The sequence below is a fragment of the Sceloporus occidentalis genome, unplaced genomic scaffold (assembly GCF_023333645.1).
Source record: "Sceloporus occidentalis isolate IW3139 unplaced genomic scaffold, rSceOcc1.0.p SCAF_458, whole genome shotgun sequence".
Lineage (NCBI taxonomy): Eukaryota > Metazoa > Chordata > Lepidosauria > Squamata > Phrynosomatidae > Sceloporus > Sceloporus occidentalis.
Window position 1 is genome coordinate 110,243 of NW_028317438.1, and position 72,089 is coordinate 182,331.

Here is a 72,089-nt window from a genome sequence, read left to right on the forward strand (position 1 = left end):
TAGCTTCCATTTGACAAATATTCAAACCCCTTATACCAATCCAAAATAACTGAACTTTTTTACTATCAAAGCCCAGATTTTCCCCGTAGCTCCTCCGTGCCGCTCTGTTCTGGGCCCAATACACAAAGGAATGCCCGACTATCCATACTATAGCTGGATGTTGACCTGCAAGAAAACAATGTTAGCACCTTATAACAAATTAGGTCTAATATAACCCAAAAAACGATTCGACTCCCATCTCCCAATCCGCTTAATAATAGACTTGTCCAGACCCAACATTGCAGCTTCAGTCGCTGCCCCAATCCTGAATGAATGCGAGGAGTAATCATAATCACTCAAACCCAGCGCTGCAAAAGATTTTTTTAGTACACTTCGAAATTGGAAAATGGTCAGTGGAGTACCTGAACTATGCACCAGCCAATTCTCTCCACCTTCCGGTCTGATGGCATTAAATAACTCCGCATTCAGCACCGGGCACATCTGGGAATCCATTCTAGATAACTCTATCCAACAACCTTTACCCAATTTATCGGTTTTAGAGGAACGTAAAAACATCCTCAACTTTTCACCACAAATTACATCCACTTTCTTTAAACCCGAACCTCCTTTCTTGTTAACCGCTACTAATTCGCTAACGCGAAACGCTCCAAAGAATGCTATTATAAAGGCCGTCCTAAACAAACGCCTCTCAAAGTCATTCCAACAAACTTTGTTTAATATGCTAACCAATTTACCCAAAATTTCAAACGAAATCGGTTTCCTAGTATCTACACATCTGTTAACCTTACCATAACCTTTTAAAACTTGTTTTATCAAAAACTCCTTAAAAGCAGATCGCTTACCCGCTAATTTAAAGAAAAAAGAAATACCTAACACATGCCTCTCTATCAAAGCCCTAGAACACCCATTATTAATTAACATCATAACAAAACCCAGCGCTAAATCCTGCCTATCATCAAACTCATCTACTCCCTTACTAGTCACAAAATTACACCAACATTTCCATGCTTTCGTATAAGCTCTCCAAGTCCCTTTAGACAAAGATTGCGAAATAAAGGAACTTATCTGGGAGAAGTTATTTCCCAAACACTGTCCGGAACAATCACCCCTTCTTCCTCCGCTTGCGGCGCCAACCGACGAAAGCTCTTGAAATCAAAACGTGAAAGGGCATCAGCCAACACATTCTTCTTCCCAGCCACATGCCTTGCCTTTAACCATATATTATAAATTAAACATAAATAAACCAAACGCCTCAAAACACTTATAACCGGCAACGACTTTGCCTTCAACGTATTAATAACCCATACCACCCCCATGTTATCGCAATTCAATAGCAACCTCTTATTCATCCATAATTCGCCCCAACATTCCAGCGCCACAACCACTGGAAATAACTCAAGCAACAACATATTCTTGGTCCAACCAGCTTTTATCCACTTATGCGGCCATCTGTCCACTGCCCACCTACCCTGCCAGTAAATACCAAATCCTGTGGCTCCTGCCGCATCTGTAAAAAACTGCCACTCATCACTACTGATAAAATCCTCCTGCCAAACCGCAGCACCATTAAATTTATCCAAAAATAAACTCCAAACGAACAAATCTTCTTTAATCTGTCTCGACACTCTCACTCTATGATAAAGCTCTTTTTTACCTGCAATCCCTCTACCAATCAGCCTTGAAAACACCCTTCCCATTGGAATTACCCTCGAAGCAAAATTTAACAACCCTAACAAAGACTGAAAACAATTAACTGTAACTTTTCTTAACCCCAAAACCAAACGAATCTTCCCTTTCAACTTCCTAATCTTATCATCCGGCAGCCTAAAAATCATTTTAACAGTATCAATTTCTATTCCCAGAAATTGCAACTTAGTTGTCGGATAAACCGTTTTCTCCGCTGCTAGCGGAACACCAAAATATTCTGAAATAACCATAAACGAACTAAGTAACTCCAAACAATCCGCACTACCTGCCTTCCCCATAAATAAAAAATCATCAAGATAATGGATAACCTGAAACAAACCAGAAACCTGAACTACCACCCATTCTAAAAATGATGAAAACGCTTCAAAATAATAACACGAAACCGCACAGCCCATAGGCAAACATTTGTCAAAATAAAACTTCCCCTCAAATTGAAAACCCAACGAACAAAAACAATCCGGGTGAATAGGTAAGAGCCTAAACGCTGCCTCTATATCCACCTTGGCCAACAGAGCCCCTCTCCCCAAAAATGTAACCAATTTCAAAGCATCCTCAAACGAAGTATAATGCACCGGATACTCAAATTTCTTTACCTCATCATTTAGCGAATTACCCTTAGGATAAGACAGATGATGAATTAGCCTAAATGCACCTGCCTCCTTTTTGGGCACCAAACCTAAAGGAGATAACCTAAAGTTAACGAATGGTGGCTCAGCAAATGGACCCTCAAACCTACCCAAACTTAACTCTTTCTGAATCTTCTCCTTAGCTACCTCCCTATTATCCTCCAAAGTCTTCAAATTCCTCACAAACACACATTTCTCACCTTCAAAAACTGGCACCTTAAAACCCTGTGAAAAACCTAGCCTCAACAACTCAGCCTTCTGCCTGCTTGGGTACCGATCTAAAAAGGGGAGCATTCTTTGCCACTTCACTGGCGTCTCCGCCTTTCTGAACCTGATCCTTTGCCTGGTTCCTTCGAAAACACCGTATTGCTGGGTGATTACCCGCACAAATTGTGCACTCATGTTTGAATTTACACGAATTGGGCCATTTACACTGCGAGTCATTAAATGCCCAACACACTCCTTTCACCCGCTGCTGGCTTAAAACATTCTGAGACCTTACAGGCGCTGCCGTTCTCTGAGGCAGCATAGTACTGATCCACGTACCCACATCCTTCATACCCCAATCTAAATTTTTGTGCACAGATAACTTTTGCCTAAACACCTCATCATAATTGAACCAGGCCAACCCGCCAAAATTCTTGTAAGCTTCTAAAACTGACTCCAAGTGATGAAACAAACCAGAACTCTTATCGCTATGTTTTTCACAATAAACACTGGCATAAATGCAGAACGCTTGCAACCAATTATTGAAAGACCTGGCCACCGGTCTACGCCTGTCATCCTCTTTATCATGCTTAGACAGAAATTCTTTCGAAGCGGGCAATAAAGACAGTATATCAACATACTCATTGCCCCAAATCTTTTCTTTTACGGTACTACTCAAATGAAAACCCAAAGCAGAAATTTCACATGACATAGATTCTTTCATACATGATTCATTTATAACATTCCTCTTCTGTATATTAGCCGACTTATCCCAAGCCTGAGCTGGACTAGCACCCTGCAATTCCTTTAAACAACCCACTAAAGAACCCACTAGCTCATTCAATTTATTAAAATTCCCATCAATGTACTCACCCCTGCTAGCCCCAGCTCTGCCTCTCTCCTGTTCAATCATATTCTGCACTCCTTGCTGCTGTCCAGAACCCGGTGCTGCCATCCTGCGATGCCCATAACGGTCCTGGCAGCCTCCTTCCTCTTCTTCTTTCCTCTGGAGCGTCTGCTGCTTCACCCCTATACCTCCACTACTTGGAGAACGAGGCAGGGGCCGCTTCTTACCGGGAACCGGCTTCTTACCACGGCTCCCTTGTTCTTCATCCTCTGCAGACCTCATGCATTTTCTTCTGGCAGAACGCCTCGCCGCTCCTGACGAAAATTTCGCCGCTCCGGACACTTCCCTCGGCGAACCGGCTATTTCTCTTGAGGTACCGGCCACCTCTCGCGATGTACCGGCCACCTCTCGTGACAAGCCGGCAAAATCCCGCGATGATACCGCCAAATCTCGTGATGACGCGGTCAAATCCCGCGATGATCCGGCAAAGTCCCTGAATGACTCCTCAAACGCCGACTGGACCGCCAACGGAGTTGCAGCATTCTCAAACTCCGCCTCCGTGACGATCTCCTGCTCACTCCCCGGCCAGTCTTGATTGAAGTCTTCATCCAGATGGGCGCCGATACAGCTCTGCAGCCACGCTTCTCCTCCCTTCGCCAATGCCTTCTCCCGGAGCTTTTCAAGAAGAAGTTCCATCTTCGCCCACGGCTCTCCTGCACCACCGAAATACCAGCCTTACAGGTAAGTATTCACAGCTTAGCAGTTCGCCTTGTGGCATGACTGCTAGCGCTCCCACAGCTCCTATTTATAGCGCAAATTCGCGCCTTTTTGCGCAGCGCGAGGCGTCTCGCGGGGCACCAAAGGTGCCCGCGAGGCAAAGGCGACGAATCACTAAGCGGCACGCGCACATCCCGCAAATTCTAAGTTATATAACCCAGGCTATTTTTTTTTTTTTTTTTTTTTAAACTTCTGACCTGAACTTTTGACCCTGCCTATTAAATCAATAGCTGACCTCTAGATGAACCCAACCTCCTATCCCCACAACTACATGCCGCCCCGCGCTATTTAGGCGGCAGGGCTCTTCAGGTCTTTTGCAAAAGTACCCCAAGAAGCTAGAATATTGCAGGTGGATTCACAGAGAAAGAGAAGTGTCTCTGTACCTCTCTACTGCAACGGCGTGCACCACATGGACAGCCCCTCCACCATTTCTCCAATCGGGGAGTGGGTGTGCGTGGAGGCTCTGCCCTTTTGAGGAAGTGCTGTGTTAAAGCCTGGTCAATGATACCAGGGAGAAGTGCAAAGGTGGCACCGTGAGACATGTTGCTTGTGAAGCTGGGGTGCCCCGGTGCAATTTTCACATAGGGTAAATGAGCTCAACTACATAATAAGATATATGGGATGCTTTTCATTCCTAGTCCAGCCCTTGTAAATTGGGTTCTCCCTGTTCTCAGAGAAGATAGTGTTTGTTTCAGTGACATATTGTGATGACCCATTGTGTGTCAAATGATTACTATCCCTATGTGTTACTCTCTGGTAGTATATGTCTTTGTGCGATGATATACTTCATTGCAGAAATACATTAGACAGGACTAGTGAACTATCTGAATAGAAAGCAGTTGTATGAATCTTTAATTGTGCTGAACTATATAAGCACCGAGCGAATATTCATAGACTATACTGTTATGATCTATTGTGTGACAAGTTTGCTGTTCTTTGATCCAATAGAGAAAATGAAACCAACTTACAGTTTCACTGGTGTAACTACAGGGGTAGTCTCGTCACACGGGTATAAAATTGTTTAGAAAGGGCACTTTCTAACCTGGGCCACACCGATCCAAGTCAGAAGGGCCCTTTCTAAACTATTTTGCACCGGCATTGGGAGACAGGAACATATTGGGTCACGTGACCCTGCAGTGAAACCGAAACAGAGCTCCACTTCCATGAATTGAAATGTTAAACGAAATCCCTCCAAAAAAGTTTCTGACCTGTTTTTGACCATTGCTCTCAAATAAGATGTAGAATTCACATTGTGATACAGTGAGTTTATTCAAAGTATATGTTTTCCATTCTGCCTGCAGCACTTGTTGGAACTGGCCTGTATAGTGTGGATTTCACAGATACCTGGATCTTAGTGGCCAGTGTGGCAACCCTAATTAAGGGTTTATATATAGATTATGCTTTTTTCTCTTCTTGTCCTGTAGGCGACACATAAAGCTGCTTTGGGTAGGAGATAAAAGCTTTCTTCCTGCCCAGTTTCATAAGCCTTCACCTGCTCAGAACGTGGTAAGATCTTCGTGTTTTCTGTGGTTTGTGTCTCAACTGACATTAATAAGTGTGTGCTGCTGTATTTTGTGTATTTTTAGCTGGTGTTTGGCTCCAAATACTCTGTACATTCACATAAATATAACTTAAGAAATACTAGAAAACAGTTTTGCGCATTTCCCCCTTAATTCAGCATTGCGTAGATTTTGTGGTTGTTTACTTGAAGATTTATTTTAAAATAAACGTGTAAAGCAACTCAATGCATATAGACAAATCTGCAGCAACTGCGTGATGCCATCATGTCCATATGGACCAAAATCTCTGAGGAATGTTTCCAGCATCTTGTATAAAGTATGCCATGAAGAATGAAGGCAGTTCTATAGGCAAAAGGGGGTCCAATCCGGTACTAGCAAAGTGTACCTAATAAAGTGGCCAGTGAGTGTATATATTAGTCTGGACACCCGTTTATGCATTACCTTTTTTATTACATGGGAAGAGTCAAAGTTTTACACAAATGATTTGCCTCAAATTACTAATTATACCTCTTACATGTCTTGGTAGAATTGCCTCATTTTGTAACAGTATCTGTCAAAAGTACTAGAACATTTTCTCAGAGTTTCAAATAGTTTCTTACTCTAAAATACAAGTACTCTACAATTCAAGTATATTATGCTAAATGCTCATGGAACCTAACTGTAATATATCATTGTTAAAGCACTATGGCAGGGGTGTCCAAGTTTTTTCTGCAGTGGGCCACTTCATCAGAATTGTATACATGTGAGGGCCGCACTCATTTTTCACTGTGAGAAAATATGGCCTTTAATAAAATATGCAGATTAAAATAAAGTAAATGACACAAAACCTTTACTTTTACATTTCTGGGCCTAGAAAGTTTTGTGACTGCAAATTCAGGATTCAGGATAAGTAAAAATGAAATAGTTCTATTTATTCTAGGGATGCACCAAAATAAAAATTCTGGACCGAAACCGAGAAGTCAGGGTTCACTTAGCTGAAACTGAAAATGACCCCCCACTTTTAAAAATAATAATAAAAAACCCCACACTTTTAATAAAAGTAAGTTACACAACAAAATTGGACAAAAAAATCAACAATATGACTTGGTATGATAGGAGTAAATGCTGGAACCTAGGCATGATGGGACTGTGATTGCTGTTAGCACTCCTATCATGTCAAGTCAGCCAGTACATGCTGGTACAGGGTGGCTGTAAGTGATGTGCAGACCCCATACTGCTGGCAGCATCAATACACAAGGGGGGCAGCTAGCCAGGTTTCAGCATGTACTGGCTGACTTGGTATGATAGGAGTGTGATTGCTAACAGCAATCACAGTCCCATCATGCCTAGGTTCCAGCACTGACACATCCATGCTATCACACACACACGCATTCATTCATATACTCATTCATTCACAGCTGAATTCCCTCAATCATGCATACTCATTCAAACACCCTCCCCCACCCCCTTACCTGCACAGCAGCTCTCTCGATGCCACTCACAGACCTCAGCAGGGGGCACCGCCTCTCTGCGTTCTCTTGTACTGCACAGACGAAGCAGGACTGGAGCAGAGTCATGTGATATCACGTACATTCACGTGACTCTGCTGGGTTCCGCCTCCTCTGTGCGGTACAAAATACCCTCCCACAAGTAAGTAGCAGGGCTCTTGTGATCCCGGTTGCCCTGGCTGCGGATCTCACGCAGGCCACACCTCCAGGATGCGGCCCGCTGGCCGCATGTTGGAAGCCCCTGCACTTTGGCAAGGAATTACCTTATAAGAATGTATTCATGAGTAGATTCTGAACATATAAATGTGAGAGGCACTTGCCTCTTCTCCTACTCCATACTCTTGATATTGGTGGCAAATCTTACAATTTATAATAAATTGTGACTTAGTGTATTACCAAAACAAAAAAGTGTTCTGATATAGCCTTGTAATACACAGTGCAGAAAGCACAATAGTTTGCTATAGATGACTGAGATCTGAATTATCTCTCTTTGATATATTGTTTCTTCTTTTTTTTCTCTGCTATACACAGGCTTCAATAGCAAAATATTCTGGCTTGCAAGTTGCATATATTTTATGGGGTATGTTTTTATTTTAATTTATAGTGAATCTGAACATGTGTGCAATTTTTCATGTTATTAATTGTTTTTTTTGTTTTTCTTTTTAGGCTATATGATAATGCATTTAGTGCAAATTTGTGTTGGAATGCTTTTTTTTTTTTTCATTGTACTTCCTATAAAATATGGAGTTTTTTGGGATATACTGAAGGATTTATTAATTTTAATGTAAGTATGACACATTTTATATTTTGGATGGTGTACTTTTTAACTAGCATTTAATCTAGAAAACTGTTTTTATACAATGGCTATTCCTGCCAAGCAGCTGGTACACATAATTCATAATAAGTACTACTGTGAACACCCATTTGTTCTGTTTGGTGGCATTGTATCTAAGTCACTAAAATCTAATCTTAGTATTATAGTCTATATAAAAAGATGTGAAATAATCCTCAGTAAATTCATCACAAATGTTGTTGTGCAAACTATACATTACAGAGCCGTAGCTAGCTCCTTTTGCAACTGAGGCAAGAATGGAAAACTGTGCCCCCCAGCGGTAGCGTACCTAACGGGGGGTTGGGGCGGTCCACCCCGGATGCCGCTCATAAGGGGGTGCCACCAAGCCGGCACCCCTCCAGAGACGGACAGTAATGTCCGCCGCTTGTGGAGCAGGCTCAGTTGGGGAGATCAAGGATCTCCCTCTAACCGGCTTAAAGACAATCAAGGGAGTGGGAGGTCTGTTAATGCAGACCTCCGATCCTGCTCCCTTGCGGTGCGCGGCAACTGATGCTGTGCGTCGGGATTTGATGTCATATCCCGGCGCACAACACTGAAGCAGCGCCCACAGCCTTCCGTGCTCACTGCACCAGAAGGAGACAGAAGAAGAGCCAAGAGGAAGAACGAACAGGGGGAGGAAAAGGAGCTGTAGCGGGAAAAGTGACAGCCCAGGCAACTAGTACATGCTGTTAGCAATCACACTCCTATCATGCTAAGTCAGCTAGTATATGCTGGAATCTGGGTATATCTGGGCATGATAGGATTGTGATTGCTGTTAACAATTTTATATATATATATATATACCGTAATTGATTGATTATAAGACGACCCCCCAAATTTTGAATATTAATTTGGGAAAAAAGAAAAAGCTTGAATATAAGACTACCCTATAAGAAAAAAGTTTTACTAGTAAATATGAATTCAAATGTAAACTATTTTTTTCATATTTAATAAAAACTATGACTGAGAAAAATGCATTTTTGTTTTATTTCCTTTTATTTGCCAACCTGCCCCCAGTTATGCAACTCTGCCCCCTAGATATGCCTTATACCCCCTATATGCCACTCTGCCTCCCAGATATTCCTTTTAACCACCTATATGCCACTCTGCCTCACTGATATTCTTTTTAACCGCCTATATGCCACTCTGCCTCACTGATATTCCTTTTAACCCCCTATATGCCACTCTGCCTCCCTGATATTCCTTTTAACCCCCTAAATGCCACTTTGCCTCCCTGATATTCTTTTTAATCCCCTAAATGCCACTCTGCCTCAAGAAAGCCCTTATACCCTCCATATGCCACTCTTACCCTCCCCCAACTTACCAGTGCTTCCCTAGACTTGCCCCTCCGTGCTTCAGATTCCTTGGTGTGTAGTGGTGGCAGCCGGTGGAGGTCTGTGCGTCTGGGACCTCGCACTCCCTAATGTTGGTCTGGTTAGAGGGGGATTGTGATATCCCCAACCAGTCCTGGAGGCTGCAGCTGCTGATCGGGCGGCTGTGCGCCCCCTCGCCGCTGTGCCCGAGGCGAGTGCCTCACTCACCTCACCCTTCCTACGGCCCTGATACCATAGCAGGTATATAATGAAATGCTAACAATAACAATATAAATGGTACAATGGAAATATAGGGAAAAGCTCTGTGTAAAAATGAAAACTTTTTGCTGATGAACTGAACATAAGATTTGTTTTCTGCTTCGGTAGTGATAATATTAACTCTATTTCACAAATTTTAATTCCCTTCTTCAGACCCTAGTTTAATGAGCAAGTGGATCAGAGAAAGAATAAGCATTTCTGCCTCTTTAAACAAAAAAAAATAAAATGAAATAATATTTAAAAAATGAAAGATACACATTTCAAACAATGCCACAGATAAAATTCAAAATATCTTCTGACAAGTTCATGGTTTATGAGAAACATAATGATTAACTGCAATAAGATCTTCGTAATGGATTGGTTAAATGGGTAATATAATAGTGTCATGGACTGCTTATTCAGGAAGTTCCAAGATATAGTTAGGCTTTTGCTACAATTTTTTTAGAACCATTAAGTGGAAGATGGAATGTAAGCTGAAGTTTAACCATAGCTTAAATTGCGTTACATGGGTTGAAAATGAATCATCTTTCTATTAACACAAATCCATTTCTCCTTTATAGGCTTGTTCCATTTTTAATTGTCTTTGCAATATCGACTCTGCAAATTCGATTAGCTGAAAGATTCTTCCTGCAGGACAAGATTTTCCCCAATGATAATGATAAACCTTTAGCTCTAAACAACAGGTATGTAATTTATAATTATGTTAACATTACCAGTTGGTGCCAATATACTGTATGTCTAATTACCAAGAATGTGTTAAGATATGGGGACACTGCCTAGATGAGTTCTTCCTAACTAACCGCACATGCTCTGTTATTGCTAACAGTCTACTTCTGGGATTTCTTTGGTACTATTTGGTTTCCAATAGATTTCATTCTCAAAAAAACGCATATCAAAACATCATCCATGGTGCAAAAGAATACAAAAATATTTATTACAAGCTAATAAGCTCACAAATGCAAAGGGATTGTTTTCCCACCACTTGCTTTGTCTCTGGTTATATCATTGAAATCAACTAGTAAGTAAAGATGTGCTCTCCTTCACATAACAAATCGGCAGTGTCAGATGAGGAAAACCTCTAGCATTTTGTCTGGTCTTTAGATCAGCTTCTTCAAGAGCAAATCAATCATGCAACATTAGGTGAAACTAATCTAATACAAATTTAAGAATTAGTCTCATTAAATGAGCCAATAGAAATTAAGAATAAGGGCACGTGTTCTTTAGTCATTGCTGACTCTTTCTGTATAGGAGGAGTCTTTTGAGTATAAACCAGGAACTAATCCATGTAAAGAAAGAGAAAAAATACAAGAACTAAAAGCTATTTGCAACATCGTTAATACTTTAAACAGTCGGTTAACGACCAATGACATGGCATTCTTCACATATACGGTGTAGCTGTAATGCCTCGATGTTGAGCAAAACCCAAATTTACTGCAGGTGCCCCATGTGGCACCTCCCCAGGCATCAATGTCTGGCATTGTCACGAGCTGAGAACACAGGTTGATAAGGAGCCCAGGTGCAGGGGATACGAGGGGCTCTGTCTGTACCCCACGATGCATTATGGTCTGGGGTTGTTACAGACAGGCGCAGGATTAAACCACAGACAACAGATCTGGATTAAGAGTTGTATTGACTGCAATGGTACATCAATAAATACAAAGAAAGTCACTCAACTTGGCAGGAAGCCCACTTGCGGGGCACACGGCAGATAAGCCCTCTTGCGGGGCACACGGCAGATAAGCCCACTTGCGGGGCACACGGCAGATAAGCCCTCTTGCGGGGCACACGGCAGATAAGCCCTCTTGCGGGGCACACGGCAGATAAGCCCACTTGCGGGGCACACGGCAGATAAGCCCACTTGCGGGGCACACGGCAGATAAGCCCACTTGCGGGGCACACGGCAGATAAGCCCACTTGCGGGGCACACGGCAGATAAGCCCACTTGCGGGGCACACGGCAGATAAGCCCACTTGCGGGGCACACGGCAGATAAGCCCACTTGCGGGGCACACGGCAGATAAGCCCACTTGCGGGGCACACGGCAGATAAGCCCACTTGCGGGGCACACGGCAGGTACTGGAACAAGGCAGGTACTGGAACAAGGCAGGTACTGGAACAAGGCAGGTACTGGAACAAGGCAGGTACTGGAACAAGGCAGGTACTGGAACAAGGCAGGTACTGGAACAAGGCAGGAACCAAACAGGTAGTCCTCAAACATTAATGTCAAGGCCCAGACTGCAGGGCTGGGCAGGTTTATCAAGGCTGACTTGATCAGGTAAGCCACTGCAGCTGGACCTGATAATTAGTCTGAGATGTCCTGATTGGCTAGGGCGGCCACTAGTGGTTGGTAAATGAAAATGAACAACAAAGTTTGCACAAGTCCAGCTAGCGCATGGTGAAACGTGACAGGCATACACTGTATGGCAGGGGATGTCTGACTTAAAAGAGCTTAGGAGGCGATCAACAATCAATGACCATCGCAAACTTAAACAAAGGCTGGTGGTAGAATTAGTGCATGTAAAGAGTTAAAATACTACCACTTGAAATACCCTGGGGTGTTTAGTTTTCCAAAAAATATAGTTTGATGGGGTAAATTGAATTCCCAAATAGGACATGGGGGTCAAAAGGACGAGATATCAAAGTTCCAAGTTGAAAAATGCGCACACACACACATATATATGTATATGCCCCACTGTAGAGGGATTTTATTTAAGAATCTGAATTTTGTTCCAAGGACAAGGCAAATAGGACCCTGTAGTGTTTGAAATTGTATGTTGTGTTTTTCTTGTGACTAAAATGGAATTACATATTTAACCTCTTTGCATCTGGTGACGTACCAGGTACATCATCCAAAAAAATGCACCCTTGTCGCCACAATCGTGGTGATCTGGGCAGACCAGCACAGCCATCCCAAGCCCCCTCCCATCAAGCCTTTGATTACTCCCACAGGAGTGATCCTGCAGGTTCAACACGCAATTGCCGGTAAACCAGCGATCACATTTTTAGTTCCCACAGGCAGCTTTAGGGAAGGGAGTTGTGTGTTGATTGTAGGGCTGCATATCGGGGTATAAGGCATATCTGGGGGCAGAGTGGCATATCAGGGGGTATAAGGCATATCTAGAGAGGGCAGAGTGGTATATCTAGGGGTATAAGGCATATCTGGAGGCAGAGTGGCAAGCCTGGGCTCAAATGTGCATAACTGGGGGGGCAAGTTGGGAAATAATAACAAGAAATGCATTTTTCTCAAAGTTTTTTTATTCTGCTGTTTGTTTTTAACATCCAGCTTGTTTATTAAATTATTTTAAATAAACAAAAAATGTACATTTCTTTTTTATCCAATTAATCGAAAAAATAATTGACCAACTAATCAATTATGAAAATAATAAAAATATTAATAAAAAACACATGATTATTACCTGATCACTTGTCAGTGACATGGTCTCCCTGATCAATGTCAGTGGCCTAAACTTACAAGTGATATGATAGCTATACATGTAAAAAAATATAAAAAGTGCATGTTCCAGTTTTGACTCCAGAATGTCTGAGAAACATGACTTATCAATGCATGTGGGGTATTGCTGTACTCAGGGGGTGTTACTGAACACAAATCAAGACCTATTTTGTTCTTTCACACATCCACTCAAAACAATAAACATGGTGAAACTGCAATGAGACCCGGACCCAGCAAACTGATCCATCAAAATTCCATGTCTGAAAACTGTAATGCGCATGTTCCAATTTTGAACCGGCAGTGCCAAAGAGACATACCCTACCCATGCATATGGGGTATTCCTGTACTCGGGGGGTGTTTCTGAATACAAATCACAAGTTGTTTCAGGAATTTCATGTACTCAGGGAAACAAAATACTAAAATACTGAAATACTGTGTTTGGATAGAATGGGTTTCCTAAAAATGAAAAAAAATAAATGACTGCAATGTTTAGGACAGACTGGCACTAAAATGGTTAAATCAAAAGCATTATAATGCCCCTAGTAAAATAACATTGGATGTCAACTTTCAAAAAATATATATATATTTTGTTTAGCAGTTTTTCTTTTTCTGGACACTATTGGGGTGCAACTCCCAGCATACCACATCTTTAAAAAACTTGTTTAGAAACAGTGATGCACGTCATTCATATTTAACCCTGTAAGTGCCAAAAATAAATGAAAATACCAGGCATATGTGTTGTGTATATGTGTGTGGGTGCACTAAATAAGTTAATTGGCAATCAGAATTGAATAAAGTCATAGCAAAAGCACATCTATACCCCCAATTAATCACATACATATTTTCCTATTCATTCAAACCTTGTTCTTTTGTCACTTTAGGAAAGCATTTCAAAACTTCAGTTATTTCCTCTTTTTCTACAATGTGATTGTTGGTTTTGGGTCTTCCATAAAACGACTGGTACATAGTTTGGTGTTTGGAAGCTTGTTGATTGGAAGAATAGATAGAACATTACTGCCTAGAGGATTTGAAACACTGGACACTGGTAAGTAAGGTCAACTTTAACTTTAGGTGGCTTTAGAAATTATCACAGATCCTAATGTTATGTACCTAAATACCACTGAGGTTCATAAAGGATGCGGACAAGTTTAATTACTTTTAACTTTGCATTTTTGCACCTTTCAGCATTATTTTGAATGAAATGTGTCCTGTTGGTCATTTACAGAAGAGGTGGACACCTGTTTTTTTCTGTGCATTAGACGCATCTCTAAGCTTAGCACCTCTAATGACATTATAAACCTGTCTGTTTTTTGCTCTGTGCCAGTGAAGCTATATCTTGCTGTGTTCACAAACCCAATTTTTTTTCAGGCTGAGTACCAAGAATCAGAACCAAGAGAGGAATACTAGTTAACACACTTTCATTGGTAAATAAATATAAGGCAAGCTAATAATATGCCAAATCAGAATTCAAAAGCATAAAAGTAAGACAAGCCAAGGTCAGGAACCGGAACAGGTAGTCATACACGCCAAGATCAGGAATGGAGAGGTACTTGTAGTCGGGAACAGGCAGGAGTCAGTTTACATGAATCAGTAACATCAGTCATGTCATACACAGGAATCAATACAAAAAACAGGAAGTGTGCTGATCGGGTGTGATACTACAAAAGGACAATGAGCAACTGAATCAGCTCAGCAATTATAGCCACAGCCTAAAGGAAGAGGAGAGGCTAGCTGGGTTATAACAGGAAGTGGGTGTGGCCTAACAAACAGAAACCATGAGGCAAGCAATGCGAGTAGGCTGCAACCCTGACACTTATATTTATTTTTGGTGTATTTGATGCCATTCCTTACTTCAACAAGTAAGGACTCTGACTATTATTTTTACCTGCCCAAGACCAAAAGGCACCCAGGCAAGAATATCATCTGACCACATGTTCAACTTTATTGCATCATTGACTGACTATTTTGTCTGAAAATACATTAAATGGGGATTTTTACTTATGGCATCCTTTTGGTTGTTCTATTTAAGATTTTTTATCATTTTTAGTAAATTATTTTGCTTCCAGATTACATTGTGTCAGGGGTGTCCAAGTTTTTTCTGCAGTGGGCCACTTCATCAGAAATGTATGAGTGCGTGGGCCGCACTTATTTTTCACTGAGAGAAAATATGGCTCTTTATCTTTATAATGCTGCATATTAATACAGGGGTATTTGGCGACAATGGAAAAAGCAGTGGACTAACAGTTTTTTGAGCAACCTTTATATGTCATTCTATCAATACTAAATTACTTAAACAGTAAAACAAACTCAGTCCACAAACCATATATACGTTATTTCTCAAATTTTGTCATGTGAAAAAAATACCTCTTACAATCTTTTGGGCATTGTCTTAACTCCTCTGCATCGATGTGTACTGGATAAATATGACATCAGTGCTCTGCAGATAATACAAGATAGAATCCTATGTGATGGGGTTGGGAGTAATCAATACACTAAAAAAGTAATCATACACGGGATGCCTGAAGCCACAGTTTAGTGCCACTAATCCTTTTTAATAAAATATGCAGATTGAAACAGCTTAAATAACACAAAACCTTTACTTTTCCTCTCACTGATTTCTGGGACAAGAAGTGACTACAAATTCAGGAGGGCATTTTATCTCTGAATAAATAGTTACATTTATTCCTACAGTAAGTAAAGTGCCAGGAAACAGATGACCAAATACACACCAGGACAGGTTCTGCCACACCGACACCCAAACACACACACCAGGACAGGCTCTGCCAGACCGACACCAAGACAGGCTCTGCCACACAAACACCCAGACACACACCAAGGTAGGGATGCACCAATATATCGGTGGCCGAAACGTATCGGCCAAAAATTGCATTATCGGCAAAATTCCGAGACAAAAAAAAACACAGAAAATAATCATCCGCAGGGGCCCTTCCCTCTGTGTTGCTCAGCAGCGTCTCTTGCTCCTTCGAGTGCAGACCATGGACCGGCAGACAACCGCGTGAGTTAGCAGGACCGGCCAGTGGACACCCCTGCATTAGGTCATACATACTCTACACCTACAAAAAATAGAACCATGTTTCAAACATCATCATGCATCAAATAAATGAGAATTTATAATTTAACAAATTTAGGAGGAATGAAAACACTTAACAGCAAATTAATTTAATGTTTGGTAAATACTTAAGGAAAACTGATACAGTGGTTTTCAAGGTTCTCTTCCATGAATCTGCAGAAGGTATTAAAGATCATTCAAGTCTGGGAGGTAGGAGCCAAGGACAACCAAAAAGGTTAGGTAAATGTCTATTAAGGATCAATTTACATTCACTCAAGATTTATTTTTGAGATATTTTGCTATAAAGTCCCCTTGTCCTCTGTATCTCTAAAAAGTATTTCTTCAAGAAACGCAATAATATGTGGCCAGATCTAGATCTTACAAGGCTTTCTTGTTAATGGAATACGGTGCTGTTGGTCTCACTAGTGGTCCCAACAATTCACTGGAAATTGTATGCCTGCGGGATCGTATGAATATAGATTTGTATAGAAAATTTGTAATGTATTACAGTAATTTGTGCTAAGTGCTTATTTACATTTTATTTTCTCAGGCCACAAAACATGGATAGGAATGTTGTACGTGGATCTGTACCACAATAATCCTGTTCTCAAAAGTTTTTGCTACATTCTTCTGACAACAGTTCAGGAAAAAGATCTAAATGAATGTGTTCTTGTTACCAGAGTAAATGGTATGGATGACTATAACTCTGTTTACAACAATATTTTTATTATAACAAATATTATTAATATTTAATGTTAAAATGAAGAAAACAAAATAATTACCATTTTAGAAATGGACATCCATAGGGAGGGCCAATAATTAACCATTTGGAGGCCATTGAGCTTACCTATACCCCACAATCGTATTCCATATGCAGTGAGATGAGGGTCAAGAATTAATATTAATCTTTGGGGGCCATAGGAGCTAACTATTGCTTCTCATCCCATATAGTGAGAAGGGGAGGTTAACTATTTTTTTTTTCTTTTTTATTCTAGAACATAAACAAGCCAGGACAAGATGGTTTCTGTTCTATACCCTTTTGAGAAACCCAAGACTTAGAAATCACAGGAAACATCAAGTGGAAGAAAGAAAAGTTGAAACATATATTTTGGCTAATGACACAATAGTATAGATTATACCCTAGAATTTCCCGTGTATACAGGGCTGGAGCATGAGCCCTCCCTCTCTATATGAGATGAATGGAATGAGAATAGCCATTTATGGAGCATAGCTAGTACTGAGTGACGGGAAGTGGGCAGGCCCAGCCAAGAACTAGTTTGAGCCAATCACTACTTTCCCCACTCAAATATTAAAAGTCTGCTTGTTATAAACAAATCTTGTACAAGATTTTTTTTTGTATATAGGTATTTATATAACATTCACCATGTTTTGTTCAATAAATGAGAAAATAAAATCACTCATTCAGCTATTCTCTGTATTTAATAGTATATATATAATTTGTGTTTGCAAATGCCCAAACATCACAGGTCACAGATGGGATATGCAGTTGAGAAGATTATTTTTCATTTGTGTGTACAAGCTTACACAAAATGAACACAATTTTACACTTGTTGCTGTCTACAGAAACAAGAAAGTAGAAAAAGATGTTCTGAAGAAAAGGGGAAAATTATTTTTAACGAGAATATATGTACAAGTTACTTCCATAAAGGTATGATCCCAGAAAGAGATGTCGCCTTAATAATTTAGATAACACAATTTCTCACGTTCAGCGTCAGATATAGTAGAGTACAATATGCTAAAGATACCAGGAAGTAAAAACAGAAGAAAATGACGTCAGTGTAGCAATATGGTAAATATTTAACTATGTGTTTACTTTTCCTTTCGGAGATCGTTAGTCCAGCAAACGCAAGAGAACAGACTTTGGTTTTTAGAGACACAGCTACCATGCTCCACAGTATCACAGATGTATGAGTTATACAAAAATGAGTAACTTGGACTTTTGTAATGTTTAGAATCAAGTGTAAATAGCACATTTTACATTTAGCTGTGTACCTCATATCACAGACTCCTGAACCATAGACCATCAGTTTGAATATAAGGAATCTTTATATCCTGTGAAAATGTATTTTCAAAGTGAAAGGTGAGTTTTTTGTTTTTTTCGATTTTATGATGTCAAATGCATTATTTTGTCCAAGGCAGAGTAACAGGATGGCGATATTTCAGTAATTCGCAATTGAATGAAGACTTCATGAATACTTTTTTAATCAGCCAGCTGCAAATACAGATATAACTGATATACAACTTTGTGGTTATGTTAGTAATTGTTTCAGTCAGTTAATTCCAGCCCAAAAATAATCATAACCTTTTGAACTTCAGCTGTTGTATACAACACCTCCTACAATGGTCAACTTAAAATTGCACAGAGGTGAATTCACAAACCTGCATGTTTGGGTCTTTCAAATCTTCTCGTCACGCCTTATTGAATCCTTGGCAACTTGAGCTGCTCAACTAAAGGAGCTTTTTAGTTTATAAAACTGGTACCATCTTAAGCATTCTGTTAAATTCTGTACATTTTCACAAAGAAACACAACCTCAATGGCTGTGTATTTTAAGTCAGAAGACAAATAATTGGGGAAGCTATCATGGAGTACTCCCACAGGTTAGACTAAGACAGTATTTCAAAGGAAATGTGCTTATGGTATGTGGAGAATGATGAACAAGACTGGTCTTTAAGAACTGGACTCTTTGGGCCCAGTTCTGGGTATGACATGGTTCCTTAAGCAATAGCAGCTATGAATATTCCTGCCTAACTATTAGTTCCAAAGTGAATATCTCTTCTCTATCTAAAAGGATATAAAATGTCAAGTCAAACAAACGGCATCCAAGGCACATTTCACGAGCCGGTAAATCTAAAATATAAGTCACAATCCTGATGGCCCTCTGTGCCCCTGTATCTGAACTCCAAAACCGCAGGTACCACATCATATCTTTAATATACCTTTGGCAATAAAAAATATCTTTTAGTGGAGGTAATTTACTAGGTGCCACAAATCCCAGATCTTATCCCACATTAAGGCAGTAAAAAGCAAAACTACTGCTTTTGGTTCTAAATATGATATAAGAAAGCCACTGTCTACTTTTTATTAAGATGTGTGATTAGCTATTTTTCTATCGTGTTTTAAACTAACCTCTTACACTGATTTTGTGCATTTTTCACATCTTTTTTAATAATTTCATGTCTTTTCATAATGAGGTCTAATATGGGTTATGACATAATATGCTCTCTAACACCAGATGATGAGCAGTAGTCTAGGAGCATGTGTTAGTGGATAGGTCTATGTCAGTGGCCGAACTATGATGGTTGTTTGTTAATTCTAGGCCCAGGGCAGCTGCACCTTTTCCCCAAAAGTTGGCTTATGCCAGAGTCAGACAATTGTTAAGTGTTCAAGGAAAGTCTGTTTGTTTTGTTGTGTTATTTGGAGCAGATTGTTTCTCCATTTCTATTAATCCTTCAGGGCAAGGGTTATTATTCTTCCAAAGACTAAAGTTTTTACCATTTTTGCTTGTTCTAAGTCAATTTTCCTGTTAATTTACTGTACACACACATATATTGCTACATTAATATGTTTTTACATTTGAATTCCAAATTGTTATTTAAATATGACAATTTTCACATATGGCACTATATAAATGTATAACGATGTAACCCATCATTTAGTCTTAAATAAAAGGAAAAGTGTGCAAAAAAACAACCAATTATAATATTTACACAAATAGGTAAGATTTTTACTTAGTCTTGATTTGGAAACTACCTTAGTTCAATGTTTAGGAAAAAGCAAGGGAAATATAACAAGGTGTACATCACCATTTTGAAGCTCTAAAGTTTGTTATGCTACCACAGTAACTTCAATAGTGGGCACAGAAACCAAAACCACCCTACAAAAATAGGTTTCTGAAAAGAAGAGAAGGCTTATTTTGTCTATTTTAATGCAAAATACACAATTGGAGGCAACAATGTTGCTCTTTTCACACATGCCTTAGATTGTTGTTAAGTATTTTTGCATAGGATATTTGAAATTGCTGAACAAAAGCCTAACTGGTGTTCACCAATATATAGCAATAAAACACATGTACATACTAGTGATATTTTGGGGAAGCAACAGGGCCAAAAGGTGGAACAAATTGGTTTCCGTTTTCATAATTAACAGAGATTGCCTTTCGAGCCCCTTTATCATTTGGTTTAGTAGAGCAAACGCTGAACACTAGCTCTAGTTAAAAAAAAAAAAAGTCTAAAAAATAAAAAAGCACAGGCACTTAAAACAAAGCAAAAATTCAGCGCATACCCAGTGAATAGTATTTGGGATTCTGACATACTATATGGCCACTTATTGTTTAGCCGCCTCTATGTCAAAGTACCCCAGGTTTGGCGAGCCCTGTCTAATTTTCCATGGATATATTGCCTACCATGGGGCTGAATCGGTAAAAGAGACACTCAAACAATTTAAACCCTTCTCTGGACACCATTTATGAGGCTCTTGTGTGGCAGGTGGGGCTACTCAACCCTAAGGTTTGGTCAGAACCTGCTAATATGCACAGCACAAAAAAAACTACACAAAAAGGGGAGCGCACAACCTAAAACACACACACATTCAGATTCCTGGGTTTCTGTTAGAATAATGACCAATAAATACATAGCACGTAGCACACAGTTTACACATTGCCTTTCGGCAGAACTTAGTGATCACATTACCCAGCATTGTTTCTATCTGAAATGAGTGCATAGCAGAGCTCGTCATAGTGAACACTCAATTTGTGATGCACACAAAGATGCATCATCATGTTTTGAGGATGTTTGATATATATATATATATATATATATATATAATCATTTGGCCTCCAGTATCATCTATATGCAGATGATAAGTACTTACTTACTCACTCTGTGAAATCCTCCACTTGCTCCCTATTACATTTAGACTTAAGTTTAAAATCCTGGTACTAACATATAAGGCCCTCCATAACACTGCTCCTCCATACATCTCTTCCCTCATAAGCAAATTCTCTCTTACTCGATCCTTAAGTTCTTCCCATGGGCTAAAGCTTTCCTCCTCACTCATCACCTCTTCCTTTCCCATCTACAAGATTTCACTCGGGCTGCCCCATATCTCTGGAATCTACTTCACCGGAACCTTCATCCTCCCTCCAAACATTTAAGAAGCATCTCAAAACTCACTTTTTCAGAGAAGAATACCATCTTAGCTGCTAGAACTTCCTTCTCACTGATACAACCACCACACTACCTCTCACCCTTTCTCTGTACCTTATGTTTGTCACCCCATTCCCTCAAGATTGTAAGCTTGCAAGCAGGGCTCCCTCCACCTACTGTATCGGTTTGTCTTAGTCTGTCAATTCTAGTCTTGTCATACCCCTTAAATATATATATTGTATTAAGCGCTCCATAAATTGTTGGCGCTATATAAATAAAAGATAATAATAATAATAGTCCCTGAGGATCAGTCTTTGAAGGACAGCATATGAGGTTTCAAGTGTGGAGTGGTTTAAAGAACTTCCCTATACAAAGGGGCAGTCCAGTCCCCAAAGTTAATGCTGCATATTGTAGTGTATTGTGCATGGTCTCTAAATCATTTTACTGCATTCATTTTATTGCACACATTTTTATTTGTTGGTGGTAGAAAAGACTGCTTCTGTCTCAGGTATGATCTACTGATACCAAGAATTTAAGTACACTTCTGCAGTACTCCAACTTTAGTCCAGTGTTAAGAGTGGCTTCAGCTATTTACACAAGACGAACATTAATGATAAGCTAGGATACATGTGATTGGCTAATCTTTTGACCATCAGTCCAATTTCCCCCTTCCTACCTGGTAGAATAACGCTTTGCCTTATTGATTGCTTTGCTGTCAGGGAAAGAATGCCTATTTGATTTACATTTTCTTTGGTTTTTTTTATCCTTTCCTCTGTGATGTTTAATTTCATCAACTAACAGAAGTATAAACAATCTTGTGTCTCATGGGCATCCCGTCAAAGTTTATTTATGCTCTGATATTTTCTGTGTATGTTCTATTTAAATGTACTATCAACTACAACACTGTACAGGAGAAAACTAAAGTGATGTCACCTTTGCTCAGCTTATTTGTTAATCAGATAAGAATGCATGATTTCTTTTGTTATCAGCTTCATTGTCACATGACATATCAGTAACTAAAAAATAGTACTGGTAATTCTCAAAGCAGTTAATAATACAACGTGTTGAGGGCAAACTGATGAACACATATGAGGAATATAAGAAACACAACAAAACAAAAAAACAATGAGAGCATAGTTAACTGCAACAATACACAAATCTGTCAAAACTACATATTACTGAGCATTAAGAGGGCGTAAAACTTTTATTGTTGATAAGGCCTCATAATAAGCAGTACAGTGAAAAATGCTAGCAGTGGTCAACAAAGAAAAGAAGGTAACTGATCATTATTTTTTGTTTGCGTTATGCTTAACAGTGAGTTATAGCAGAGTTGCAGCGAAAAACGGTATTAAAACAATATTAAGGGGATAGTTATGCCCTTTGTTATGAATAGTAAATGCAACGAAAGGAACACAGAACACACTAGCTATTGCGTTATGTGTTATGTCTTAAAGGAAAAGGCTGTTTTTTTCCCCTCGGCATTACATTAGTTTTGTTTTTTAAGAATGCCAACAGATTGCACAGTGCTATTACAATAGAAAATTAACAATGGCATTAAGATATCTCACCCTTTAATGTACATCCACAAAAGAGGTGACAGGATGCCCCTTATGGCCTACTTGTATGTCCAGTCTTCTTTGCAGCTGCAGGGACATCTCCCTGTTGCTGCACAAAAGTTCAGAATGTCTAATCACAACCGGGACTATTCTTTGTCAGCAGAAGCTTGCATTGATGGCGTACTGACGACAGATTCTGATTTGCACACCATTACTATAAGAATGCCGATTGCACAGGCACAGGGGTGAGGGCTGAGGAACATCTCTTCAGACCAGGCTGGGATCCGTGATTGCGCCCCTTCCTGGCTGATAACACATATTGCAATCAGCAATGCAGGGCTACAGAGCCCTGTCTGCTGATCACAGTACTGGGGGAATAAAACCAAAATAATAATACATTTTTATTATTTTAAAAAATAAAGGGGGAAAAACTCAAAACAAAAAACAACATTATAGCGAGCTATAAGATATATTCCCAAAAGGGGAACGGTGCAAAAGAAAAAGAATTAGCACTAGTAATTACTGGTATTATATTTTTGTGTATCCCTATGATTTTACATGAGGGCCCTACTTTTCATGAGAAAAACAATGTCTAACTTCAAGTATGGTAAAAATACTGGTCTTTGTGCTGTGAAAAAAGCCCTGGTCCTGACAAAATGGCACGATGACTCTGCTCTTGTGAGTTTATAATCTGTTAAGAGGTTAAGGGGCAGTGAGAGAGAAGGTAAGGCAAGAATGATGTGGTTGTGCCAAGTGTCAGGTTTGTAAGTCCATGGCATGGAGATCTCAAAGGTATGGAAAACAAATAGTTTCTTTTCAGTGGATATTCTGCAAGCATTTAAATAAGCCATACAGCAAGTCTATGTACGGCATGGGAAAAGTCCTGGATACATAAGTAAGATAAGTTAACTTACAGGCCCTAGCCCATGGCACCTTCCATAAAACTTATCAGCAAAATATCCAGTGCTTGGTACTGAAAATAGCAATTACTTTTGCACACAAAACTACTGAAACTGTCAAAACAGTCTTACAAACATACATTAAAACATAGGTAAAACAAAGGTAAACCCTAAACATGCAAATAAACACTACCACTAGGACTTGCTATGCTCAAAATAGCATAGAATCTAAAACAATATTCTATATCACTGAACCATGTTCTAAGTAAAAGCCTAAAAACATGTATGAGATTTTTGTGCAAAGTTTGAAAAGTTGGGCAAACACCATAAGTAACCATTTGGTAACCAATGTAATAATTAACAAGACCAGTTTTTGAACTTTGCATTAGAATGCATTAGAAATTTGTCTGCAATTGCTATATTTTGGCAAATGTTCATTACAGTTTGAATTTACATTACATTTACATTTTTCTTTTTGTAAACTTTTTTTTCCAGAGCAACAAAGGATAATGGCACTTGCAAAGACTACATTGATATGGATTTGTTTCTCCACTGTTCACTTGTTCCTTCAGTAAGTAGAGACACTTGGAAGCTCAGAATAACTGGTTGGCATACCCAGGATCTTCCCAAGGCTGCCCCTGTGGATCTCTTCCACTCTTTATATGAGGCAGGGAGGGGGATGTTGCTGCATTAAGGCGTGGGGCTAACCCTAACAAACTTAAAAGATTGAGTGGGCAGATCCTGGGCAAAGAGTGGATGTGATCAACCACTATTCTACCTGTCCACGGATTAACCACTAACCTCAGGCTCAGCAATAAGCAATGATTTGATGAGTTGAAATCTGGAAAATATTGGTTTAGGAGTGGACTGGCAAATAATTATAACCTTTTATTTGCTCAACTGTCTTGCTTGAAAATCACCAGAAAATCATGAAAAAGGTACAAAGAAAGTTCTGAGTGCTTTTTATTGAGCTTGCAGACCCAAATGTGAGTGCTCAGGTATACCCCAGTGATAAACGCAGCTGTGGACCTAACCTGGCGGCTCCAAAAAGACATCTTAGGGTACTTTGCATTCTCAGGCCCTGAGGATCAAGCTTTCCCCTTTCACAAGAACTCGCATGATCTAAGCTAAAAGGTTGATAAGCAGGACGGAAGAAGAGCTGGCATGATTACGTTAATTTTAAAGCAGAACATACAAATCATATACAAGACAGGCTGTGACACAGCGCAGAACACAAAAATTGACAGCCTCACTAAGTATATACAGGCATATCACCTGTGTACATTAAATTGTATTAAACACAGTACATTTTAGATGGAGATGCATTTATAAGCAAATGCATTTGTCAGTACTGTACTCTGATCCACTGATGTGAAACATAGTTCATAAAAGCAGCAGCAATCATGACAAATAGTTCCATGGGCAATTAAAGTGGTATAACGCAAGAATGACACCTGGGGATGGGGGGGGGGGCATTGGTCGAAAGGAATATCACAATAGTCCAAGGGTTCAGGGGGCCAGGAGAGAGATGGTGTAGGGATTAGTCTTCCTTTAAGCAATTTGACGATCAGCCTGCAAGATTCTTGTCCCCTAATCAGAATCAGTTCCAAGAGGCCACAAACCATTTTTAACACAACACATTAGGCTTCAGGCTTTATCAATGGCACCATTGTGTAAGTGCCTGGAAAAAGTCCATATAGAACAGAATGGTAGGAGAAAAACATCTCCACTGATTATCTATGCTTGTTTTTGAGCATGCATGATGTCTTTAAGGAGGAGGGTCCTTGGATGGCTAAATTTTACTCCCCTACCAAGGCATTCAATTTACTGACCAGGAGGCCTGTAATCAGCTCTAGATCTTGGGTCAATTATGGAAAGATCCCAGGTATGTGTATAGAAGAAAAGTAAGGTTAGCTTGTGATGTGTAACACTAAAATAATCCCAAAATGAATGTGCATGCACATAACATTCCCATACCATTCCTAAAGAGGATTTGGGAAGCAAGTGCATGCATCTGCAATGCACCCAGACCATTAGACTGGTAGAAAGCCATCTACAGATTTTTTTTTTATGTCTCATTAGCAAGTTTGTGCAGTTGGGCCCGCTGTTGTTAAGCAAATAATGGTATATCAGATGTTGATAACCATCTTTTCTTTTCAAATAGTGCCATAACATACAATGAAACATTATTTTGTGTTTTTTTAGGTTCTTATCATTTTAGCATTGTCCTTTCTTGAAAAACGCACAAGGAAGACCTCAATAGATGATAAAATACAGCTCCTTGACAGACGATTTGGATTTGTCATGTGAGTGACTGAGATAATCATGAATTATCACCAACTGATTCATCATTTATTTTTATTTTAATAATATTTTGTAAAGATGTATTTTTTGTGAGAATGCAATATTGTAAGCTTGCGAGCAGGGCTCTCTCCACCTAATGTATTGGTTTGTCTTAGTCTGTCAATTCTTGTCTTGTCATACCCCTTGAATATATGTATTGTAAGAGGCGCTGTATAAATTGTTGGCGCTATATAAATAAAAGATCATAATAATAATTTCTTTATATTAAACATACTTTAGTTCAATGTAGGCTTTACCATATATATAAATGAGGTTGCTGCCCAACTTTTGAGTTCTCTACACTATTGTCAGGACCAGGGCGAGCAGGTCGGGTAGGAGTCCATGTGCAGGGGATATGGGGAACCCTGTCTGTACTCCTTTATGCATGGTGACACTGAGATAGGTACAGACAGAGTAGCAGGACTGGATAGGACGAGAGACAGGAGCTGAGGCAGGTACAGGCTCGGGAGCTGAGGCAGAGAGACGGGAGCTGAGGCAGGTACCGGCTCGGGAGTTGAGGCAGAGAGACGGGAGCTGAGGCAGGTGCAGGCTCGGGAGTTGAGGCAGAGAGACGGGAGCCGAGGCAGGTACCGGCTCGGGTGCAGGTGCAGGCACCGGCTCGGGTGCAGGTGCAGGCACAGGTTCGGGTGCAGGCACAGGTTCGGGTGCGGGTGCAGGTGCAGGTGCAGGCACAGGTTCGGGTGCAGGTGCAGGTGCAGGCACAGGCTCGGGTGCGGGCCCACTGGCAGGTAAGCCCACAGGCAGGTTCAGGCACAAGTACAGGCTCGGGTGCGGGCCCACTGGCAGGTAAGCCCACAGGCAGGTTCAGGCACAGGTACAGGCTCAGGTGCGGGCCCACTGGCAGGTAAGCCCACAGGCAGGTTCAGGCACAGGTACAGGTGCAGGGGAGGCCCACTGGCAGGGCGGACGGGAACGGAGGCCCACTGGCAGGGCGGACGGGAACGGAGGCCCACTGGCAGGGCGGACGGGAACGGAGGCCCACTGGCAGGGCGGACGGGAACGGAGGCCCACTGGCAGGGCGGACGGGAACGGAGTACTACCGGGCCAGGCACGTGTACAGGTTCATGCACGGGTACGGACTTACGCTCGGGTACTGGATCATGCACGAGTACCGGCTCAGGCACGGGTACAGGAACGGGCTCAGGCACGGGTTCAGGCTCAGGCACGGGTTCAGGCACGGGTTCAGGCACGGGCACGGGTTCAGGTTCAGGCAAAGGAGCAAGCTCAGGTACAGGTAGCGGCTCAGAGCAAAGGCAGTCCTTAAACATCAATGCCAAGGCCCTGACTGAAGGGCAGGGCAGGTCTTTTAAAGGCAGGGCTTTACTCAATTCATAAGGCGCAGCTGTACCTGATAATCAGGTTCAGATCACTCCAGAGGGTGGAGGGTGGCCACTAGTGGTAGCAGATGTATTAACCTGAAGTACAATTCAGCCATGGTTCAGGCAGCAGAGAATGGATCCTGACAACTATTGACTTCACTACAATTAAGGCATACTCACCTAAATAGTCCCTCACCTTTGTTTCATCCCCCCATCAAATACCTAATAGATTGTAAACCTGGAAGGGCAAGACCATCTTTATCATCTGTGCCAGCATGCCCTATGTGTGTTCACATTATTGTTATTTTTATATATTTTTAATTTTGTGGGTTTTTTGTACTCCTTCTCTAAACTACTACTAGATTATGTTTTATTCATCTTTTTTAGAAATTAGTTAATGTTTTGTCTTCATTCGTCCAATTATGTGTAAAATAATAAAGAAAAAAAAGAATATTTTCACTAACACTTTCAAAGGTCTGTCACAGCGCCGATATTGTATATTTACTAATTATTACTTAATAAGGTAATATGAAGTAATATAATCAAATATCGTGTGCCTGTTATATCAATTGTGATGTATTTCTGAAATTATATGTTATAATTCTAAGGTCGTCTAATTGATTGAATTTTATTATCAGACCCCTAGATCTTATAGGTACATTTAATAACAGATGGACATACGGTTTTGCCTTTGGAGCTATAGCCAATAAGGTGATGTCCCTCTTTTCCGAGGAATATTTGCCTGCAGGTGTCCCTACATGGGCAAGAGGTGTGTTTGTCATTTTAGTTATTTTGATTTACTTTTATGTTTTTCTTCTTACTGGAGTTAATATTTACACATGTAATTTTAAGGGAATTATGACTAGAGCATCTCTGGCTTTTGGACAGGATCTGTTATGTTGTAATAAAGATCAGTTGCCGTAGATACATTATATATATATATATATATATATATATATATATAATGTATCTACGGCAACTGATCTTTATAGTGTGACTATAAGCCTATATATATATATATAGCTCCAAAACTGGAAAGTCCCATAGAAAAAGAATCACTACTCCATTCACAATTAGAAATATCACCCTTTACAGTGGGTGGAAATAACTGTACCAGACAAATCTAAATTGAACCTTTTTTGTGCAATTTTAAAAAGGTGATATATACACTACAAAACACTGCAATTGTGTACATTTCCTATAATTCATTGGGAAACTATTTAAAACTATAAAAAGTGAAAAGATCAGGATTGCATTAAAAAAAGTAAAATAAAAGTAAAACTATGGCTTATTTTAATCAACCCTTGTAAAATATGTAAAAACATAATTTGTACCTCTTATGTTTAACTATTTAATTACTGTGGGTTAAACACACGTTTCATTATTGTGTAATCATAGATAGATAGAGTTATTAAAATAAAATTGTTTTAATTGTTCTTTGCAGCACTCGGCCTTTTGCTCGGAGCCATAGAAGTTGGTCTGGCCTTCTACCCAATTTTCGCATGTCTCACTACAGATAATAAAATGATTGGATCGGTTACAGGATTTCTGTACAGTCTTACTTGGTGAGTTTAAATATAATTTAATGAATTAAAATGTTTGTATCCATTTAAGCATTATTATTTCAATATAACAATAAAAAAATGAAAATGTACATTTTTTTCTACACATCCAAGTTGTATTCCCCCTTTCTTATCATTCTGAATATATTTATTCGAGATTCCTCTTTCTTTTATAGGCTTATAGTCACACTCGTAGACATTGTGACATGCCCTCATGGAGATGTAAGTATGCCAAACTGAAGATACATATTTATACAATAATTTGACAGAATCTGGGTTTTGCTCCACTTGAATTTCCCGGTGAAACCCCTGCGACCCCTTCTTCCTGTTCCTGTCTCCTCGTACCGGTATAAAACTGTTTAGAAAGGGCCCTTCCGCACCGCAATGATGGCACAGACTAGGTGTTAAAGTTGGGGGGTCCGGGGCAATTTTTCACACCAGGGCCCGGTGGTTTCTAGTTACGCCTCTGAGCAGCACATTTATTTGCAATACTGGAACCCTCCTCTATAAAAACAGAAAGTGGTCGTCTGGTTAAAATCTGTGCTCCTGGTGACATTTGGTTATGAGCAGTAACCAGGGCTATGATAAGAATATACTCAGCTCACTCAATTTTATTTGGCAAAAAAAACGAAAGAGATCTCTGCTCTTCACAACCAGCCCATTTAAACTATGGATGTAGGACTGTGCCTAGTCAGGATAGCTTCCATAGCATGATGTTCTCAGTCACTGGGTGATCTTACTAGGCAGCGCATAGGACAATGGCTGTGGAGTCGCCTTATCAGGCAGCTCCAAGAGTCATTGACTGACAAACATAGACAACTTTTGGTCACATGCACTTTACGGAAAGCCAGACTTGTTCATTATTACATTTACCACCTCAAAAGTTAAATGATATCCAGGCCCCACTTTTGTAGTTTACTATAAAATCATTTTTTAATTGATACTGCTAATAAATATTAACGTGTAGCATAATTCAACAATTGTATTGCTTGAAGTGACATATTTTTTGTTCTTGTTTTGTTTCTGCAGAAGATAGGTGATTATGACAAGGTTATTTTTAATTGGCCATGCCTGCTGTGTCTCAGTTTCCTGTTGGGGAGATTTGTCCATGTATTTATAAAATCCATTAGAATCATGATGGGAGCAGATATCACCTGTGTAAGTGGTATATAACAGATTAAATGCCTATGATAAATACATTCATTATCACACCTCCCTTTGTAAGCCCCCAAATGATCATACCTGGAATCTCTCATGATTTTACCCAGGATCTTTGGGTTTTTACAACAATCTAAGAGTCACTGGGAGAATGGGAGTCTGGAATTTCTATACTCTTTTGGTGCTTTTCTCACTGGTATGTCACAGATGAAATGCCTGCTTGCACACAGTTGACCTAATATCATTCCAGATGACAATTTTCAAAAGGACCCTTATTAGAATCATTTGCCACCATTAGCAGGTCCCAACAGTTTTATGATGGATTAATAAGGGGCAACATATCAAAAATCACTGTCCAGCTCATTTAGAACATGCCTAGTTATGACTATAATATCTGTGACTATTGCGTAGACAAATATATTATAAATATATAACTTAGGGGGTCGCAGAATGTACTATTGCAGCTGGCTTTGAGTTCCAGGGATCTAGCAGACGATATTTGTGTCTCCGCTGGCACTAAACCCTCTTCTCCAGTCAGAGCACACAGATTCCCTAGTTTTCCTAGTTTTGATGTCATAATCTTTAGGATGAGTTGATATTGGTGGAAAATTGGAGCAAGGAGATCTGTTCCAGATCTGTGTGGTGTGCCAGAACGCTGTTTTATCTCATTGTTGTCTCTTAAGAAGGAACTACGGATGGGAATAACTGTATTATATTTTGTTTAAACATAAAGGAGGAAAAGCGATTTCTACCAATACACCAAGCTGAACATGTCAAAAGGCTCTTCAGAAAGCCTGTACAGTAAGAAAGCTGTTTGTCAGTCTATGTGTAACAAAAGCCTAATTCTATTGTTAATAATCAATTACTTCTATTAAATATGGCTCCTTTATATTTCTGTGTTAAAGTATACTCTACGTACATTTCTTTGGTGTTTTTAATGAGGTTCTTTGTCTGTCTTCTGAAGATGTTTTAACTGTCTAGCTTGCGTCATATTAACTATCTTACCATTGTGTCCAGGACGCTGTCTCTGTAGGTTGTCTACGATAGTTGTGATTTTATGCGTTTAATTTCATTAGTCCTGATGAGTTGTCTCGATTTCTATCTCCTTAGCAATATGGACTGTGAAAGACTAGTCAAGCCTAATGTTTTGTTATTGCAATTTTCTATTACAGTATTAAAATATTGAAGCCTTTTCTTAGCAAAGCATCAAGTTTCCCTAATCCTTAGTACTCCCTCCTTCCATGTACCATGCAACTGACAGTGTATGTATGTGCACATGTACTGGTACTGGTACCTGGTACTGCTGCCTGACTGATAGCAGTCATATTCTGTAGCGCTGTACAATGCGTAGACGGGACATAACAAGTAGTAAAAGACAGGTAAGGATGGACCTACTCAAATGAGCTTACAATCTAGAGGGATACACAGCCATCCAAATGTTTCTTTTGCAGAAAGTGAAGTCCTCCTGCAAAGCTACCAGCCAAGTCCCTTTTTAGTGAATAAAATGATTTCTGAAAAGAAAATGAGGTATATGTGTCCCTTTAATGCATGTTTCAACTGTGTTTCTAGTGGTTTTCTGCCTGGGAAATACCTGGTAACATATTTGCATTAGCCTCTTGTTCCAGGTTACATATGTTTGCTTATAATTATTTAATTTAACAATTCATCCATATTTTTTTTGTTGTTTTAGGGTGCAGAAAACCTGGTTTGAAAGAAAAATCTATGACTGGGATCCATGTTTTAAATTCCCAAGTAGGATGATTGGCACAACTGTCCTATCCTTGTTCTGTCTCTACGTTGTAAGTCAAATTCAGTGAAATAGCATATATATATATATATATATATATATATATATATATACATACATATATTTGTGTATGTAATATAATATTATATATATATATATATATATATATATATATATATATAAATCACATGTTAACTGGACCAGGGGCTTGTGATAAGGCACCTCTTGAGTAGAATACACAATTTATTAACAAAATACAAAAAAAAAATCAACAAATATTATTTTTTAGAATTTCAGTGAGCGTCTAATTCAATATATTAATGTATAGACAATTATACTGTAAGCGCAGAGAAGGTATAAATGCTGAACCCCACTGGAGACTAAATTTACCCCTCCCAAGACACACACTCATTACACCAGGAATCCTGTCACCCCTCAAAGCTTTTCTTTGATCACTGGCTCAGGCAGACTAAAGCCTTGAATTTCAGCACTTACTGGAATATTGGATAGGATCAAATGTTGGACTGTTCATTGTTGAATATAACAAATTAGGTTATTCTTTTAACTTTTGTATACGGTGCATATGCTGTATCTTCTATTTTTTAATTCTCAGCTATAGATGCATAATAACACCTTATCTGACTAGCTGTACACTTTTATGTTTGAACACGCACTGAGGGTACCATACACAAAGCTATCTTAACAGTTGAAGGTATGGTCAAAGAGCACCTAACAATTTTTATAAAGATCCATGAAGATATAATGGCATCTGGCAACGATGTGGAAATATCTTGTGCCACAGATCCTATCATCTCCCAACCTTAAGCTACCTCCCGTCTTTAACTGTGCCCTATGGAATGCCCGCTCGGTATGCAACAAACTTGCTTGTATACATGATCTTTTTCTATCCCATGCTTTTAACCTCCTAGCTCTTACTGAAACCTGGATCCCCTCCCATGACACTACTGCTTCTGCTGCACTCTCCTTCGGAGGACTACACTTCAGCCACACTCCTAGGCCTGATGGCAGAAAGGGTGGTGGTGTAGGCATCCTTCTCTCACCTCACTGCACCTTCCAGAATATACCAAGCCCTCCCTCCCTCTCATTCTGTTCCTTTGAAGCTCACACAATCCGTCTTTTCTCTCCACTCTCTCTTCAAATTGCTGTCATATATCGCCCTCCAGGTCCTACCTCGCAGTTCTTTGACCACCTTTCTGCCTGGCTCCCTTTCTTCCTCTCTCCTAATATCCCCTGTCTTATTCTGGGTGACTTTTACATTCCTTTAGATATATCTAACAACTCTGCTAGCTCCAAACTCCTCTCCCTGACATCCTCCTCTGGTCTCTCTCAATGGACTAATTCCCCTACGCACACCGAGGGACACTCACTTGATCTGGTTTTCTCCAGATCATGCTCCCTTTCAGACTTCTCCATCTACCCGTTCCCTCTGTCTGACCACCACCTTCTATCCTTTTCTCCAGTGCTAACCCCTAACAAGACAAACTTACAGCGCTCACCTCATACTTGTAGGCCATTACCAGACAATACCATCAGCCTCACTTGAACCTCTCTTACCTTCCATGTTAACCCTTTCCTGCCCAGACACAGCAGCCTCTTTTTATAACAACACACTTGCTTCATCCCTCGACACCATAGCCCCAATTACTACAAGTTACCCTCGACAATTTAAACGCCAACCATGGCATACCAAAACCACACGGTTTCTTCAGTGCTGCCGCACGGCTGAGCGTTACTTCAGAAAATCCAAATCCAGCGAAGACTTTAATCACTATAAATTCATGCTCCACACCTACAACTCTGCCCTCTCTCTCACCAAACAGCTCTACTTCTCCACTCTCATATCCTCTCTTTCTTCCAACCCACGACGCCTTTTTTCTACTTTCAACTCCCTTCTCTGTCCCTCCACACCCACACCACAAACCTCTCTCACTGCCCAAGATCTTCCTACACACTTCAAAGAGAAGATCGAGACTATTAGAAAAGACCTCTCTTCCTTACAACTCCCTCCTACACCACTCAACACCACTCTCTCCACTCCTACTATACTAACTGCCTTTTCCCCTACAACCGAAGAAGAGATAGCCACTCTTCTTTCTTCCTCTCACCCAACAACCTGTCCCCTCAACCCTATCCCTTCACACCTCACAAAGTCTCTATATCCATCCCTTTGTCCATCACTTACCCACCTATTTAATCTTTTTCTATCATCTGGAACTGTACCATCTGCCTTCAAGCATGCGCTAATCACACCAATTCTAAAGAATCCTTCCTCAGATCCCGTCTGTTTGACTAACTACCGCCCTATCTCTCTGCTTCCTTTTATCTCTAAGCTGCTTGAACGGATTGTGTACAACCGCCTCATTAACTTCCTCTCCTCTAATTCCCTCCTTGACCCTCTACAGTCTGGTTTCAAACCCCTTCACTCCACTGAAACAGCTCTAACAAAAGTCTCCAATGACTTGCTCTCTGCCAAAGCAAAAGGTCACTACTCTATTCTAATTCTACTGGATCTCTCTGCTGCTTTCGATACTGTTGATCACCACCTTCTTCTAGACTCACTTGCTTCTATAGGCATTCGAGATACAGCTCTCTCCTGGATCTCCTCATATCTGTCTAACCGTTCCTTCTCTGTCAACTTCTCTGGCAAGACATCATCACCCCTTCCACTTTCGGTTGGTGTCCCCCAAGGTTCAGTCCTTGGCCCTCTGCTGTTCTCTCTTTATACTTCCTCTCTTGGCAAACTAATCAACTCATTTGGCCTCCAGTATCACCTATATGCAGATGATACCCAAATCTACCTGTCTTCTCCTGATCTCTCTCCATCTCTCCTGTCCCGTATTACCAATTGCTTGTCTGCTATTTCTTCATGGATGTCACAACACTACCTGAAACTTAATCTTTCTAAAACTGAACTCATTATCTTCCCTCCCTCCATCTCCACTCCACTACCTGAATTCTCTATCACCATTAACAACACGACTATCTCTCCTACTAACCAGGCCCGATGCCTTGGGGTCATCCTTGACTCAAACCTCTCCTTCATCCCTCACATTCAGTCCCTCGCCAAATCCTGCCGCTTGCACCTAAAAAACATCTCTCGTATCCGCCCATTCCTCACCCAAGAATCCACAAAAACCCTGGTTCATTCCCTTATCATTTCCCGTCTTGACTACTGCAACATTCTTCTGGTTGGCACTCCACTGTCTTGACTCTCTCCTCTACAGTCTATCCTAAATGCCGCTGCTAAGCTCATCTTCCTTGCACGTCGCTCCTCTTCTGCTTCCCCCCTCTGTGAAACCCTCCACTGGCTCCCAATTACCTTTAGAATTAAATGTAAGATCCTGGTACTGACATATAAGGCCATCCATAATACTGCTCCTCCGTACATTTCTGACCTCATTAGCAAATACTCTCCTACTCGATCCCTACATTCCTCCCATGGGCTAAGGCTCTCCTCCTCACTCATCACCTCTTCCTTTTCCCGTCTACAAGATTTCACTCGAGCTGCCCCATATCTGTGGAATCTACTCCCAAGGAACCTTCAGCATTCTCCCTCCCTCCCAACTTTCAAGAAACATCTAAAAACCCACTTCTTCAGAGAAGCATACCATCTTAGCTGCTAGAACTTCCTTGTCATCGATACAACCCCCACAGTACCTCTCACCCTTTCTCTATGCCTTATGTTTGTCACCCCATTTCCCTCTAGATTGTAAGCTTGCGAGCAGGGCTCTCTCCACCAAATGTATCGGTTTGTCTTAGTCTGTCAATTCTTGTCTTGTCATATCCCTTGAATTTATGTATTGTATTAAGCGCTGCGTAAACTGTTGGCGCTATATAAATAAAGGATAATAATAATAATCAACCACAACAATCATAAATGTATAAAGATGCAGAGACATATAGGTAGGGCTGTAGCAGCTCATCATCCGGCTGATTTGGTACTGTTATCATATTGAAGCAAAACAATTTTGTGATATGCTCACATCTTTTAGGATTTTGGAGTTTTTTGATCTAAAAACATGAGAAGAGTGAAGTTAAAATAATGCCACTTATTGGCCAACTGAGAGTTTGATCGCGAGCTTTCAAGTTGGTAGGTTCCTTCCTCAGGCATCAGTGAGGCTAAAACTGAATTCCCTAAATACAAAAGCACAGCTTCAGAAAAAAAGGAAAATAAACACAGAGGTTCTGGAGAATTTTCTCCGCAGTAAAATAGCCAGACATCCAGAGATCTAATAGATACAGTTCCTTCAGAGCATCTTTGATTGGTCTACTCCCTGGTTACAAGGGTCATAAAGTTTGACACATGCCAGATCCCTGAAGGTGTCAAATGTTAGCAGAAGTAAGTCAGTTAACCACACTGGATGATTTACACGAAAAGCAGCCATTGACTTTGTGGTGCAAGTGTAAGCCTGGAATTAATTTTATCTGCGCAGTGGATGTGTGCAGATCCACGTGAAAAAATGCTTGTAGTTTCCTCAGGATCTTGCGGAGGACTTCCATTTGTGGATTGTAGGTTACTGCTAATGGTACTCCTCAGAAATACACAAATCCCTTCTTTATGAAGCGATTTATATTATACTGGAGCAAGGAAGTCAATGTTTTAGCTAAAATCTACGCACACAAAAACGACCTATTTTATATAAAAGACCTACCTTTTTTGTGCCTTTTGTTCATAGTTTATCACCTTGGAATTTGGTACATTTCACCTTGTTGTACAAGCATTGAATAGTTTAGAAGAGAATATGGCTCAGCTGGAACCTGATGTCACATGGTCAGGATATAACCAAACTGTTGCCTCCATGAAAGAATTCAATGGAGCACTAGAGGGTAAGAACATATGTATTAAGTAATAATTTTATTATCTTTTCGAAAAATCACTTTATTATGTTGTGAAACCTGGCCAGGCAACACACCTTGTTGTAAAGTGTGTTAATAAATCTGCACAACACAATACTAGATATATATCACAAACTATTCCTACTCATCCATATGTGAAAATGTTGTATATGATACAAATGACACAGAGTGAATCAGGGTGTTTTGTAGGCAAATTCCAACCAAAGGTAAATTTACACAGAAAAGCAATTGCTAAACGTAACAAAATCAAATAAACTGTGTCTTGTTGTTCATTGCATCAGACAAATCACTCCATCCAGAACCTTGAAATCAAGTTTTTTTTAATAGGGAAGTACACTGAAATGAGAAGCACACTTTCACTGTTTTTGTTTTGTTTTTCAATGCTCGTGTGAATATCCCTCCCACCATACTCCTCCTTGGTAATTGTCCTATATACCATACCATGTCACATGAGTACTCTCCTACCTGTAATTCTCTGCTATTTGAGAAACTAGTTCTCTCAACGTGAAAGCCTCTTAAAAATTGCAATAAGGGACTAATTGCATCAAACATGTGACACCGGGTGGGACATAATCATGTGAATATTTTTGTCCCAAAGACCTGAATGGCACCAAACATCCTTACACTAGCCATGTATTGCCTCAAAAATGGCAAAGATGCACCTGTATTTGAGGCCAATCTGTGGCTTCATTTATGATACTTTTGATGTTAGTTCACTACTGTGCTTTGTTGTCCAAAGTCTGGCTAGGAAAGACAACACTCAACTGTAGCGAACACTTGATTTAGTACATATAAATCGCACATGACCCAGCAAATAGTTATAAAGGGCAAAATATTTAAAAAGTGGTCTCACCTGTGTAGCAACCAATACAACACCACGGTTAGCAGTTGTAAAACTTTGCAGTAGAATTTTTTTTTATATATATATAAATATGCCTAGGATTTTTTTACTAGATTTGACTTGACAAGATTTAATGAGATGGAACTGAATGACTCTATTTTCTTTGTAGGTGTTTGGTTTTTCACAACATTTTTGGCAGGCTTTATTACTGTGTCATATATATTTCATATATTGATCTGCTACAGGTAAGAACAATTGTATTTGAATTATAAATATATATTACAGTGCACTTAAAAGGATTGTCTGCTTCATCTTTGCACCGAAATGGCTTGTCTGTGCACTCAAACTGCTTGCCTCCGCCATCCTTGTGCCCAAACAGCTTGAATTCTCCATCTTTGCCACAAAAACATGAGTAGAAGACACTGGTGGTGTCTAGGGGGGTCTTCTGGGGAGGGGGGCCCTGACATTTTTTGTACGGCAAGGGAACCCCAAAAATTCTGATGACGTCCCTGTATGCAAAACTAACATTTAACACAGTATTATTAAAAGCAAGGTCTCAAAGCACGCGATTACTTGGATTTATTATTTTGTTGCATGACAAAGTTGTTTGTCTTACTGTATTCTAAATGGAGTGACAACGTGTGGCTTTTTTTTTAGTTTTATGCCAAAATGTCATCAATAAACGTTGACATTCTCTCACTCACCTGATCTAATCTAATCTCATTGTATAAATATTCTACTAATTAGCCTATATACCGAAAGACCTGTACCCAATGGTAGAAATGCAGGTTTCCAAGTCATTTTGCAAAAGACTTAAGGGATCCGACTACAGCACAAAAAGTACTGCACCTTACACGTGTTTTGTAAATCAATATACAAGTATAGATTGTCTTGCTCTTCTATTCCTTTAGAAAGCACATGAAGCGGCTTTGGGTTGGAGAAAAAGGCTTTCTACCTGCAAAGTATCACAAACCTTCAGCTTCACAAAGTGTGGTATGTGCAGTGTTTTTCTCCTATCTATTCTAATAACATAAAATACCCTGCTATTGTGCATAAAGGTTGTTGTGATACAAATGCATAATGTTTGACATATTAGTGATATTGACAGCCAAGTTAGGTCACAAACCACATCTTCTAACATTTGACAATGCTGAAGATGTTTTAGAGGGTGTTGTGTGTCAAGGAAGAAGGGCTTTAGTAACTTTTTTGTGGGACATTGTGACCTACCGACAGAGGCAGCTGCCCCACCTGCCACCTCCATGGCTACCATCCTCATTGAGGAGCACCAGGATATAGCGTCATCCAACCGCCCATGGAGGTTTGCCATGATGTAATTTTGCAGCGCCATTCATTTCTGTGGGTGAGAAGGATGCTTCAGATATACATGTCTATAGTTTATATCTGTGATTTTATTTCTCATAGTGTTTAACAGATGCCACCAATAGTAGGCATGCTGAAATTTTCTACAAAAAGGAACATCTGCAATAGAGATGTGATTGTAAGATTTACTCTTACATGATGGAACATTAACCATTCAGAAAATATCTTAACATTTTATCTTGTCCGTGGAATATTGTGGAATATTGTGCTGTCTCCTTTTCTGAGAATAGAATGTATACTTGATGTTAGTGCTGATAATGGTTCTCCATCTTGGACAGTGGTAATTAACAGGTAACGTTCTACATGGTTTAAAACAGTCTTCCTCATTCACTATTCTACTGGACAAAGGCAAACAGAGAATTATATGAGTTATAGTTTAATGCCTGCTGGAAGGCTTCCTGTTATCTACAGACTGTCCTTAAATCATAGCATTGATAAAATTGGTAAATTGGTTTCCTCTTTCTCTGATATACACAGGCTGCAATTGCAAGATATTCTGGCTGGCAAGTTGCTTATATTTTATGGGGTAAGTTTCTATTTTTAACTTTGATGGATTCAAGGGCATGAAGATGTGTTTTTGATATATATACGTGTGTTTTCTTCATACAGGGTACCTGATAATGCATATAGTGCAAACATTTCTAGGACTGGCTTTTGTGTATGCATTAGTTTTCCCAGTAAAACATGGGAAAGGCATTGCGATGTTGCAGGGTTTGGGATTATCCATGTAAGTATGTCCTATTTTAAAGTGAGATTTTGAATGTAATCCTTACGTGGGAAATACTAAGCCTTGTTATTTGACCTTTTTATTTTAAAATATGCTTGTAGGCTATTCGTCTTCATTGTTATTTTGTTTATAATCATATATTTTTGTTTTTAGTCTTACAATTGCAATCGTCATTGCCTTAATGGTTCTACAAGTTATTTTGGCTACTACATTCTTCCTGCAGAAAAAGATTTATCCTGAAGATAAAGGGAAACCATTGGCTCTGAACAATAGGTGTGTTAACATTATGATTTTTTTTGTTTCATTGACATCTGAACAGGAACTAGTGGGTTGTATAACATATCTACCATAGATCTCAACTTTATAACCAGAATAGTCGTCAAACATTTCAACCGTGTTTTAAATTCCATGAATTCAAGACTGGCTACTACTCTGTTAGGCAGGCTTAGCCTTCTATAGCTCTCCCTGTGGATGTATTGGAAGGAACCTCATGATGGAGTCCACTACAAGCTTATCCTAGACAGCCACCTAGAATTTGTGCCTTGTAATCCAGGACTATTACAACACAAGCAGCAGGACCAGACTGGCCCATAAAGCAATAAAGGGAAGAAGATGGGGATATGGTAAGAGCAGCGCCAGGAAGAAAGATATATGCAGGCTAGAGCCAACAAAGATAAAGACATCCACCAGACCACCAGAAAAATCTCCCTATTTCTGTGCTGGGAAATACGCACCTGTGAGTGGGACCAGAAATGTTTTATTCAAAGGGTGGGAAGGGGGTTGAAATATACGGTATATAAAAAAAACTGAAGGGTGTATTTGTCTGCATATGTACAGTATATTGGGAGGATGCCCTCCAAATGCTGTACCCTCATTCCTGCTGCCTACTTTCCATATGTGGTAGGGCTTGTGTGCTGTAAAATAATCCAGAAATTGAATGTTGCTTATTCTTGTAGCAACAATATACCTGCATTTATATTACATTTTGTAGATTTGTATATCCATTCTTGCTACAAAAGCATATTCATTAAAATGCCTGTTTTACATGTCATAGCACCAACTAGAGAAATATATTTATACAGTAATGTGCAGTAAGTTTTAGGCAGGTTTAAACAATGCTATAAAGTAAGAGTGATTTCAAAAACAGACATGTTTTTTTAATTTTTATCATTTCACAAAATGCAAAGTGAGTGAACAGAAGAAAAACCTAAATCAAATCAGTATCTGGTGGGACCTTTTTTCTTGAAACATCATCAATTCTTCAAGGTCTTCTAAGTCAGGGATTATGTAGGCATATAGTTAGGTGTATGATTAAACAATTATACCAAAACTAAAGGAAACAAATTGCAACAGTTGCCATGTGTAGCTGCTGCGATTACAAGCCATTTTAGCATTCCATGATGAGGTAAAGTATACAGGCAGATACTTATCCATCATGCAATGCCATCAGGGAGTCTTCTAATTGATTTGTTCTGCAGCATAACAATGACCCCAAACCAGGGCCGGCCCTACCATGGAGCAGAGTGGGGCAATTGCCCCAGGTGGCACTTTTGAAGAGGCGGCACTTTGCCGCCCCAAGAGAGAGGGGCGCCAAGTGGTTTTTGCTTACCAAGTTGTCAGAACCCGCTCGGCGCCCCTCTCTCTCCTCTGCGAGCCCTCTAGCTCGGTCTCGGTGCCGGCTTGTAATGCTGAGCGCCGGAATATGACATCATTTCCGGCGCTCAGCAGTAAAGCAGCACGCACCGTGGCAGAGCAGGGAGTCTCGCCGCAGGACTGCTGAAAGGTAAGTGAAGTACAAAGGGGGGGGGATAGGGTAGATAATAGGGAGGGAGGCAGAGGAAGTGTAGATAATGACCTCTGGCGTCGGCAGGGGGCGGCATTTTCAACTTCGCCCCAGGCGGCATTATGTCTTGGGCAGGCCCTGCCCCAAACATACAGCCAAAGTCATTAAAAACGGTCTACGGTGTAAAAAAGAACAAGGAGTCCTGAAAGTGATGGTGAGGCACCTGCTGAGTTCCATAAAAAACTGTGTGCAAGTGTACCTGATGCTGTTTTGAAGGCAAAGGGTGGTCACACCAAATATTGATTACATTTAGATTTTTCTTCTGTTCACTCACTTTGCATAAAAATAATCTAATAACAAGTCTATTTTTGAAAACATTTTACAGTATTTCTTCATACCTGCCTAAAACTTTTTAACAGTACTGTACGTATGGATTATGTTACTTTATATACCGGTAACTTTAATCTGCAAAATGGAGATGGCTTTCAAAATGCATTGCTAATACATTTATAAATTAATCCAAGAACTCAATGGTACCGCAACCTAATTTTATGAATTCTCTATTTACCACAGCTCTTATTATACTGGTTTATTTCACATAGAGATTACTTATAAAGTATCCTGATTACTTTCTGTGAAGATCAGGGCTCTCAAGTTTATAATCAGAATAAAAAAATGTTGCATAAAACATTAAAGAAAATGTCCATGTTAAATTAAAGGGTTTACTACTCCATGAAACTCTCCTGTGGCCACCTTTTGTCATTCCAGAAAAGCATTCCACAACTTTAACTATTTCTTCTTCTTCTACAATGTGATCCTGGGTTTGAGTGCCTGCTTAATGCGACTATTCTGTAGCTTGATTTTGGGAAGCTGGCTAATTGGAAGAATTGATAGAACAATACTGCAAAGAGGATACGAATCAGCTGACATGGGTAAGCTTTTACACCATAAGTTCCAAAACATAGCACTAGGTACAGTATTTTATATTTCAGATATAATGCAACATATGCTTATTTTGACTAGGGCCTCATCATAAATGTAAAGGGCAGAACAGCTAAATATGGGGGCACAGTGTTGTTAAGGGCTGTGTAGGTAAAGGAATTTTATTTTTTTAAGGTATGGGGAACCAGTGAATGGAAAGCAGATAAAGGACAATGTGAAAGCATGCTTTCCAAAGGGCAAAGGAGAAGGGGGCAGTGAGTATTCTTTGCAATGCACCTGTATGACATTGACGGCATTGTGGTTGATTGGGTTCTTAAAACGGTGCAATGACCATAGCAGGTGGGAATAGGGCTAACGGGGGTTGGGTTCAATGTCCCCCGAACATAGAAGGAAATAGATGCAGATGGATAAGAGATGGAAGTGGGATTTGCAGGGATCTACTACCTTAAATCAGTTTGATTGGTGGTATAGAAGGTTGTGAGAAGGTAAAGGAATTCATATGAGGCAAGCTGATGGGAGAACATGTGGCTTACTAAGGGGTTGATATGAGAGGAAGAAAAAGCTTTAGGAAAGAGGTAAGAAAATGAGAGAAAATTAGAAGAAAAATAATAAAGCAGGAAACCATGATCATAAATAGGTGGCAGTGAGATAAAAAGACAAATTAAACTGAGTAATGAGTATCAGTGTTACCTGCAGTTTTAAAGTGTGCAGGGTTCACTTATTCTACTCACAGGGTGTTGCTGAACATAAGTCAGGATTTTTCATTAGTGACACCTAACCTGTGGAAGAAATCTGAAGTAAAATTGCAAAAATATAGGCAGTTCTCTATCTTTTAACATATTAATCATACTAAATGATGGACTCTCTATATAAGTATATAAAGCCCAACTTGTCCTTGGAAGAAATTATATGATCTGTGGGGAAAACTAAAAGGGGGATCATGATAAGACAAATAAACATGAAAAGGAAAACAAGTAAGCAATCCTTGCTTGTTTTAAAAATGAGTTCACAATTGTTATTATAGGTGATTAAATATTTATGGACGCTGCTAGCACATGTACTGGTGACTTTGCTTACAGAGACAGTGAGATTATTTTTTACTGAATCCCGCTTGTTTTCGGGCAACAAATTTCATTTCTGGCCATTCAGAGGTCTTTTTTTGAATTGGAACGACATTCAGGGTGTTCCCAAAAGTGTGAGGTCCCTGAAACCCTCCGGACTCACATTATACATATTTTAAAAAAAGGTTCCCTGGGCCTGGGCAGGCAGACACTGGCACATGATAGGCACATGCATCCCCATGGAGCAGGACTGGATTTCCCCAATATTATATATTATAATGCCTGGTTCACCAATATTTATTTATCAATGAAGAATAAGAGATGATATGATGAAAAAATTAACTTGTCCACGAACTACAGGTTTGGCTAGTAACATAAATGACCAACTGTGTTAATCAACTAAACTCTACAGAGGAACAGGGGAAAAAATGTCTCCTGCAGTCCCTGTAATACACTATAGTAGTTTCTACAGCTTCTCCAATCCATCCAAAAGCAGTACATTGTCTGCACTAGAATAATTTATTAACAAATCCAAATGAATTTTCGTCACTGTTGCAATTTGTTTATGTTAGTTTTGTCGGAGATCGAAATTTGTTTTTGTTGATTCGTACGAACGCATGAAACATGAAAAATAAAGTTCATACGAAGTCTAAAAGTAAGAATTATGTTTCCATGTAGATACATAATAATGCAATACATTTGTGTTTAAGGTTACAACACCTGGATTGGAATGATATATGTGGATCACTATCACACTAATCCTTCCCTGCTGTGTTTTTGCAACATCCTCTTGACAAACAGTGCAGAGAAAAGACTCAGAGAATCCCAGGATTACTACAGTTTTTCCAACCCAACAGGTGTGTACTTTGTATCTGTGTGAGGCTGCGAGGCAGGTACAATGGTGGAGTCCGGTATGCAGATACGTAACCCCAGGAATCAGCAAATAGGGCAGGCGAGAATAAGCCGAAGTCAGGAACGAAGCCGTGGTCAGGGAAATAGCAAGCTGCGAGGTCGAAATGCAAAGCCAAAGTCAGGAAACCAAAAATATCAGGAACGCCGTTTAGTAGCCAAGGGTCGGGATACAGATAGCAGCAGAGTCGAAAGCAAGCCAGGGTCGGTACACAGAAATCGTTAGGATAAAGCATAAATGCACTGGAGCTCAATAGGAAGAACAATCACTGAGCACTGAGCTAATCTCAGTGCTCAGTTTTTAAACTTGCCGCCTGGGGGAAGCCTCGCCCCCAGCCGTGACGTCATCCGTGCACGTACCCAGCGTCTCCATTCGGGGACACATAAAGTTTGTTGAGGGCGCGCGCGCGCCTAGCAGGAGACATGCTGGCATAGGAGGAGGAAGCTGGAGACGCGCCGCGGGATTCAGTACCCGCGGGCATCAGGCATTCGGGTGAGTCGCTTCGGCGGACCCAGAGTTGCGGACCCTGACAATCTGTTATAAAACGTCTCAATGGGATTATCCATTGTCACAGAAGGTGCATGATTTTTCTACATGTTTATAACTTTCTTTCTCCAGGGCCACGTAGACCAACTAGAGCCAGGACAAGATGGCTGCTATACTATACACTTCTGAAAAATCCTAGACTGATTATACAGAGGAAAGTCAAAGAACAGGGTGATGAAGACACAAAGAACATAGTGAGTCAAATCAGACTTATCCATGCTTCAGTGTTGGAAGCTGATATGAGAAACAACCAGGAAGGACCAATTGATATAAGATGTGTGGAAATAAAAGAAGGAAGAACATTATTTTATGATTAAACTCTGTAGATCTGCAAAGAGATCAAGAGTTCAGAAAGTCCTCTTATATAACAACATTTCCGCATCAAAATGAATAGAAACTCAAGTCAACTGAACCCTGGACTTGGTGCAGTGTAATCAGAAGTAGGTTCTTCTAGACCTCGGCTACTTTTGGAAGCTTTTAATGAAAGCTCAAGCTGAGCTGAATTGGTTCATAATTAAGTCATGCATGGTTAGCTAAATTCTTAAGGATTATGAATGGTCCAAGAATTAGTGACTACTCCACTGTGTTAACATAGGAATATTAATTATATATGGACAACGAGTAGTCATTGAGAACTAACTTAAGAACCACTTTCCTGAATACTGCAACACCTAGGCTGCCATATGAGAAAGGCTTTGCAAAGCTGGAAGTCTGTATTTACATGACAAACTTTTTCAAGAACAAAGTCATTAGTTCATGGATTAATACATTGTGTACACAATTGTGCAATATTCTAAGGCTTTGGTAAAAGAACAAGCCCCATGGAAAAATAACTATTTTTTGTATAAAGTGGTATAAACTTGGTTTTGTTTCATTTTGTTCCAATAAACTTCCTTATTGGCAAACCTGTAGACTGCCATTGTTGTCAGTCATGAGATATGTGGGTGACTTTCCCTAATCAAACCAAGGGGAAAGATTCAGACAGCTTTTTAAACATTGTGAAATCTGGGGTGGAGCACCATGTGGCATTAATATCATACGCTGTGACAGGGTGGGAGCCTAAGCTATCAGTTGATACTGGACCTGAGTTATTCTAATGGCGGACCTAGATGGTAGGGCTATCCCTATTTTTTATTCTATACCTAAATGCAATTACATTTAAAATAGAGGGGTTTCTATCTTGGAAAGGGGGATACATCCTCATAGTTTCTGTAGCAATATATTACATGATGTGAGAATAGCAGAAAAAATGAGGTTTGTAGTCGGCACTCACAAATTGCAATAAATCAAAATTAGAAAATATACAAAAAATGCTCACCTAGGTGCTTGGTCAAATGATGTTATCACCTCTTTCCTTGCCAGTATTTACTTAAAAATACTGTGATTGTTTTTTGCTTTGTTCATTAAACATTTTAACTAACAAGTAATAGCGTTATATAGTATTATATACAGGTAATACAATAGTCCCAGTATGTGATTTTCGTTTTTTAAATTATTTTTTACTTTTTTTTTTATAATTTTCTTTTGTCCGTTTGTACAGACAGACAATACATAAAAAAAAAAGAAAAGAAAGAAGAATACATATAAAACATTAGCTAGTTCATTAAATCGTAAATAGAGCATATATAATAATCTGCAATAATTTCAGTTATAAAATATTTGTATGGTTGTGAGATAAAATACCAACAAAACATAGATAATATTACAGAACATGAAAACGAGTCAACAATAATTTGAGTAATATTTAAGAATAAATATTTAAACTTATGTAAAACTACATACACGACTAACAGTACAAAAATAATACCAGATACAGGGAGGAAAGACTATTCTAGTATAGGCTGCAGTGGCGTCACTACAGGGGGGCATCTTTTTTATTTATTTATATATTTATTAATGCAGAGGAGAGAGAGGGTGTGGCCCGCGTAAGATCGGCAGCCAGGGCAACTGATCTTATGCGGGCCGCACCTCGAGCCCTGCTACTTACCTGTGGGAGGGTCTTCTGTACTGCATAGAGGAAGCGGAACCTAGCAGAGTTCAGTGACATCACATGACTCTGCTGCAGTCCTGCTTCCTCTGTACAGTACCAGAGAACGCAGAGGGAGGCCGCGCCCTCTGCTGAAGTCTGTGAGCGGCATCGAGGAGCTGCAGTGCAGGTAAGGGGGTGGGGGGGGGTGTTTGAATGAGTATGCATGATTGAGGGAATGAATCTGTGAATGAATGAGTATATGAATGAGTGTGTGTGTGATAGCATGGATGTGTAAGTGCTGGAACCTAGGCATGATGAGACTGTGATTGCTGTTAGCAATCACACTCCTATCATGCCAAGTCAGCCAGTACATGCTGGTACAGGGTGGCTGTAAGTGATGTGCAGACCCCATACTGCTGGCAGCATCAATACACAAGGGGGGCATCTAGCTAGGTTTCAGAATGTACTGGCTGACTTGGCATGATAGGAGTGTGATTGCTAACAGCAATCAAAGTCCCATCATGCCTAGGCTCCAGCACTTACACATCCAACCAGTAAATGCTGGAACCTAGGCATGATGGGACTGTGATTGCTGTTAGCAATCACAGTCCTATCATGCCAAGTCAGCCAGTACATGCTGGTACAGGGTGGCTGTAAGTGATGTGCAGACCCCATACTGCTGGCAGCATCAATACACAAGGGGGGCAGCTAGCTAGGTTTCAGCATGTACTGGCTGACTTGGCATGATAGGAGTGTGATTGCTAACAGCAATCACAGTCTCATCATGCCTAGGTTCCAGCACTTACACATCCATGCTATCACACACACACTCATTCATATACTCATTCATTCACAGATTAATTCCCTCAATCATGCATACTCATTCAAACACCCCCCCACCCCCTTACCTGCACTGCAGCTCCTCGATGCCGCTCACAGACTTCAGCAGAGGGTGCGGCCTCCCTCTGCGTTCTCTGGTACTGTACAGAGGAAGCAGGACTGCAGCAGAGTCATGTGATGTCACTGAACTCTGCTAGGTTCCGATTCTTCTATGCAGTACAGAAGACCCTCCCACAGGTAAGTAGCAGGGCTCGAGGTGCGGCCCGCGTAAGATCAGTTGCCCTGGCTGCCGATCTTACGCGGGCTGCACCCTCTCTCTCCTCTGCATTAATAAATATATAAATAAATAATAAATTCCCCCCCCCTTGCCCCCCTGTAGCGACGCCACTGTTTCCTTGCTAGTGGCATCTGTTGTCATATGGTTCATTGTCATTTAATAGCTGAGCTCAGCTGTCTCTGCCATAGAACAGTCTGTGGTTATAAGCCAGTGCTGCCATTTGATTGCTTAAAAAAAGCCATGCTGTGCTAGCAGTATTTGTTTATTCACAACATTTTATACTGAGCATTTTATGCTACAAATTAGGCTACAAGTTCCGGTTTCTAGATCACAACGGTCACTTAAATTATTGAAGCTATAAAGCATAAATAACATAATAAGCAAATTGTAAGGTACATTTACTTTGACTTAGTATACTGCCTTGAATAAAATGTTATTTTTTGTCCAAATGTCTCTTACTAGTGTATAGCTTAAAATCAAAACATAAAGGCACATTTTTTTTAATGTCTAGGGCTGTGGTCTACAATCCTGAACATTTTATATTAGGGCCTGTACTCTTTTTTTTAAAAATGATCATGGTGTTTCATCTTAATACATCTTATTGTGTTCAGCCGAAACACTTCCTTACCATGCCTAAATGAAATTATTAGCATAGATAAACAAAGACTCATTCTAGGACAATCCGCTTTTATTTATTGACTCATATAGCATCATCACATTCCTCAGAAGGTGGGTAGAATGGATAATATCTTCATGATGCCGGTTGAGGGAACTGGTATGTTGTATGCTTCTCTAAATGGGTGGGTTTCTAGTGTTTAAAGTTGGAGTATGAAGGAGAGAGTCTGAAAGAGTTCTCCTTTTAAATAATATATTTATCAAATAAAGTGAAGTTACTTTTTAGTAGACTGACAGTAACATTGAAGAAATACTTGTGACATTTCGATCCGGGCACAGCAGATATAAGACATGACTAAAAGAGGTCCCTGTCACAAACTATTCAAAGGAAAAACAAACATTCTTATCAAGCAATGTTGCTTGAAAGACTGGGTGTATGTGTTTGTCCAGCAATATCTCCTTGATAAATCTGCATGTATGAGACATATCCTTACTCTTTTACATCTGGGCACAGCCTCTTTCACATAAAAATCCAGTTGTACGTTTTTCAAGAATGGTGATCCTTCTGAAATGACGACTGATAAAGCTGGTATTTAGCATAACCTCCAGTGCTCCAGCTTTGCACTCAAAAACAGATTCGTGATGGTGCCTCGTTCATGCAATAAAATGTTTTGAAATCCATGGCATGTAAATCTAATGATTTGTGTGCAGCATGTAAAGTCAGGAGATTGGCACCCTTCTGTGATGGAGGTAAGCCCAGCTAGAAGGCCCATAATCTAGTTTCCCAACAAGACAATACTTAGTTTTCCAACAAGGTTGTTTTACTGGTCTTGGCTGATAGCATAAATGGGCAACTGTCTAAATCACCTAAACACTACTCATGAACAAGGAAAATGTCTCCTGCAGTCCCTGTTATACACTACAGTGGTCACTACAGCTTCTCCAATCCACCCTAAAACAGTATATTTTCTGCACTAGAATAAACTGTTAATTAACTTGCAGGATGGTAGGTTAGGAGTGAGGATCAATCTCAGCCTCTGCTAAGCTGTCACTGTGTCACACTCCAACTCCCATCTGTCTGTAAGTGCTGCTACTGACAAGTTAAAATGGCGTCAGCACACTTATATATCTAATGCTTGTCCGTTACCCTTGTAAATCCTGGTTGGCCAGAGAGAAAAATTGTAAGGAAACACTCCCACAGTTTGATGGACCCATCAATCACAGCCATAACAATCAATGAGACCCCCCATTTTTTTGGCTATCACTATTAATCATTGACATGTACCGTCCTTTAGCTCATCAGTGAGCGCCAAAATGGCTTTTAATGGCAGCAGCTACATGTGGCGACGAATGGATGAATCATGACCAATTTTCAGAACATTTGCAGTTCGTTTTCGTCAGTTTTGTCAGAGATGGCCCTCGACAAATGCACGAAATTTTTGTTAAAAATAACGTTTGTACGAAAATAAATTTCGAATAATTATTTCGTAATAAATATTAGTCTAGTATCTACTGAAGACTAATGTGTTTTCCTTGCTGCAATAGCTAAACTTATCCAGGAGAATGAATATATGGATATATTTATAAAACATGCACTGATAAGGGTCTTAAGCCCAGTCCTTTAGGGCAATCAAAGTCAGGAACACCAGCTTGTAGCTTTATTTTTAACTGGTCAAACCCCAAAACCAAATGATTAAAAGAAACAACCTAGCTCCCAGTTAGAGCCCTCTCTAACTAAACTATGCTGGCTCAGACTGATCAGCCTAATCACCCACTAACTTGACCTCCCAGCAAGACCAAGCTAAGCCAGGCTCTGGAAACCCCCACACACACAACAAACAAAAGGTCCAGGTAGGTGTTACCTCACGTGGCTCAGGGATGGACTTCTTCAGGGCCTCTCCTTGCCCTGGGAGAACAGGGAAACGTCCTCTTCCCCCAACAGTCTCTCTGATTATCAAGCTCCAGGGGGTTTTAATGCCCAGCACCTGTGCCTGATGCAGGTCCCATAGTAATCCCAGACCACATCCTGCAGACCTCTAACCTCTTGGAGAAGCTGGCACGGATGGGGGGGGGGGGGGATAGAGCATTGGCCCACCCTGCTCTCCAATTGCTCCACCCAGGGGACCCATATGTACATACCTGGGAACTCTCTGAGTTTGACCCAGAGATTGCTGGACAAGCACTGCTTTTCCGGTTCTCCGGGTCAAGACCCGAATCTTCGGGGTCGCGGAAGCAAGGTCTTGACATGCCCCACCCAGCCCATTTTTTCTTTAAATGGGGGTGATGTCCGCTGCCATGTCGATGGGACATCCCCCGACGTCAGCAGGAACTCCAATTAACGTCAGCGGGAAAGCCCACCGACGTCGGCGGGACTTCCCACCGACGGCACGGGAGCGCCTACTGACGTTAGTGTGCACAAGTTCCCAGGTATGCATATGTATGATCTTCATAGCACCTGTGCCCAAATGCCATGCATATCATCTCCCTGGGGTTAACACCCTCACAATCATCATAAACATATCTAAGAGCTTAGGGCCCACTTAGTAAAGTACTTTACTGAAAACAATAACCCTGATACACCCAAACCTACATTATGGGAAGCCTGAGGGCTGTCATTCTGGGTCACCAAATTCAATTAGGCTCCAAATACAACAAATATAACAAATTAGAGACTTCCCACAAATGTACTCATTAAATTGACTTCATTACACTCACATTTAGTATCCCAGGTGGATGCCAGGCTCAAAAGGAACTACCTCTTTATGCAAAAATATTTTTATGAGTTAGGGAACAAGTCCGCTAAGCTCTTGACTAAGGCTATTTGCACTAAACAACAATGTTCTTTTTACACTACAGAAGATATAGCAAGATTCCAACAGTATTATCAAGCATTACACAACTTGCCACCAACCTCTGGTCATCTTACATCTGACCCAATCCCGCAGAGAATCGAATCATACCTCAATAACCACTTGTAATGCTGCCTCCTATCAAGCAACTGACATCTTACAAACTCACATAACACTTGAGGGCGATTATCAAATTTTCCCTGAGTGGCAAGTGTCCAGGTCCGGATTTATGGTACTATATTACTGTGAGTTCTTTCCACACTTGATCTCAATGCCAAACTCACACTTACAACAGGCTCAGGCTTGGCCCTGCAAGCCAATATTGGTGTTGTGCTGGTGTCCATGGATGCTAAAAAGGCTTTCAACAGGGTGGTCTGTCCCTATCTTTTTAGAGTGCTCGAGAGCCTCGGGTTTGGACCCACTTTTTTGGGTTGGATATTATCCCTATACTCTGGCCCTACTGCCCACGGGCGTAGGAACCGGGGGGGACGGTTCCCCCCCAGGAAATCATGCGGGGGGACCGATAATATAGAAATCCCCCCCGGGGCTGTACGTGAGGCGAGTGCACTCGGGTACAGCTGTGAGGGTGCTCACAGCTGCCCGATCGGCAGCTGCAGCCTGCAGGACTGGTTAGGGAAATCCGTGATCTCCCCAACCAGTCCTGCAGGCTGCAGCTGCATTAAGGTCACACTCACCAGCGTGCTGTCATAAACAGCTGTGCGCAGCCGCACTGCACAGACTGCGAGCGGCAAACCAGAAGGAAAGTTGGAACCGAAATCAGAAAGGAGGAAGAGAAATCAGAAAGGAGGAAGAGAAATCAGAAAGGAGGAAGACCAAGCAGAAAGGAAGAAGAGAAAGGAGGAAGAGAAAGCAGAAAGGAGGAAGAGAAAGGTAAGAGATGTGGAGAACGAAGGTAGGTGGGTGGGTGTTCGGGTGGGTGGATGGGGGGGTCTAATGTGGAGAACGAAGGTGGGTGGATGGGGGGGTCTGATGTGGAGAACGAAGGTGGGTTGGGGTGGGGGGGGTCTGATGTGGAGAACGAAGATGGATTGGGGGGGGTCTGATGTGGAGAACGAAGGTGGATTGGGGGGGGTCTGATGTGGAGAACGAAGGTGGGTTGGGTTGGGGGGGTCTGATGTGGAGAACGAAGGTGGGTGGGGGGGTCTGATGTGTAGAACGAAGGTGGGTGGGGGGGTCTGATGTGGAGAACAAAGGTTGTGGAGGGGGGTCTGATGTGGAGAACGAAGGTTGTGGGGGGGTCTGATGTGAAGAACGAAGGTGGGGGGGTCTGATGTGGAGAACGAAGGTGGGGGGTCTGATGGTAGATTTGTGTGTGCATATACATATGGTGAGGCATGTGTATGGGCACTTGGGCAGGCATATGTGTGTGTGTATAGGGCAGCTGTGTATATGTGCGTGTATGTGCATACGTGTGTATGGGCTGTGTATATGTGTACGTCTGTATAGGCAGTGTATATGTGTACGTCTGGGCAGTGTATATGTGTACGTCTGTATGGGCAGTGTATGTGCATACGTCTGTATGGGCAGTGTATATGTGTACGTCTGTATGGGCAGTGTATATGTGTGTATATAAGGAGTGTATTTGTCTTATAATGTATACGTCTGTGTAAGTATGTGCAAAGGCAGTGTATATTTATGGGGAGACGTGTGTGTGCAGAGCCGGGCTTAGGTGTTCCGGCGCCCTGTGCGAACTACTCCTCTGGCGCCACCCCCTCAGCCCCTTGAAACTACCCCCCCTGTGCCCCTTCAAACAACCCCCTCTGCCCCTTCAAACTTGTGGGCAGGCATGCGTAAGAGCAGTGTGTATGAGCAGGCATGTCGTACTTAAAGGGAAGATAATGATTCCCTGTAACACATATTTAACCCATTGTGTGTGTGCATGCGTGTGTATGTTATTCAAGTGTTTAAGCGTGTGGATATGTTCCTGTGTGCATGACGTGTTAGGAGTCTTAGATGGTTCCTTCAGTACATCATAGTAGTCTCTGTGGCCGTGTCCAGTGGGGTCCATCTGTGGTTGTAAGATTTTTCTTTTTTTGTGAGTTTCTGTGGGAATTTTCTCCCATTCATCTAGTAGAACGTTTTATGAGCTGAAGGTGATATACCAAGACATTTTAGACAACACTATGCTTCTAACTTTGTGGGAACAGTTTTGGGGAAGGTCCTTTTCTATTCCATCATGACTGTGCCCCAGTGTACAAAACAAGGTCCATAAAGGCATGGTTTGCAAAAATTCCCCACAGAAACTCTCCAAAATATTGTGGAAGTCGTTCCCAGAAGAGTGGAAGCCGTTATAGCTGCAAAGGGGGACCAACTACATATTAATGTCTATGTATTTAGAATGCAATGTCATAAAAGTCCCTGTTGTTGAAATGGTCAGGTATACCCTACCAGTAAAAAAGCTATCCCCCCCAGATTTTTAGGGGTTCCTACGCCCATGCTACTGCCTACATAAAAGTTAATGGACAGCTTTTGAGCCAGGTCACCATCTTGAATGGGGCACCACAGACATGCCCCTTATCCCCCTCCTTTTTTTGTTAGCCCTTGAACCACTTGCTATAAAAAGAAACTCCCATTTGAAAGAGGAATTTTAGTTTTTTGTTTTGAGTTATCCCTGAAATATTTGGGGATCCAACTCGCTTATTCGCCCCTCCACTTCTGAGCTCCCTGAAGTTGGATCTATGTGAATGTACTTTTCAGCATATCACATGGTTCGGTAGAATCAGTGTGGTAAAGATGAGTATCTTGCCCTCAATTTATTTCCTTGATGCAGAAGACTTATCACTCATTACATTTGGAGTGGTAGCCACCCTATATTATGATTCACACTCCTCATTAGGCCCCCAACAGTTGTGGGTTCTTGATGTAGAGCATTATCGTATAAATTCCCACCTAAGAGGAATAGTGGAATGGTCTGTCTCTGTTAGCAAACACTGGATCAAACTCAAAGAAAGTTACTTAGCGAGCCCCTCGCCAACTGTTGCTTGGCTCTGCTGTATTCTGCTAATGCGGACCACCCAAACGTAATCCCCACTCTTCGTGTCTGAAAAAAACAACTTTCCAAAGAACATCTAGCAATTTATCCCAGCCCCACAGCTACCCATTTCACATAACCCAGATTTCATTACAGGCATCTACAGGGGGCCATAGTAGTCTTTACCCCACCGTATGATCCGATCTTCATCCATCATGTTTATCAAGGACCAACCATTAAACCATTGTCAGGCATGACGATAAACTACCCAGACATTTCAGGTCCTCTTCCTCTATTACCAGCTTAAGCATTTCATAGTTGATCTGCAGAGGGAAAAATACCTCATCACTTCTAGACACACAATTACTATTCACCCAATGTGATTCTCAACCCTACTTTATACTTTTTATGGGGAAGGGACTTAAACAATAACTTAAACAATCAGGACTGGGACAAAATCTTCCTGATAACACAAAAAATGCTTGATCTGGTGGTCATGCCCATGTAGTCAACCTTTTTTGGGACAAAATAATCAACATAATTAAAGCAATGTGAGACCTAAAGTTGCAGGCTATTCCCTCAGCTGCTCTACTCCATCACACCCCTCCCCCCATCCGACAACATCAAGAAATCAACTACAGTACACATCTTAAACCTGCTAAGGCCACTATCCCTATATTTTGGAAATAGCAGTTAAGCCAATTAAATTAATGCTTTAATTTAAAAGCTTACATGAGGGAATTTCTTTCTACATTTTAGTGCAAACCAGGGCTCCAGACAACCTGGCCCCACTAGAAGTGCGAACACCTTTCCGACACCTCCAGAGGAAGACTGTAATCTAAATTATACCACCATTGACTGATCAAAGAATTTAGATCCTGGACTGATGTAATCTTCTTCCCAATGTGATGTATGTGTATTTAAGAGATATGTTTAAAATGCCTGCGAAAGAGACCTGAGAGGTCTTGAAAGCTTACTCAGCTAAGAAAGATGTCAACCTGACTCTACTTGTCCATTACAGGTACCTGATCAGAACCTCACTGGGGAATAATCATTGATGCAGCAAGGACCTGTGGTGTCCATAGAGATGCCCATCAGGTCATCTCCAACAGTATCTCACTCACTGATCACAGGAGCAGAGCAGTATGATTCAGCCCCAAGAGTTGTCAGCAGAGGGCTCTCCATAGGATTTCCTTTATTTCTATACAGGGGAACCCTCTGCTGTACAGGGGGCCCCAACTGGTGATGGGTGAAACCAGTGACATCATAGGGATTCCACTGTACTAAAAGAGATCATAAAACACCCCAAAGTGGACCTCTATACATTTTTCACTGCTATCTGATAGAGAACAGTATAAAAAAAAAATGCAAATAAAAAGCAAAAAGGTAGACAAAAGTTGTATATAAAACATATGTATGTGTGTAACATAAAATATATATGTGTGTGTGTGTGTGTGTAAAATAAATCCCCTGTCATACATTCCAAATAAAATATATTAATTTCCATTTCCCACTGCCCTACAAGACTCTCCAGTTATCTCCAAAAAAAAAAGTCAAAAATATACAAAACATATGCTTGATTGATTAATTGAACATAAAGTGTTTTTTTGTTTCTTGTCATTTTAAATTTATAAATATGGTTTAAAGACAAATTCCTTACTCGTGTTGTTTCATATGGGATTAAGGGAAGAATATAAATACATCTAGTATTGTATTATATCATTGAACATAAAGAAATCCTGACATGAATTGGTTTAAACTGATACGGAAAGATTAAGGTCACAGATTCGAAAATAAGGTGTCAGACGTCTGGGAGTTCATTGAGAGATAAGGGAGGACAGAAGAAGTGTGAAGAAGTATCTACTTTTATGACATGTAAATTGCCACAGAATAAACAATAAAGTCATAGCTATCAGTGAGATATCAACATTGTTGTCCCAAGTCCTATTTTGGGTACAGAATATTATGATATTATTTGGACTTTCCAGAGTTTTCTTGCATCTTGTACCCCATGCTACTTAATCCCTTTGTGACCAGATATGTTCCCATCCAAGATAGGACAGGATGACCAGATACTTGCTCTTTTAAACTTTTGGGTTAACAAAGAAGGATTTTTAGACATGCATGATACTAGTGGGATATGAGCCTGAGGACCTATTTTTAAATATTTTCCTTTTTTATGTGTTTTTTTCCCTTTTCAAACAGTTTTGACTGGAGGTCCATTTTATGTTTTAATATTCTTAACAGTATATATATATTTTTTTGGCTTTTTTTTTCTTCTGGCTTCCGGACGGGAAATGACTATGGTGGTGCTAATACCCTTAGGACTGTTACATACTATTTAATCCTCATTGTTATGGTTTCTTCCTTTTCCAATAACTAACAAAATGAATACAAAGGTGGTAAATAGGGGGGGTATAAGGCATATCTGGGGGGCAAAGTGGTATTTAGGGGGTATAAGGCATATCATGGAGGGCAGAGTGGCATATCAGGTAGGCAGAGTGGCATATAGGAGGGTATAAGGTATATAAGGGGAGCAAAGTGGCATGTAGGAGGGTATGAGGCATATCTGAGGGCAGAGTGGCATACAATGGGGTATAAGGCATATCGGGGGGGGGGGGAGTAGCAATCCGTGGGGTCAGATGTGCATAACTGGGGGCAGGTTGGCAAATAAAATGAAATAAAAACAAAAAATGCATTTTTCTCAATCATATCCATAGTTTTTATTAAATATGAAAAAAATAGTTTACCAATAACATTTTTTTCTTACAGGATCGTCTTATATTCAGGCGTTTTCTTTTTTTTCTTAATTAATATTAAAATTTTGGGGGGGTCGTCTTATAATCGAGCAAATACGGTATTAAATACATATTCTATACAGCCATAGGACAATAACATAAGCATACGGATACGGATACAAAAATATGGTAGGAGTTCCCCTTGAAGACTCAAAAGACTTAAGTTCTATTAACTTCTTACTATGTGACAACCCTATAACAGGCGGAACAAAGTACAGCATCACTTTGATGTGCTAATGAGCTCATTCAACAGTTTCTTCTATTCACAAGGCGCCATGTGAAAATGTCATTGTTTGATTCAGGGATTTAACACATTTCTGTGTTATCTGCCTTAGCCAAACATTAAAGAGAATTTGTCGGTTTTAGCATAACTCCATTAAGTTAATTGGGTCACTAAACTAATTCATTAAAAAGACATACAGCTTTAAAGCCGTTGTACGTCCAACAGAAGGCATGATTATTAATCGCTGGGTTATTGTTAATGTATGCATTGCTTATCAAAAGAATATTGGGGTGGGGTATAAAGCATACCCAGGGAGATAAGGCATATCAGGGGGCAGAGTGGCATATAGGGGGGGGTATAAGGCATACCAGGCCGGGCACAACGGCATACAGGAGGGTATAAGGCATATCAGGGGACAGAGTGGCATATTGGCGGGCAGAGCGGCAAACCTGGGGTCAGATGTGCATAACTGGGGGGGTCAGGTTGGGAAATAAAAACAAAAAATGCATTTTTCTCAATCATAGTTTTTATTAAATATGACAAAATAGTTTACACGTGAATTAATATTTAATAATAAAACGTTTTTTAGGTATTAAAACCTAGTTTGAGAAATATTGTTTTTAGGTTCTTGTACCTTTTATTATTATTATGCAGTAAAACAAGAAGGCGATTAGAGAGATGCTGTTGTGATAGAGATAAAAGTGTTGTGTACAATGGCGCATGTTAATGTGAAGTTTTTTATTCTGCAGTTTGGTCATTACATTTGTTTATTGTTTTTTTTTATCTGATTAATTAAAAAATAATAATCGGCCAACTAATCGATTATGGAAATAATCATAAATTGCAGCCCTAGTCCCAATTTTAAAATAGGAATTCATGTTGTATAACCTCTTGGCATCACATTCCTATACCATCAAATTAACCATACCATCTCTACCAGGTTGCAAATGCATGTATGCACTACACAAATTGGTGTGACAGTACGGATTATTAAAGATAATATTTGAGTCACCTGCACTGAACCAGGGATATCAACCATAACATACAGGTAGCAAAATCACCATTTGGAAGTCTGATACATGATCACAGCGGAATAGGATCACCCTACTGTGATGGAATCTGCCCTTCCACCTTGAGATTGGGGCAAGAACCCTGAGAGTTCGCAGGTATGGCTACGCCACTGCTCAATCTCCTAATACGGTAACACTGCTTTCTGAACAATGGAAGGCTGGCGGAGAGGGGGTTGGGGCAATTGTCGTCTGGGCCAGGTCCGGACTGGCCATGTGGCGCACCAGACAGATGCTGAAGCCTCCCGCATGCTGGACTTAAAATACCATGGCTGCCTTGTCATTGCCAGTTCTGTCAAAGCCTTATTTTGAAGAACACAAAACGAGGAATTTACACCACGTCTAGATCCTTTCTGGGCTCCTGGCACAGGATCCCTGCACCATGCAGCCCTCTCTATGGTGACTTTATGCCAAAGACGTCTTATCTGCTGAGCTAATGGGCCACTTAGCAGGGATACACAGGAAGCTGGCATCCCTATTTTGGACCGAAGAGGTTGTGCGCAGGACCAGGACATCTCCTCAGGCAATGGTCACTAGTCATTCAGGCGGGCTCGGGCTGCCATGGACAGTTCCCGAGGAGAGGTCGGACTCCAGGCACACGTGCTGCCACTGGGGGGCGGGGCCACAGCGTCAGACTGACAGTCAGGCCGGAGGCGGACCGAGACTGGAGTGTGTGGAGACCGTGAAGAGGAAAGTGAAGCTTAGTCTGCGGACGAGCGCAGAAACGAAACTGATACCGAGAGAGGCTGTTGGCTCCGAACGGAGGGACCTGTCCTGCCCATTCTCCAGCGCTGGCAGCGGCTCCCGGAACTACAGTCTCCTCTTGGGAGACATGGTGGCCTCTCTTAGCCGCTAATCCTCCCACCTCCTCGGTCGCTCTGTGCAGGGTGTCCGTGGGGTACAGGAGCCGTTAGCCCAGAGCCGCTTCTGACGGGTCTTGATCCGAGAAGGTGAGCACCTGTTAGTAACTGCTTGTACCGGCTGTACCCAGCAGATCTACGTATATAACCATAGTCTGTCCGTTAATGCGTTAGATTAGGACACAATAAGTCATATATATGGGCAATGTCTTAAATTATTATTATTAAATACAAAATACCAGAGCTACATCGTATTCGCTGGGGTAAGGGTGTGTATTTAACTATCTCTCACTCACTCACTATATATATATATATATATATATATATATATATATATATATATATATATATATATATATATAAATATAATCACACATAGAGTTGCTTTAAGATGATAAGGCTCAATAATGCATAGTAGCTGCCAGTGTGTGGGTTTTATCTGGGTGGGGCATTACTAATACATTAATAATGTGCTGTTATTAGCATTGTGTATGTATCATAGTATATATATATATATATATATATATAATATGCACACCCACATGTGTTTACGGTTATTAGATGAGTATCCCTGGCCGTTGTTCAGCCTTGTTTATACACTCCGGCGACAGTTTTGTGGACTGCTAACAAATGTAAAAACTTTTAAAAGATCCATTTGTGTCCCCATCTTGGCCAGCTCTTTTAAGTTACGTCCCCAGGGATGTTGGGTTGAACAAAGCTTCACTCTACTGTGTAGACATTGATGAGCCGGGGGGCAGAAATCCACAACTAGTTGTGAACAATGGCCCATTACACTGTGGCTGTAGCCGTATTTTGCATCGGTGATCACTAGTTCATTAGGTTATTAGTTTTAATTTTTTTTAAATATGTAAATGACGCAAGCTATGGAATGTTCCTATTGGTCACTTCGCTTTTCCCACTTTAACTCCATTTTTTTTTTTTTTTTTTTACGTCTTCAGCATAGTGGGCCAAGGTCCATACGAGACACTCGCCTTCTGTCATCTCCAACAATGGCCCCTTAGAGATGCACTACCTTTGATTTTAAAGAGCTTTTATCAGTGTGATAACTTCTTAGTCAATTTCACCAGAAGTTAAGGGCCAGTAGTGGAATTTTAGTCTTGGTTTGCATTATCCAAGAGGATGCTTGTTAGGTTCAGTTGTACGAGTCTACAATGAACTTTTTGATCACTTCTAGAGCAGTACAATACTTCATAGCTTGCGCCTGACTTAAGAATGTTTTTATATCTAAAGTATATAAATGTAGTGTTTTTGAACTTTACAATTCAGTTCTAGGTTTGTAGAAGGAAAGTCAACTCTGTATTCATTTTGAAGCGTTACCCCAAGTTGAAAATACTCTTTCTAATACTACTTCCATTTCCCTTTTTATTTTTAATAGGAGCGCAAAATGCTGGAGTCGGAGAAAGATCTGGTGGCAAAAATGCTGAGGGCCGTCTTGCAGGCAAATAAAAATGGCGTGCCTCTGGTTCGGCTACAAGGAGAATATAAATCGCTTACCGGAGAGACGATTCCATTCAAGGAAATGGGTTTCCATACACTGGAGGCATATTTGAAAGCCGTTCCTGCCGTTGTGAAAATTGATATGAACCGTGCTGGCGAGGTAATGGCTTCAAAAAAAATCTGCATGTGCTTCAATATGGGGTGTAAAGAACCAAATATTGTACAGTTTTGTTTGTTTTCCCTATTTTTGGGCACTCATTGATGATCGGTATAATTCCATTTTTTATTTCTCTGTTTTACAGTTCCACGGGGGTACCAGTTAGCAGGGAGTCATTATCTACTCAGATCCGTATTGCAGAGTATTTGTATTAGTGTATCACTGATGTTAAGCCAGCTTGTGCTTGAACAATACCAATTGATGTCAGTATATGCTGGCCTTGTTAACAAAAGCGACATTAATCCTACTTGATCTACTCAGCCTAATGTGTGTAGTTTCCAGAAAGGCTTTCTACTGTAGGTGGTAGAAAAACAAGTTTTTGGTGGCATTGAGCCCTCCACTCCTCCCAGTCAACCAGTGTTATGGGACCATATTTTCTGATTATTTCATTAGATCAAACTTTTCTACTCTGATTTTTGTCAGTTACTGTAATTGTGTTGGACGTATTTAGTTTTAAAGCGCATGGCTAATAAGCTGAGGTTTATCACCGTAACCGACAAAAACAAATGCAGCAGAGGTCCAAAAATCTCATCTTCACGGAACAATATATTAAATTCCTACATTGTGTTTCTTTGGCATAATTATCGTACGTAATCCCATTTTATGTGTGCTTATCCTGCAGTATGCTGTGTACTGTCACCTACACGGGCTTCATGTTCAATGTACGAGCAACCAAATATATTGCAGAAATGTAGAGGTGTTGAGGGCTTTTAAGAAAAGCATTTCCTTGGTAATTTAGGTTGGCATATATTCTGCCAATGAAGAATGCATATTAAAGCATGTTGTGTTTTAATATGCATTCACTAATGACTTAGGGAGAACCTGCAGCTCTAGATTTGCAGTGCACTGTCCCTGCCACAGTGTGACTTTTTCACCAATCACTGGCTCTCCCATCTAACTCAGTTGGAGTGCCTTCTGCTCCTGTATGTGGTAGCCTCTCATTAGACCCTCAAACTCTCTTGTGGGGGTGAGTGTACTGGATGTGTGCAGTGGGAATAGAGAGTTCAGCCGGACATATATCTCATAAGCCTAGGAGCTGGTGGATGGCAGTCACCAGATCTCAATCCAATAGAGCACCTTTGGGATGTGGTGGAACGGGAGATTCGCATCATGGATGTGCAGCCGACCAACCTGCAGCAACTGCGTGATGCCATCATGTCCATATGGACCAAAATCTCTGAGGAATGTTTCCAGCACCTTGTAGAAAGTATTCCACGAAGAATGAAGGCAGTTCTATAGGCAAAAGGGGGTCCAACTCGGTACTAGCACGGTGTACCTAATAAAGTGGCCAGTGAGTGTATATGTTACCGTATGTAAGGTATAAGCTTATTAGCTTAGTTAAATCATTGGCCGGGCCTGTCAGGGGAAAAAGTGTGCCAACTCCTGATATCTTGGCTAATTATGTGTACTTATCCTCCATTCTGTTCTCCCAATGCAGGTGGTCTGTCATGCTGTGGTTTGTAAGGAAACAGCCCGGATTGCTGAACTTGTTGCCCGCCAGAGAAGCTCAAAAAGGAAATCTGGAGGCCAAGTCAACTGTCAGATGAGGCTGAAATATTCTGCCCCTGTCACACACGTTGGTAATGGCAATAACCTTGTGCAAGTCTTTACAGATCACGTCCTATAAAATGTTAGCTTTACATAGACTTAAAAATGTGTGTTTGTCAAATCCTATTCTTAACCAAAACAGGTTTAAAAGATCCGCTGCCGGAAGACTATACAACTATTGGCCCTTAAAAATAAATAAATAAATAAATAATTGCCCTTTGCGTAAATATCTTACCTATAACTGGTGATTTTAAATGGAATACAAAAGTATTCATAGTTTTTTTTATACATATAGTCCCATCATACTCTGTAGCTCGGTGCAGTGGGCAAATAACACGAGGAATGATTTAATTATTATTAATTAATTATTTAATTAATTATTATTTAAACCGAAGATGTGGAGGGCCCTGCTTATACAAGGTTACAATCTAGAAATTGACTTCAGTTTGTATTTTAAGATCCTTCTTTTGCTATAAGAATAGCTATGGTAGTACATCCTCTCTAATTTCATTGGTTTTACATGGAGTAGCAAAGTACTTTAGCTGGCCTTTCTGTTGTACAGTAGGCCCAACGGTCATGTTTATTAGCGGTTTAAGCCATTATGTTAAAGGTTCAATACAGGACTACATGATGCATGTTGGCTTGCGATATTTAATGTTAAATACAGAAGAGGTATTCAATAAGGTAATGAAGACAACTGATTTGTTATTATTCCTTGTTGACCTAGAGCTTCATGTTGGAGGCATGTGTAGGCGCCGCTCCCAGATCTTAATATTCTGGCTCCTGTACAGCATAGATTTTAACTTCTTTCCAATAATCTTATATTAGGCATGTGATCCTCACAAGATTAAGGGATAGTGATGCAGGTTGTAGCAATAAACTAATCTGAGAACGATCCTTCAGTCTGCCAGTGTTCCGAATGCTTGACGCAGATTAACTGCTCTTTCAACTGCTAACTATTTAGCTGCCATCACACTTGAGAGTTAGGTTGTTTTATAGGTAGAAATGAATAAACTGAATAAGTTTGGACCTAGCAGGCACCCTGAAAAAAGTTCTATTAAATCTTCAAGTGGAACAGCACTTTTAATAGAACGTATTCAGAAAAACCATGGCCTTTACGGTATGTTTGGTGCCTTCGCAATTCATAATTTAAAACTAAAGTTCTATAAAAAAAAATAAAAAATTGCAAAATGTTCAGGTATTCTATTTTTTTTTTCTTCTTAAAAGGGAAACCAAAAGCCACACTCAGAAAACCAGGGTTCCCATCCCCTCAAGACAGAATCATCAGGAAACCTGTACCTTCTACTGCAAAGGTTAAGGGGAATGTTTGGGGAGGTCAGCCCCCACCTGATCCCTACTCTTCTCCACCTGGAGCTCTAATGTACAATGCTGGCATTTCCAGAGAGGTTCTCGCGCCAAGGCAGCCATCTATCACAAACAGGTTAGTGTTTTGCGTACTTTGTATGTGCAGAAACACAGAATTTGATGGCAGATCTGGCCCATTTCGCTGGCCCATTTTTCTTGATGTAAGGATTCTGATCTTAATTGGTCCTTGGTAATTTCGGTGATCTTTGCCTCATCTTAACATTGAGTGATTCCAGAGTCTTCTCTCTGTCCTTTTCAAATTTCCCTTGCTCTCCAACAGCAGTAATGGGATCAACTTATTGGAACCAAGTTGTCCACTCAGTATAATGTCTATTTGGACTTTCAAGGCTTGCAGACTAATAAGGCACTTTGTTTGCCATCACCAAGCCAGACTAAGTGAAAGTCTTCACTATACAGATCTAAATCTGACAGGATGGTTTTTAGGATCTTCTAAGAGAAGGTAGCCTTAACATGCTGCGTGACCTTGAATTCCCCTTCCCCAAAACGAAACAGGTCAAGTGACGGAGAATACTTCTACGAGTTTAGGTGCGTATCTAATTGCGTTTTAAGTATGAAAGGGAATACTATAAAGGGAGAGTTGTTCTGTGTGAAAGGTATTGAGAAAACTTTTCCTCCTTTGTGTGCTTTTTTTTTCTTTCATTAGAGCTAGGTGCATGGTTTGTAAAATGAACCAAGACTGACAACACAGCATCTTTAAAGACACAGCTACAACTTTGCGTGTGATACAGCAAAACCTTTCTGTCTTTACTGCTGGCTACCACTGTTGTTTAAAGTGCCATTTAAAGAATTATGTTTCTAATGCCATTTTTAGCAGTAAAGGTTATTTTAAGTGGAATTGCAAACAAGTGTGACCACAAAGCCTGCTATATGCCAATGTAAAAATTGCTTACATTGTTTATCTGTTTGGTTTTTTTGCTTTTTTTTTAATTTATTTTTTTAAGCAAGGCAAAAAAATAGCAACATTATAAATATATATAAAAAAAAAATAAAAAATTCCTCCTAATAATAAAAATCTTTAAATTGTGTGGTCTACAGGTCACTTGTTGTATTTGCCTTTAATCATACAAGTTGTAGATCCGGATGAGTGCTTCAGCAGCACTTTTTGTTAATACTCATTACACACATTCTTTTCTCTTTTTAAGCTGATGTAGGCCTAGCTTGGCATGCATATTTGCTTAAATCATCTTTTCGCACATCAGATGATTGAAATTGGCATGTGCTTTTCGTCTTTATTTGTCTATTAATCCCCGCAGCGAAATTGGGACTGTCAATTGGGATTTTTTTTATTTATTTTTTTTTTATTATAAAAGTAAACTATTTACTAGCCGACTGACAAAAGCATGTTATCTTTTTGTGGATCAACAGAACCATTCGAAACAAAAGATGTGCAGAATGTTCACATCAATTTACTGTCATTATTTGATTTCTGTCAGATGCAGCCCAAGTATAATTATATATGTATGTTTTTTTTTTTATTTGTCAGACCTGAAAGAAAAGTAACGCTTCCACCACGGTTCCAGAAAGAGGGTAATTTGTATCTGCTTCCAACCCCTACTGTGGATTCAAATGGTAGGGTATTATGTGGAAATTATAGCCAGGGCTGTAAAACAAAATGGCAGGTTTTGTTGGGTTAAGGCATATGGGTTTCAGTGGGGGACTTCTAGCAGGTGGGGTTTCTGTCATGCCTAGGCCTACTACATAAACATGATTGTCCATCAGAGTCTTGAGTTTTATGTTAAATATATTGAAAGCTGTGATTCTGGTCGTAACACAGTAACTAGTGGAATGATCCTGTCGGCAAGAATAATCCATTGGCTACGACGGTTAGAAGGCCTATTTTCTAACTTGATCTGCTGAGTTTGTGGCAAGTCCTGCAAAGATTGGTGGGGTGTCTTTTACAACCTCCCTGTATTTACTGATATTTTCTAAAGTCATTTATGTCCACGATTCATCTATGGAACATGTTGATCCCGCCTGTAAAAGTAATGTATGTTAAAAGCATGTTGAAGTTGTGTTTAATAATTTGTAAAACCAAATCTAATATCTTAGTCCATGAAAACAGGAAAAATATTTTCTGATTTTATGTAAATGACCTTTTAAGTTCTGTGTCCTGTAAACCAACAACTTTTATTTTCTTTCTCGTCAAGCCAATGACACACAATCCGGAAAACTTCCTCTGCTTGGCAGTTTTTGTCACAACCTCGTTTCGGTTCAGAATAACTTAAGAGAACTTTTCAGCAAATACAGCAACGGCATCTGGATTTCAAAGCTGCCTCTGCTTTACAAGGAGACCTTTAAACAAGACCTTGGCGAAGATGTGTTGAAACAGGTTGCCGCTTGGACTCATATTTGCACGGTAAATGGTTATTGTTGGTGGTATTGTCCAAAAGTGTAGATATTTTCACTTGTCACTGTGTCATACTGTCATTGGAGTTTATTTCTGCATTGAAATATGTAAATAGTATGTTGCACTATTTATATTGGAAATGTGCCTGACTGGTGGGGTCCTCACTGGTACGTGTTAGCTTGAAGGCTGTGGGTCTCATCCACCACTGAGCTGCCACTCAGAAGGCTGCTTTGTACTGTGGTTAATCTAAGCTAGTTACCTGCCCATGATTACCTGTATTTTACATAAAAAAAAATAAATTTGGTTTGTTAATCGAAAACGGTTGTGACATTGTAATACAGCGTGTGTACCCTTTGCTTCTAGGCTCAGAAGCTTATGAATAGTGGTCAGACAGAAGTCATTCTTTATCCACCCATAAGAAAACAGATCACTCCGAAGACTTCCCCACATCGGAGCAGCGAGCTGATAAAACAAAATATCTCTCCTGTTCATTCAAAACCTACACCTACACCTACTCCTAAACAAACCCCAGGCACTATACCTGATGCTGAACTGAAGCAGAAGGTTTCCGAAATCTTGGTACATTATCCTAATGGCCTCTGGTCACGTGCGCTTCCTAAAGTCTTCGAAGACACGTACAGAAAGAAGTTTCCTGACGAAGTTCTCCAGAACCTCTCCGCTCTCTCCGATATATGCACTGTGGACATCATTTCTGAAAATCCTTACAAAGCTATCCTATATGCAAAGGCCGCAGTGAGCGAAGAGCAGAACATGAATCTTTTAGGGAACATGAATGTGTCTCAGGCAATACCAAAGATAAACCAAGGCGAGAATCCATCAGACACGGACGATTTTGATGTGGACCTGACACCTCCAGCATTAGTTTTTCCTTCCGAAGCATCCCCCTCGGTGCTAGTAGTGGAGCTAAACGATACTAATGAAGTAGTAATAAGGTAAGTGGTTTTGTCTGTACATGCCCTACATACGATAGTCTAAAATAAGATTGTTCTTGTGGCGATGTTCATGCGGCAGAAAACTAATGAAAAAAGAAACACTGCTTCCACCAGTTTCCATCATTTTAATAAATCAACCTGTTTTACAAATCAGTACAGTTTTATGTATGTGTTAAATAAACGTGTTCTTGTGGTGCCATGAGGGAGTGCAGCTGGAACATTATGTATTGAACATTGCCTTACAGAGAAGCTGAAATCCATGCTGGTTGCTCTGTTGACACTCAGTGGGGTGTCTCCGCTCCAGCTGCTAACAATTTCTTATTTTCACTTGTAAAATCTTTAGTTTGAGATAGGCAGGGCTGTTTGGAGTATTGTGGACAGGGAGGTATCTATAGTGATTTATTAATAGGCGCTGCTCTTATTGTAGGGTTATTTTGATTTGAGTGGTTATTTTATTCAAATATTAAATAAAACTTGAGTTTTTTTATGTATTCTAATTTGGATACTTGCTTACATTTTTACTATGACACTCGGTGGCTCCAGAATGCAGGTTCGCTGGGAATAGTGGCATTCCAGCTGAACTGGTATTGTGAATGGAAGAAATCAGTAGATCTTGAAGCATGTAAAATCAGATTGTGTAGTGGACTTTACTGAATTTTAAAAAAATACAGCGATTTGTACGAGGCCAGACCCCCAAGAATTAAACAAAGAAACAAGCAAGAAGCTCAGAATTCTCATCCCACATCTGTGGGTCCAAATTCACTCACACTCTCTCATTCTAGTTCATACTCTCTAAATGTTTCCATACCTTCTGCTTCCACATCTACTCCTGCATCATCATCTTATCTTCTCTCTTCTGACCTTCAATCCTTTATTGTCTGTCTTCGTCTGCCTCTCTGCGAACATAACCCAGCAACTTCCGCCAAAATGTGTGCGCTGCCGTGACGTCCTCCACCCCCCCCCCCCCCCCCCAATTTCCGCAGAAGTTGCCGGGTTATGTCCACAGAGATGCGGACTAAGAAAGAAGATTAGATTGAAGAGAGAAGAGAATGGAGAAGATAAAAGATGCGGAAGTGGTCGGCAGAGAAGAAAGGGAACATTCAGAGAGTGTGAGAGAGAGTGAACAAGAGAGTGAATGTGGGCACTGGGCAACTAATTTATTTCCTGAATGAAAAAAGGTCTCCAAATTTTCGGCTGCACCGTATGGGCAGGGAATGAAAATCATTGCCCAAAAACAAGTTGCACATGTCTACTGTGTAGGCCATGGTGGAAGGATCATACAGATGCATTAGGTAGGGAGGGAACTCATGCCTTTATATTTTATAAAAGAAATGTGCGCCTTTTTTACAGAAATACATTAGACAAATCTACACATTATATAGGCAATACATTTATTTGTTAATAAGTGTGTTGAATTTCCTTTTATTTCTTAGGTATGTTGGCCAAGATTACTCTGCTGCCCAAGAGCACATGGAGGATGAAATGAAAGAGTTTTATAGTAAAAGCTCATCACATGTTAAGGCTTGCTCCCTAAGGGTAGGGCAGCTTGTGGCTGTGAAAGCCGAGGAGGATGCATGGCTGCGGGCTGAGGTATCTACAACTGCCGATAACAAAATAAAGGTAAGATGCTATTGCCAAAATTATAACTCTATAAACTATATGTGCAAAAGGATGTGGACACCTGGCCTCCATAACTCTATGAGCTTGTTGGACATCCCAATTCAAAACCATGGGCATTAATAAAGAGTCACTACCACCACCACCTTTTGTGGTTGTAACATGCACTCCACAGGATTTTGGAGTGTTTCTGTGGGAATCAGGTCAGGCACTAATGTTGGTCGAGAAGACCTGGCTCACAATTGGCAGTCCAATTTATTTCAAAGGTGTTCAGTGGAGTTAAGGTCAAGGTTCCGCTCCTCCACACCAAACTTGTGACGTCACGTCTTGGGTCTGGCTTTATGCATACAGGCACAGTGCTGGAGCAGAAAAGGACTTTTCCCAAACTAGTGCCACAAAATTGAAAATATACAATTGTTTAAAATTAGTTTGTACGCTGTAGCCTTACCATTACCTTTTTAACTGGAAATAAGAGGCATAGCCCAACCCAGAAAAGCAGCCCCAGACCATTATCCCTCCTCCACAAACAGTAGGCACTAAGCATTCATGTAGGCAGTGTTTTCCTGGCATCCGCCAAACCCCAATTTGTCTATCAGACTGGTTTGGCACTTGGTATTGCACATAGTGTGCAACTGTTCAGTCATGGAAACCCATTTCGTGAAGCTCTATAGGCACAATGCTTGTGCTGGTGTTACTTCCGGAGGCAGTTTGGAAGTCTGTTGTGAGATGCTTTTTTTGGTTTCTTTTTGCTTGCTATAAGCTTCATCATTATGTGTCCCAGCCTGTGTGTGTGGTCTTGCCCCCACGCTGATGGCAGATCCACTTCTGGAAGCTGGAGAGAAACTAAGACATTGCTGATGGGGAGCTAAAGTGTTCCCCTCACCTTGCAGAGCTGCTTTCTAAGAAACTAAGAAAGTTTCAGCCCTACCATGCACTATGGAAAGGAACATAGAGGCACCTTACCAGATTTACTTGGTCTATAGAAACTTCACGTGACACCCCAAACTGTCCCTTTGCTTTTCATCTGTTGCATTTTCAGGTGGCCTCACATACACAAATATGTACTTTAGGTGTATGTACTACGGAGTGTCTATAAAGCCTAAGAGTAAGTGTGAAATGTGTCAGGATTAATAATTATAGTGTTTGGCGATCTGGATCACATTTTAGATGGCAATGTCAGCTGACTGAGTGACATCTGCTATTTCTTCCAAAAGCAGTTAAGCATAAGTCCACTTTTTAAGTAATCTTTTGCGAGTAATGCATGTAAGAATAATTTGTATTTTAAGTGGACCCTGGATGTGTGATGCGTGACATGTTTCATTATTTTCTATTTGAACCTTATTCAACACATGTTGTTTCCTGTTGATTACCTGTGTTGTTTCAGGTCTATTACGTGGATTATGGCTTCAGTGATCTAGTTGAGGTCATCAAAGTGTGTAGGCTGGCTAAGCAGTTCTACACGCTCCCGTTCCAAGCAACACAATGCAGACTGGCTGGTAAGGTTAAAGGAATAGTCTTTATTTTATTCCAGTGAAGCCTTGAAGTGTACTTATCTACCATCCTATCAGTAAAGTAATTTCAGATTGCTGGCCTTAGGAGCCATCTGGCTCTTGAATATTTTTATTAAGTGAAAAAGTGGTGAGGCTTAAGCTGGGATTTTGCAAATTTGGAGGTTTGCAGTGCTTAAAAGGTCATTTCAATTACATGAATATGGTTTGAGATATCATGTAACGGCTCAACTCTTTGAATTTCAGGTTTGGAAGCATTCAGCAAGGATCCTATTCTGGTGAAAGCCGTGGAGTCTAAAGCCTGCGGCAAAATACTTGCAGTAGAAATTCTACAGAAGACCGAAATACCTCTTGTGGTTCTTTACGATACGTCAGGAGATGACGATATTAACATAAATGCCTCTTGTCTAAGAGAGCTGTGTGATCATTCCCTGAGTTTACAGCTGAAGGTAGCAAACGAATTGATGATTTTTTTTGTGCATTGTGTAATCAGTTCTGCACTTATATTCTACAGGGCCCAGTATACTTAAACACGGTACACAAGTACAGGCAATTTTAACTTCTAATTGTTAATTTATTTCATAGATAAACTCTTCGTACTCAAATGTAATTGTGACCAATGTTTGTTCTGATGGGACACTGTTTTGTCAAGTCCCCTCCAAGGGACTGGCCAAACTCTGCGAGACATTACAGAAGATACAAAGCGACTTCAGTTCCAAGGTAATTATGTTTCATTGCCATTGCATATGTAGCACTGAAGTCTTAGGGCAAGCATGAGGAACGTATTAGGAGGAAACATTAAATTGCTCATCATTAGAAGATTCTCCAACCGTACATTGAGATCTTCCCAAGTTTGGGTTCCATTTACTCTGCAAAAGGCTGTTGACTTCACCACAGTGAGATTTTGGGCTGTAAGAAAGCTCTTGGCTTAGCTATAAAAACTAAAAGGCTCTCAGGGATAACAAAAGATGCTTCTTACATGCCTGTTGCACACACGTTCTCCTAGTCATTGGGCTCTCCTTCATTTGCTACCAGACAGATAACGTAGCCATGTTAACTGCAGTATATCAATCAAATCTCTGTATATGGGAATTGGGGGGGAAGTATTACAGAAATAAGTCAATTGTTCTTAAAAACAATGACTTTTCGAACAGGCAAAGGTTGATACTGCGCTTGAAAGTCTAGTCAGAACAGGGTATGGGCAAAAATTTAGAATTTTGTCTTTGTCTTTGATTTTTTTATTTTTTTGTTTTGTTATTAGCATGTTACATCGGATTTGTTTGTAAATCTCCCGTTCTGTGGAAAAATCTGCCTGTTTCACTGCAAGGGAAAATGGGCCAGAGTGGAGGTAAGAGGTTTTTTTTTGTTTTTTTTATCTTTACTGGTTTGTGAATGGTATGAATTTTTTTTTTTTTTTTCATTTTTACTTTTTCTTGATTTTCTTCCTAATACTGCGAGAGATTGTCCACTTGACCTGAAGCCAATACAACAAATAATGTTTGTAATAGACAGGCCTAGTGGAAATGTGAGATATGTATTTGTTGCCATAGGCTTTAAGGTTTCACATGGAATATTGTCTTCAATGCTTACATTACTTGGTTTGAACAAAT

The 72,089-nt window shown here is 40.4% G+C and overlaps 2 protein-coding genes across 2 annotated transcripts in view; both read left to right on the forward strand.

Moving 5' to 3' along the window:
• Positions 1-22,883: 22,883 nt before the first annotated feature.
• On the forward strand, positions 22,884-45,272 carry LOC149271827 (stimulated by retinoic acid gene 6 protein-like). The gene is made up of 16 exons (XM_089507110.1): positions 22,884-23,083; positions 24,233-24,308; positions 25,943-26,043; positions 28,059-28,189; positions 28,865-28,985; positions 29,159-29,204; positions 30,012-30,140; positions 36,585-36,735; positions 37,776-37,851; positions 38,518-38,599; positions 39,464-39,512; positions 39,596-39,713; positions 39,867-39,986; positions 42,265-42,428; positions 44,210-44,356; positions 45,028-45,272. The coding sequence occupies exons 1-16, from the start codon at positions 22,884-22,886 to the stop codon at positions 45,270-45,272; spliced, it is 1,956 nt and encodes a 651-aa protein (XP_089363236.1).
• A 15,578-nt stretch (positions 45,273-60,850) lies between these two features.
• Positions 60,851-72,089, forward strand: part of LOC149271828 (tudor domain-containing protein 7-like) — a 15,517-nt gene continuing 4,278 nt past the window's right edge. The window contains exons 1-11 of the mRNA XM_089507111.1: positions 60,851-61,063; positions 62,559-62,700; positions 63,896-64,109; positions 65,538-65,623; positions 66,202-66,410; positions 66,765-67,354; positions 68,788-68,974; positions 70,356-70,467; positions 70,726-70,928; positions 71,065-71,199; positions 71,741-71,827. Coding sequence (XP_089363237.1) covers positions 60,851-61,063; positions 62,559-62,700; positions 63,896-64,109; positions 65,538-65,623; positions 66,202-66,410; positions 66,765-67,354; positions 68,788-68,974; positions 70,356-70,467; positions 70,726-70,928; positions 71,065-71,199; positions 71,741-71,827 — 2,178 coding nt within the window. The remainder of the gene's footprint in view (positions 61,064-62,558; positions 62,701-63,895; positions 64,110-65,537; positions 65,624-66,201; positions 66,411-66,764; positions 67,355-68,787; positions 68,975-70,355; positions 70,468-70,725; positions 70,929-71,064; positions 71,200-71,740; positions 71,828-72,089) is intronic.

Coding starts and splice junctions, on each gene's coding strand:
- LOC149271827 (XM_089507110.1), top strand. CDS start 22,884: ATGCCCCTTATGGCCTACTTGTATGTCCAGTCTTCTTTGCAGCTGCAG. Junction 42,429..44,209: donor ATACGAATCAGCTGACATGG/GTAAGCTTTTAC, acceptor TTTGTGTTTAAG/GTTACAACACCTGGATTGGA. Junction 44,357..45,027: donor CAGTTTTTCCAACCCAACAG/GTGTGTACTTTG, acceptor TTCTTTCTCCAG/GGCCACGTAGACCAACTAGA.